Source organism: Acipenser ruthenus, chromosome 21, assembly GCF_902713425.1.
Source record: "Acipenser ruthenus chromosome 21, fAciRut3.2 maternal haplotype, whole genome shotgun sequence".
In the NCBI taxonomy this organism is placed as follows: Eukaryota; Metazoa; Chordata; class Actinopteri; order Acipenseriformes; family Acipenseridae; genus Acipenser; species Acipenser ruthenus.
This window is the reverse complement of record NC_081209.1, coordinates 19,289,768-19,361,856: the sequence shown is the minus strand read 5'-3', so window position 1 is coordinate 19,361,856 and position 72,089 is coordinate 19,289,768. Positions and strand designations below refer to the sequence as shown.

The window sequence follows — 72,089 nt, the reverse complement described above, 5'->3', positions numbered from 1 at the left end:
ACTATGGTCTTAAAATATAATGCATTTTACAGAAAATGAATACTGCATCATTTACTGTTGAATATTTCTTAATGTAGTAAGTAAATACTGCCAAATAGTATAACCACATTGTAGTACTAAGAACTGTGTAAACTATTATATACTGTGAATTGTATTATTTATTATAGAATATTGCAGTGAATTAGTTTATTAGGTTATAATGGTTAATTGCTCAGATAAGAATGAACACAAAGCACATATTTTTCTCTGTTGTATTTTTTCAGTGTTATTTGATAAACACAGTTTCATTATTTCAGTTTTGTAGGGGTTACATCAGGAACTAACATGATGTAGGTATAATAACACTCCAGCAAATGTCAGATCTGTTTTAGGCACCTATGGCACTTTATTCAGGCTGCTAAACACACAAAAAGCCCCCTGAAAAATGACTCAACACACAGGTGCTCCAGGGGCAGTCCCCTGCTGCATTGGAACTGCTAGCAGGTTACATAAACACGATGAAAATAATGCGACACAAAAACAGGGTGACAGACCTGCAATACCACGGTAACCGTGTCCTTTACAAACCTCTCCCAAACCCCCCCCCCCCCCCCCCAAAAAACACAGCAAACAGGTACCCACCGCCCACTCCCTTACACTCAAATCCTGGTTGACAATAACAGGGTGCGCTGCACCGCCACCTGTTGTTTACGCAACACACTACACCCTGATCTAGGGGTAGAACAACTACTTACTTGCCAAGTCGATTAGTCAAGATAAAAATAGTTGACTAGTGGACACTTAAATATATATCAATAAGTCATGTTTTTTGATAATATCTGGTGCTCTATTTGTGTAGATAGAGTGTTGCAGCACAGTGTATTTATATAACTGCTTGGAATTTGAACTGTTAATCAGTGTTCTAAAATGTAATTTATATGTAATGGATTGCAATCTTTACTTTCTGTTTCAATTCAAACAGCTGAATACAATCCAAATATTGACATGTCTAGGTTTTTGCTAGTATACACTTTAAACACAGAAACATATTACCACGCTGCTGTTGCTGCTTTGAAATGTCAGTTTCTGCAGTCAACTGTCACTTTTCGAATCGACCATTCAACTGGTCGACTATTCAGTGTGACCCCTACCTGGATCACCACACTGTATTTTGCTTCATTTAAATAGACATGCTATGCAACTGACTCAAGGAAAGTGTAACAAACAGGTTAATATATAGAACTCCTACTGGCTTGACTGAGGGAGATGCTCCGTTAGCCTGCTTGGTTGAATCCTAGCTTTGGCGTTCACATTATGAGATCCCCAGTGCAAGACTGCAGTTGTTGACTTGCTGCACAGATACATTTCTAAAAGCCACAGGCAGCCTGTCGAAGCCAAATAGCACAGGTGTAATGTGCCAGGAGGGTTAGAACAAGGTCCTGGCCACAGAATTACTGACCAGTTAAACCAAAACGAAAGCACAGCTGACTTTTAGTGTGAAGCGTTGAACAGTCACAACAAGCTACGTCTGGAAGAGTAAGAAGATAAATATGTTTGGAAAGCAATGCTGCCTGTAATTTACTGCACCGTGTAAACAAGGTTTTATAATGTTCCCACCACAGAACTCCTGACTGCTTCCGAGCACGGGTTTCACTTTGAAATCAACTGCTGATTTGTTTACATCTATATTTTAGCACTTAATGAAAACCATAGTGGTTTCTATCCATACTGTTTTATTCACTCATTGCTACAAAAAACTGGTGGTGTTAACTTTTTAAATAGTACAAGAAACTTAAAAGATAAATGGTCTGACTTCTTTCTCAATGACTTTGATTGAAGACAGAAATTTGATTGAGAAATATGTATAGTCATACAGTACTATTTGTCATGGTACTGCTCATTTAACTAGTATTTTATTTATTTTTACCTACAGTTGTACGGAAGTGCATCTTTTTATGGTATTATTATACTTATTATACTTAAAATTATACTAGTCATTTAACATATCTTACCAACTTACATACAAGGTAGTATTTCTGCTGATCCACTATCTTTAACTTGGGCAGCCAGGATCACTGCTGAAAATTCCAGTGACTCCTGGTGAGCTCAGGGGTGCTGGGTGTACAGCAGCACCCCCTGACCGAAAGTACAGGGGTGCTATGCACCCGCTGGTGCAATGAAGAATAATTTAGGACGACTTGTTTGAAGTAATACAACCTTAAAAGGAGTTGACAAAGTTTACCCTAACCAGCAGAAACCAGACACAGTTGGCAATTAAGTGCAGACAGACCTAGGACAGAGAGGGTGGGAGACACTTCTCGTCAGAGTGTTGAGGCTATGGAATGGGTTACCCAGCCATGTTGTTGATGGTGAATCATCTGAATCTTTTAAGACACAAATAGCTTTGAGATCAATCAGCCACTGGGAGACAAACAATAATGGACCAAATGCCCTCTTCTTGTTCATACATTTGTCTTACTTTTCCTTCAAATAATTGTTGTATTGGCCTTGGCTATTATAGAAGCCTGCAAGTAGTGTTTTGATAACAATCATTTGGTGTCTCCATCTGCTCTGCGGTAAAAGAGAAGCATTACAAAGTTATACTGACTGCTGTACACTGTATCATTCTAAATCTCCCACGTCTGCTTGGTTATTTGTATCCATCGACCTAACTCTTAAAAAAAGAAAATTCTCAAGTTTCTTCAATGCCCTCAGCTGCACTGAGTTTAGGAGAAGAAGACAGCCAATCAGGGATGCACTGAGTTTAGGAGAAGAAGACAGCCAATCAGGGATATGTTCCTTTGTTGTTGTTTTGGAGATGAGTGGATTTCCGGTGGATGAAACATAAGCCCCCCTCCCCCCATCCCCTTACCTCCCATTTCCGAGTGCCAAGCTGGTCTCCCTCCAGAGATAATCAGCAGCCATTTCCGCGAGGGTCAGGGGGCACATTCCTGAGATTCCTAGCAATGCTCAAAAACAAAATTCCTGCTTGGGAAATGAAGACTCCAGCTATTCCTTACCATGAACTGGATATCAGCATGGGCCGTGATGACAACAGCAGCATCAATAATAATGCTAGCAACATACATCCCCCACCACGGCTCTAAATTACAAATTAGAGCCATCAGTATGAATCAAATTTGAAAACCAGGACGGATAGCAACAGAATGCACAGAACAGTATAGAATAAGACATGAATGTGTTTAATACAAAATGGATAAGTGGTATTTAAAACCTAGATAGCATTAGCTAAGTAAACTATGTGTTAGTATCCTGGTACAGTATATTGAAATGACTGCAATATCTCTGACATACAGAGAGAAAGACACCTCCATATATCCCAACAATCTGCTACTCTGAACAGCTTACACCAAATAATGTTAATAGCAAGTTTCATCCCAAGTGGATGAGCAGTTTGGAAAGAATGTAAAGTGTACATGCTGTACAGCCGCCCCCACTCTATCCCTATCACTGGGGAATGGTAATAATAATAGTTATAATAATACAGTATTGGTCTTCTGGAGTTAGCCAGCAGTGCTTATCTATACAAAGTTATTTTAATATACTGTACCTTGAACCAGCTTGTGCAATTCAAACTGTTTGCACAGCAGTCACAACCTTTATACCTTGATGTCTTGATATCCTGTTCCTCCTAAGAAGTTGTTTTTTTTAGGGACTGTCCGTTTGTTTGCAAGTCATTAGCAGCCAGAGCCAAGGTTGCACAATTTCGACAAAACATAGTTCTCGTTTTGATGAAAATATTCAGGCAAGCAGTGTGCAAAATGACTCCAGACACATGCAACCAATCTCCTGTTTATTTGCGCCATTTCTAAAAAGCACACATTTCACTGAAGCATATGAAAATTTACACCAAAAAAGAAAAAAAAATACATGATTTTCCATTAGTCAATACATTTATGTCATTAAAAAATAGTTTTGTGGAAAAATCTGTTTAACAAACTGAAGTACTGATACAGGTTTACTTCATCTGCATTCACAAAGAATAGAAGCAGGTCACCAGGTATTACCCCCAATATTTACTTGGAAAACTGGGAAATGAATTATAGTCACTGTGGAAGGGTGGAAGCCCTACCCATGTAAAGTGTGTGTAGGAATGTAAGGTTGGCAGGGATGGGGTTAAATCTGTCCCAGCCAGCAATCACAGGTGTGGCAACATGTCTAAAAGCAGCCAGATTGTTTTTTTAAAATATCTTTATAATGCCCAGCCTATATTGTATTTTTTGGTGTAAACCTTTTGTTTTGCCCTTGTGCCTTTTTCTTTGTGTCTTTTTGTTTAATAATGTAGAGAAGCACTCCCCTTTTCCTCCTCCTCTTCTCCAGCACACCAACCCTGATCATCTTGTATGTCAAGCCCTTTTATTTCTATCCAAGTGAGTCTGACAATTAATCAATGAATCCCCAGACTAGCCCTCTTATTAGGACCCTAACCTCAGCCACATTCTCAAACAAGTGCCACCTGCACAGATAGAGGCTAACATTATACAAGGACATGGATTAACTCTATCCCTGACATACAACCTCATCACCATTACATGTCCTGTCATTAAGCTCAGTCCTGGCTCCCTGTTTTCTGTGCTGAACCAGTATGATGTGATCCTGCCACATTCATATATACTGTACAGTGTTCATAAAATACAATGTATCTTGAACACAAAGGTGATACAGGTGATACATTTAGGAAAGGTGGCCTTTTACCGTTGTACATTCATTTTGCATGTATTAATCATGTTGATGTATATTTATCTGTCAAACCCAATTTAAAGAAAACAGAATAATGTTACTGCTTTTTTCAAACTTTTCAGTAAATGAGAGCAGGATTCTAATTCCTGTGGAGTGAGAATGAATGATGTACGAGAGGTAAGGACTTCTCAACAATAACCTATTTAAAATGAAAAGTTCAGCTGCACCTTCAAAAGGGTTCAATAACATCCTGTCTTGGTTGCTCTGTTTCACATCCCAGAAGTTGTTTTCACTTGCACGGCATCAGCTTCTGTCAGGCAGTATGCAGAGTCTGAGTAGATTTCCAGAATGGCTCTCCAAAAACAACTACAAATGCACATACCAGCATTTTGGGAAAAAACTCTCATCCACAACACAAATCATCTCAGACAGGTCAGAACTCTATGAATGGCGAGTCTCGTTAGCTTCCTGAGTTTTCAAAAAGTATATCAAATATCAAAGTTCTTGCTGTTCCAGGACTGCTATTAGCTTTGCAGGCTGAGTTTTCATTGAGTCGTACTGCTGTTTAGGGGCCTGTATCCTCTCTCGATGACAAACAGCAAATCTCTGTTTTATGTTTCATGACCTTATTCTCAATAATAGTTAATTGTGACAAGTCATGAATGGAAACCTCTGCATAGAAACAATTTTCCTTTCTACCTCCCTTCCAAGCACTAGATAATAATGTATGAAAGGCTTTTTCCTCAGCTAGACCCCTGCTTTGTGTTTGATTTTTCACCATAATGGTTCAGACCAATGGAGTTCCACAACTTAAATAGCAAAGAACCGATGCGTCTCATGCAATGTAAAGCAGTAGCTCTCAGCAGCCAACATGTCTTGTGTTGTAAACATGTTGAGCATAGTGACACAAAAGCAACAGCAACATTTTATTTTGACTATAACCATAACTACTAAAGGGTATAAGAATTTGTATTAATTTGCAATTCATCACTGTTAGCATTTTTCCTTTGAAAATTAATGTTAATTATATTTATAAATCTGTTCAATCCAGCACCATATGGAGTTTCCCTTTAAGGTGTAACATCACATTGTTGTGTCATGTACTGTGGTTACAGATTCTGTCCCTATCTGATCATCAGATGAGGTCACGAATGCTGACAGGTGTTGGAATGCCCAGTTACGGTCCCTCACAGTATCAATCCCCACAACAGCTTAGGAGAATTGAAAGTTAGCGGCTGTCCTCTGATCCCACGACCAAGTCAATTGCCTCTTTACACCCAGGACCTCTACAGGGGATGTTAATAAGGGAAAAAGCCAGCCCTGCAGATGCCCGCTAACCAATTCAGCACTCCCTGGATGCAAGTCTACACTGCTCTGACTGTGACCCACACTGATGGTAGTGCCTTTACCAGATGAGCCTCTCAGGGACCCCACATTTTGGCCATCCTTATACATTTATGTCAAAAGAATACCCACACCTTCACAAGCCTGTACACAGTCCCATTTGTTAGCAATAGGAGTACACACTCACAGCATTCCTCAGCACAGAACATTCGTCTCATTGTTTCTCTGTGAATGAACAACAGAACAGAGGGATCCTGTCAGTCAATCCAGGCTTATGCACTTGTCTTATTTATAGTTGCATTACATCCGGATCAGTTTCACACCGTAATTCATTCCCAGATGGTCAACGCGATTTAGCTCTATCCAATATGTTCGAACAGCAGACTGAAGCTACACTGCTGTTTAAGGAGTTAGTGTTCTTGTACGGTTTAAAAAATGTTTTTACATATTAAAGCTGACCTTTATAAATCTGTGTTGAAAATATCAGCTTTGCAATCAGTGTGACAAAAACACAATTAGGGAAAAAGGTCCTCTTTTAAATGTCAGTTTTTCTTCAATTATCACATCCTACCTCTGCACGTAGCAGCAGGAGCATGCTTATTTAGTAGCAGCAAGCAGGGTTTTGGTAGATTTGGTTTAAACTTCTTTTGGGGACTGTACGTAAACCCACCAAGATTTGTTCAGATATTTGTTCAGGTATTGCATGCAGGCAATAAAAATGTGCATTATAAATATCATATGGGAGATACTGAAATTGAAGAAGGGAACTATGAAAAAGACCTAGGAGTTTATGTTGACTCAGAAATGTCTTCATCTAGACAATGTGGGGAAGCTATAAAAAAGACCAACAAGATGCTCGGATAAGTGTTGAATTTAAATCAAGGGAAGTAATGTTAAAAGTTTACAATGCATTAGTAAGACCTCACCTAGAATACTGTGTTCATTTCTGGTCACCTCGTTACAAAAAGGATATTGCTGCTCTAGAAAGAGTGCAAAGAAGAGCAACCAGAATTATCCCCGGTTTAAAAGGCATGTCGTATGCAGACAGGCTAAAAGAATTGAATCTATTCAGTCTTGAACAAAGAAGACTACGCAGCGATCTGATTCAAACATTCAAAATCCTAAAAGATATAGACAATGTCGACCCAGGGGACTTTTTTGACCTGAAAAAAGAAACAAGGACCAGGGGTCACAAATGGAGATTAGATAAAGGGGCATTCAGAACAGAAAATAGGAGGCACTTTTTTACACAGAGAATTGTGAGGGTCTGGAACCAACTCCCCAGTAATGTTGTTGAAGCTGACATCCTGGGATCCTTCAAGAAGCTGCTTGATGAGATTCTGGGATCAATAAGCTACTAACAACCAAACGAGCAAGATGGGCTGAATGGCCTCCTCTCGTTTGTAAACTTTTTTATGTTCTTATGTTCTTATGTTCTTATTTATATATTTGGACAAGTGTGCAGCATAACAGTTACACTAACAGTTACTAACGTTTTCATATCGTCTCGTTAGAAAATGGCATCAGAAGAGGGAACGAGCGAGTTCGATAGCTGGATCTTCAAATAATATTTTGAGCTGCAGCCTGACCAAACTCAAAAAAAAAAAAAAAATCTCTGTAAAATGTAAACTGTGCCTGAGAAGTAACTATTTGCAACTGCAACGAGTTATATTTTTTTCAAAGTAAGTTACTGTAATTAATTAGGATTTTGTTCACGTAACTTGAACAATGACTTGTTGGATTGATTTTAAACTTGGCATATGGCATATTGTGGGGAGCGAAAGACACAAAATTGAAGACTTTTATAACAGTCGATGTTCCCCCCAACAGCACCCACCCAAAGAATAGGATTACATCTGTGAGGATCATTTGCAAGCACATTGACATGATTTACAGTGATTGCTGGTCTTGATTTTACCCACAAAATAGGCTCTGCAATGGTGACTGAATTCAATGTAATACATGTCTAAAAATGTTACCTCTTTATCAAACAATCAGAGTACACCGGCATCTTTATAGTACCACAGTATTCTGTCAAAATAAACACACCGTGGGTCTTATTCAAAAAACCTTTATCAAGGAACATTTCTTTTTAGACCATTTTAATGATTGAAAATCAAATTAAACTCTTTTCAATGGTTTAGAAAGCATTTAATAGTTCATTCTCATTTTTCAAAGCACTATTTGAAATACAAGACTGTTTACAGACTATGGCCTTATACCTCTGTAAATCAGCCCAGCCTTAACCAGCACCACTGTCTGGTTCCAAGTAATTTTGGATTACATTTACTACAGTCCTCCACCAGAAAGCTTTTTTTCAATTAAGTAGCTTTTAAACAATTAGATAGAGCACATACAACTGTGAATAGGGCATTTAAGAGCTTACATTTAATAGAAATGTTAGAATAAAGCATAACAGAATAGGTCAAAATCTGTTTACTAGAAACTATTAATTTAGGTTGCAGACAGGCAGCTCAGTTTGTAGGATCTATGTGTGTGGATAATTGGCGTCTCATGTGGGAGGCCTTGTACTCTGCCCTCCACAGTGTGCAGTAAGTACAGTTTTAATGATGCAGGCTGCGCAGGGACAGAGCAGCCGGCTGTGGCCTGTAGGGCAGATCTGTACATCACAGCGGGAAGCTATATGTTAATGGTATCCCCCAACGCGGGAGCCAATACATGGCTAAGCACACGCTGGCATTGACCTCGAAACAATTAAAGGGGCAGTGCACATATCTGAGTTGCTTAAGAAATCTACAGTGAAGGGTTACTGTAGTTTTGTGTGTCCATATTAAAGACTAGGGGTTATATTCTGAAGTGCAATGGTAAAGCAAATGTTCCAAATATCGTTCTTATATATGTATATATCTATCTATCTATCTATCTATCTATCTATCTATCTATCTATCTATCTATCTATCTATCTATATATATATATATATATATATATATATATATATATATATATATATATATATATATATATATATATCAGTCCTTCGAAAGTCTTTCATGTGATTAGTTAAAACCTTATCAAATGACCAAAAAATAGATCCAATTATTGCCCCCTTGACGCTGTTTACGGTCAATAATTTTTTTTACAAACTCCCTGAAATTACGTCATCACACTGAACGTCCTTGTAATTATGTATAATAACATTGTAATTATTTGTAAGTACACATTTATTTACTATGCAACTATTATGTGAATACACAGTAAAGTGTTACCCAAAAACCTTGGATTTCTCTAGCCCCTTTACTTCGTTAAGTCCCTGGTCTCTATAGAAACAGTGGTTGAAGTTGCCGGAACATCTAACTGCATTATATTTTCCTTACTCTGGTTTGTGACAAAACAAACAGATTCTGTCAGTCTTCTGCAACTGCTCTAAAAGGTACAAGACGTACTGGACAGTAAATTCAATTTGATAAATTTTAAATTGAAGCGCCTTAGTGTTACTCAAATAACCTTGCATTAAAGAGACTCTACTATTGAAACACAAAGCACATTCAGTGAGGGGTCACACTAAAGGGATGCTACTGGTAGCCATGGATACAGTTAATGAGTCACAAATGCAACAAGGAAGTGCAGGAGAAATGAAAACTACTGGCACCTGGAAAAGAAGTGTATCACTCTTTAAGGAAAATGAATAACGTTCTGTTTCCCAGGGATGGAAATAAGACTTCCATTGCATAGTAGTTTGATCCATTCCTGGTTTTACTATGAGTTTAAGAAGACTCACCTGAGCTTGTTACTTATACACTGTGGCTAATCAAGCATGTATGAAAACCTGAAATGGTTGTATGGAACCAACATTATTTCTTAATGTATATATTTTTTAACAGTGATAAACTATATATGGCCCATAATCCTGTCTAGGTTTTTATCAAAGTAATTGTTTGTGAATTCATTATACAGAATCATATCAAATTTCCCTTTCAAGCTGACACATTATGTGTACACAGTCACAGGGTTCAGTAACTTGGCAAGTGATGGATCTCAGCTGTCAGCAGCTCCATATTACAGCTTGATGCCTCCACATGCGGCTCTGAAGAGACAATGCATTTCTGTCAACAATAGCAGTATTCATTACTTCACATTTCTTTCCTCAGGTTTTTCAGGCTATACCAGTATGCCTCCTAATACCAATTAAGACCTCTCTAATTATAGGATCAATGAAGACGATAAGACAAACAGAAACCATTGTCCCTAGGAGATGGCATCGATTCAAAGTGAGCCTTCAAGGTGTTTATATTTTACAGATATATACGTGATATTACAATATGGAGAGCTGACTGCCATTTTCTGTGCTGCAATGCTAGGGTGATTTGTCTGTGTACTTTGTTAGGATGTGGCATAGACAATGTAAAAAGAAGTCTATGACAGCAGAGTCACACATACACAGTGATCATGTTTAGAAGGCATGCTGATACCTTAAAATGTACTTGTAGCCTCATTCTCGAATTCTCTGAAAGAAGTTAATGATAAGTTTCTATGATAATATCGTTGCTGTTCTGTTGTGACATAGTCAGAGTTAGATCAGGGGAAGACTGCTACACTCTGCATATCCTGAATTGGCAGATATGCATATCTTTTCTGTAATCTAAGTTTAATAAATGATAAGTGTTGAAATTAAACTTTTTTTTTAGCAAACACTTTGGGTCAATCCACAACATAACACTTAAACAAGTTGCTTAATAGTGACCATTCCTCAATGGTGATCCCCTCTAGTTCCTTCAAGGAGGGGATCGCAGAGACATCCTCCTGAATGTTTCATAGTGTGGTTGCTTTTGGGACTGTCCCTCATAAAGCATCAGATTACTCCGTCATCACTGAAACTGTCTTACACATATTACAGAATACAGTCAAGCTTTGATTTAAGACCGCCTTAGTAAAAAGGCCACCTTAATTAATGCCACTGCTTTACAGTGCCAAGTTGCTTCTATTGATATCAATATACAGTACAACCTTCTTTATATCACTGTTTCAAACGTATCAAACCTATAATAACTCATTTGCACATTTGATTTAGAATTTAAAAAACAGTGAATTAAAACAATTGAGACTAAAATAATCTTAATAAAATTATTTGATTATGTACCTTTATTAGTAAGGCCACCCCCTATTAAGGCCCTTGACTGGCCTTCATAGTGAGGTTTTACTGTACTGTCACTTTAAGAGTAAGAATGAAATCAATTAGCTAAGTTAAAAGAGCTGTTTAAAAGGGTACTGTTTTGATCAGCAGTATCCTCTGTCTTGGAGGGGGGGCAAAGAGTTCATGCTTTATTCTCAGAGGCGAAACAGAATTCCTGTTGAAAATATATGGTGCACCATATAAAATAAATATATGGATTACAGACTAAAATATATTTTAAATATATTCCATATATTTTAAATATATAAAAAGGGGCCAATTTCTATATATGAAAAATATAAGGATCATACTTTTCTATCATATATTAAAAATATATGTTTGTTCCATAAGGGGTATTTTTTTTTTTTTATTCCACAATGCTTTAAGCTTCCTCGTTATCTAAGTAATATTGTTCTACAAAAAAATGTGGTACAGTAATTGAAAAAGGTTAGAGCAATATTTTCTTGCAGTTGCCTCTTGTTTTATTTGGCAGTGCCTCTAAAAAGCAAAACTGTAACTGGGCAATATCCGACATCTGACAGCACACTCCCTGCTGTGAGCAGCCAGAACTCTTGGCAGAGCAAAACCTAGCCCAGCTCCCCCACCTCCCCCAGCGCTGGAAATTGACGTTGCCAGGGAAACCATAGGAACTGCAGGCCATGAATGTGGCCTAGCTAAGCCTGCAGCTTTCCCTGTCCTAGTCTCCCCAATATGGGTATGGCTGGTATGAGTGGATGTGCCTTTGATGTGTGCCTGTCAGTCTCAGCAGATAATGGCATCATGTAACTACCTCCCATGTAGAAAAAGCATACCTATACCCTGTCATAAAAGAGATGTGTTATTATCACACTTTAACTTTCAATATAAAGAGAGTTTTTAATAAATGTTAAGGTAAGAGAAGTTTTGAAAACAGGAAAATAAACTTTAAAAGCAGTTAAGAAAGGTTTCATGAGCAGCACCAAGCATTCTTTGATTGGGATTTTCTTTGGGTAATTCCATTTGCTACATGCAGTTTTGAAAGAAGCCCACGTATCTTCATGCCATGTTAAAGCTTGCATGCCTTACTTTCAGATTGTCTGGTGCACTGCCTAGATCACTTCAGCTCAGCAATGTGGAATTCTCTCCACCTATTCAATGACTTTGTTCCTGTCATTAACGAAGCAGCTGCATCCCCTGCTCTCTGACATTGCTTAGGTGAAATCCCCAGAGTATAAAAGACTCTGCAGATATGAGACCTACATAATGGACAGAAGAGCACAACAGGTAAGATTCATGGAATTACATCTTCAATTATATTAAAAAGAATAATGCAGTTACGCATCAGTAAAGAGGGTAGAAGACACTTTTGAGGGGATGGAATAGGCTAACACAAGCCATGTTGTTAATACCCGACGTGACAGTTTTGAAATCAATCAGCTACTGTTCTTACATTTGTATGTCAATATCCATATTTGGAAATTTCATGTGAAGTGTAATTGTCTAATAGCAAAGGTAGAGTAAACATAAGTACCTAACAGTAATTCCTAAAAATAAACCAAAAAAAAACAAACAAGACAATTGAAAATGATAAAACAATTATTTAAATACACAACATCTGAACCAAAAATCTCTCAAGCGTTTTATGTTTCAGGGGTGTACTAATGGCCAGCAAAAAATATACTCTAGTATACTGTAGCAAGGCACGATGTTGCAATACGTATTACAAATAACAGGATAGATATCCGGTTTACTCATGGATAAAGCATATGTCTGCACTGAATACCAAACTGCACCCAGCAGCTCAGGGGTGGATGAAAACTCAGCTGGTCCTCCCTCTGTCTGGGTGTGTTTCAACAAAGAAAGGTGCGCCTCATAGCACGAATCACATAGAGCGAAGCAATTTGCCTGCAGGTATAAGCCTGTTTCATCAAACTAAGATACAGATAAGATGTATGTGATTACTAGAGCCTCCCTAGATGGCACACACCCCTTACAGTGGGAACAGGGAGGGATCAGAAATGTGGAAGGGCTGTAACAAGGATCCACACCTGATGTTAGTGAGAGCACTAGTGACGTATAGTGAATATACGGCTGTATCAGTGGAGTTATATTGTAGACACTGTGGGGCTCATACAGTGTATTTAAAAATAAAAACCTGCAATATACACTGCTGTGCAAAAGTCTTAGACATGTTGCATTTTTCTACTCTGATGCATTATGAGCATCAACAATTTACTCAAAGCCTCCACTCGTGTTTTCTACTATTATAACAACTTGACTTGCATAAAGAAGGAACAACACTGAGTGATAAAGCTTGCATCACTCGATTTTCAAGGTGTGGTATCCAAAGCATAATCTGTAATTGACAAACCCAGGACTGGAAGACCCAAAAAGCTGTCTAACAAGGATGAGCAATACTTGAAGATAATAACCTTAAGGAATAGAAAGAAGACAAGTGTTGAATTGACAAAAGAACTGGCAGAAGGCACAGGTGTCGTTGTCCGTCAAATCAACAGTATGAAGGTCACTCTGGAAATCAGGACTTAAAGGATGTGCTGCAGTAAGAATAAGAAACGGGAACAAGACTAAAAGGCTAAAATATGCACAAGAACACAGAAATTGGACTATGGAACAAAGGTCAAAGGAGCTTTGGACTGTTGATGGATGGACGACACCTGTGCCTTCTGCCAGTTCTAATACAAAATGCATCAGAAGCAAATCCAGTAAATGTTTCAGCTTGCCGTCATTAAACTTCAATAACACAGAAAAGCTGCATCGCCACCATGACAGTATGCTCGGTCGCCAATCTCCAAAACTGCACAAACAAGTGGTGTTTCGCAAAACACTGCTGAAATCTTAAAAAGAGTCAACTTAGTTAATCCTAACCAATACTTCAAGCACAGTACAGAAACCAGAACCAGAGGACACAGTTGGAAATTAAGTGGAGATAGACTTAGGACAGAGGGAAGGAGACACTTCCTCATGCAGTGAGTGGTGAGGGTATGGAATGAATTACCTAGTTAAAAATAGTCTGTATTATTATTATTTAAAAGGCTGTTGAATAGAGAGCAGGACCCATAGGCATATACTGTAAAATATAAACGTGAGGGGATGAAAGTATGTTGGTGATACCATTGTGATTAAACCTGACAATTTCACAGGGATTCAGAATATTAAAGAACATGTAGTATGGAAAGAGTTAATATTCATAACCCTGTGACGTTCTGTTTTCCAACCAAGATTCTGCACTTTCCTGAGGTCTCAGATGGGAGGGCTTGTGTTGTAAATCCTGCGTCACACAATGGCACCACCTGCTGGTACATTCTAGCTATAACAGCCTGTGCACCGAACCAACAGGACAGGTCTGTTCTGCACTAATCTCTCCACTATCCACTTACATCTTGTTATGATTGAGGAAATGCTGGTCTAAAAGTTGGTTGTCACAATGGGAACTACATTTCCTTTCAAAAAGAAAAACTAAATTGTTTGACCTTTTCCTTCAGTAAATAAAACCGTAGACGTATAATATTGAAGCATAAAATACAGAGTATATCAAATTCTGAGAATGTGTTGGGGGTGTCTGTCTATTTGCAGGTTAATATTTATATACACGTTTCCTGGTTAAATTGGCAATTGATTATCTTTTTGGTTCCCCTCCAATCAGACTTACAAGCCACATTCTCTCATGGCTGGCTTACTCCTCTCGTGCAGAAGCAGTAAACAGAAAAAGAGCAGGGCTATAACCCTAATCTGTGCTCTAACACAACATTTACACAGCTAAGAGTAGCGTCCCTATGGTTTCACCGCTCACTGTTTTTAGAAGAGCCTCTGTAATTATTACTGCAGGCTAATTCACGGAATACTTTCCAGTCTGTGTCGTTCTTGCTGGATCAGATACAGGAATAACAGACAGAATCAAATTATTTTGGTTTTGGAGGGACGTCATTAAAAGATCAAGGGGCACTGCAGGAACACAAAGACGTCACTGCCCTAGCCAGTGTTGGGGAAGTGACTTTTAAAAAGTACTCTGCTACAGTTACAAGTTACTTGAACAAAATTGTAACTAGTTACTGTAACTTATTAGTTTGAAAAAAGTACAGTTACGAATAGTTAATTTTTAGCACAATTTACATTCTACAGAGATTTTTTTTTATCAGTTTAGTCTGGCTTCAGCTATTGAACCCTCCTCTCACGCAATTTTCTATGTCAAATACTAGCGGAGGAGAAACTAGAATAAGTGTTATGTGTACTATGAAGATCAAGGCTTAGGTTTAAATATGATCTGCTGAGTTAGTGGGACTGTTTCTATAGCTCAGGCTCTTTGGTTTTGGGGCAGGAAGTGTTTAATCCACAGTCCGGTGTCACCATGTGATCCAGCATTCGTATGGAGGAATACATCTCTTCCTAAAATCTTGAATTCCTTCAGGGAAGCTGGGAGGAAAATCTCCTATTTCATCTTTGTTATTGCAAGACCATTGTATGTATTCAGTTGATACAGGGTAGTTTATTCTTCACTGTTTAGATCAATTGAATAGACTTTGCATCTGTAAAATCAATGCCACATGACAGCAGGAGGCTTGGTGGTCCAGTGGTTAAGTAAAGGGCTTGATACCAGGAGGTCTCTAGTTCTAACCCCTACTCAGCCACAAAGTCCTATTGTAAGTGACTCTGCATCAGTTGTTGCTGCATAGTTCACCCCCTAGTCTTTGTAAGTCGCTTTGGATGACAGCGTCTGCTGAATGACTAATTAATAAGTAATACCCCAATATCTTCTTGACAGCACATCTTGCTGCCCTGCTATGTGGTATGGTGGTGAGTCTTATTCTTTTGTAGGTTCAGGAGACTGAGACCGAGGCAACCCAACGCAGAGGGGAGGCTGGGTGTGAACCTGGTACCTTGGGTTCTTCAGCACCATATCTTAATCACTGAATGAAAGAGCCAAGATCTCAGCAAGCTGGTAAATTTTCTTTTATGTGCATGACCTAATTTACATTGCAAGGGTCTTTCATGTACACACCATACCCCTGACATTTTACTGTCAAAAATCCAATTGGTAGGAAAAAACAACACATTTTACACTCTTTTTTTTTTAAATAGTTTATTGTTAAGGGGAATTTTTACAGCAGTTTTTTTTTTTGTATAATTACACAACACTTCTCAAATTTCTTAACAAAATTCTTCTAAATACTGACAAGTTTAAGACATTCCTACATCATTTCTCGTAGTTTTCTTTGAAGATTACTGTATAATTTGCAACAAAAGGATGTATAAAAAGCATGGCTACAGCAATACTGCCACTGGGGTGAAATAAAGGACTGGATGAACCTGGCTGTGCATTTGTGACCACATACAGCATACTAAAACCTAAACTAACTAGCCTGTAATAGGTTTGGTGTGAGGAAAATACAGGCCCATGATGGGTTAAGCCTTAGAAACACAATTTTAATTGATACCATATATTAGCTTCAGGTCCAATTTTACTGCTCCCCCTTTGATTTAAATACATTTTCTTCAATTTCTTTTGAGGGTACACTGCTTAACAGCCCTATTGGGCATGGTGGTATGCATGTATTTGCCCAATGTTCGCTGTGCTGCACAAAAATGCTCCTTTCCAAAGGAAATGACATTCTCACTTGTCGCAGTTTCAATAGCAGGATAGAACAGAGGGCTGCTCTATAGTGCAATGCTTTTCCTGGTGTACAATCATATATCATGTGACTCACAGGAGACACAGCGACCGGAGTTCTAACCAAAGTCTTTCTATGACTGCCGTTATCTGAGGTACAGAGATGACTGTTGTCCGTTTCAAAACGTACAGGCTCTGTTATATAAATGCTATGGGATGGCTGTAATGGAGATGCCATGGTTTGGTTTGGAATGTAATACAGTATCTGCAACTATCCATAAAATAGTCATAAAAACTGCTCTAGTATATATTGATGCTGGAGTTTCAAAGAGAAAGTCAACACCTATCAACTGCAAACCTGGAAAATATACTAGAAACAAAATAATAATATACATATTTATATACAAAAGTGAAATCTACAACAGTCATTTTTGGATTTTTAATTTAAAACCTGTCAAAAAAGTGTGGTTATGAATGAATTCCTGCACAGACACCAAGATAGATATCACACAAGATTTGAAGAAACTTTAAAACAAACAAAAATATCATATACACAGGAAATGTAAATATATTAGGCCCCGCCAATTTAAACTGAATAAAGGCTGTTATTTAATGAATACCTAACAACTTAAAACTTCTTAAAGGGAATTACTCCTAAAATATGAGTATTGGAACACCCCTATTTGAAACAATACATGTGTCATTCCTTTTAGTGCTTACTACTGTATAATAACAATAAATTGTATTCCTTTTGTGATTGTACATTGTGGTTCATGTCAAAAGTTGCCAAACAAGGATGGAGCCTCCAAACGACATGACTCACCAGATGTTTGGTGATTTTTTGGGACATATGAAATAATTTTCAACATAATAGAGATAGAGATACTCACAAGTTCTGGGTCACTAATAGTGAGGAATGTAGCCGAACACATCGGCAGAAGCTTGTAGTAACTGTGAAGAATCTATAAACTAGGATAAGCAAACTAGACATACCCTCCATGGGGGAGATTGCTCTATTACTTTAGATGAATGCACTCACAGGACAGGATACAGTGACTGTGTTCTAGTCTAGTGTTCAGTACCGCTTTACAGCTACGTCCCACAATCACTGCAATCTTAACCCAGAGGTTGAGGGATTGAGTCTGCTTGTTTATGCATGTTGCCTCAGTTCTACCAATGCATGCTTCAGTGGGTTCATGTACTTAGCCCTTCCATGGGTTCAGTGCTGGAGGAAAAGCTTGAACCCAAGAACACTTGAAAAAAATACTATCTGCAGTCATAAAAAACAAATAAATCATTATATGAATGTCAGTCCAGCTGCAGCAACAGAAATGTGTACTTCTAGATAGCGGTACATCTATATGTTTAGTAACCAGGGTAGGGGACTGTGATTATACTGCAAGCTTAACACTGTTGAACCTGCATTTACATACGGCAATTTCTGTTTTTCAAGTACATGTAATCCTATATACAGCTCTGGAAAAAATTAAGAGACCACTGCATAATTATCAGTTTCTCTGGTTTTACTATTTATAGGTATGTGTTTGGGTAAAACGAACATTTTTGTTTTATTCTATAAACTACTGACAACATTTCTCCCAAATTCCAAATAAAAATATTGTCATTTAGAGCATTTATTTGCAGAAAATGACAACTGGTCAAAATAACAAAAAAGATGCAGTGTTGTCAGACCTCGAATAATGCAAAGAAAATAAGTTCATATTCATTTTTAAACAACACAATACTAATGTTTTAACTTAGGAAGAGTTCAGAAATCAATATTTGGTGGAATAACCCTGATTTTCAAGCACAGCTTTCATGCGTCTTGGCATGCTCTCCACCAGTCTTTCACATTGATTTTGGGTTATTTATGCCACTTCTGGTGCAAAAATTCAAGCAGCTCGGCTTTGTTTGATGGCTTGTGACCATCCATCTTCCTCTTGATCACATTCCAGAGGTGTTCAATGGGGTTCAGGTCTGGAGATTGGGCTGGCCATGACAGGGTCTTGATCTGGTGGTCCCCCATCCACACCTTGATTGACCTGGCTGTGTGGCATGGAGCATTGTCCTGCTGGAAAAACCAATCCTCAGAGTTGGGGAACATTTTCAGAGCAGAAGGAAGCAAGTTTTCTTCCAGGACTACCTTGTACTTGGCTTCAATCAGGGTTATTCCACCAAATATTGATTTCTGAACTCTTCCTAAGTTAAAACATTAGTATTGTGTTGTTTAAAAATGAATATGAACTTATTTTCTTTGCATTATTCGAAATAAACTTCAGCTTACAGAAAAGAAAATAAATCTGTTTAGTTTTTAGCACCAAATTATAGTGTATTAACAAAACCAAATCTGAATGCAAAGAAATAGTTCATCTCAAGTAATTTCCATAATATGGCTTTCAATCGCAGACGGAAAATACATTTGTTTTTTTAAGTATGGTGTAAATGGATAATATTGTATATGACTTCACACACATATTTAAATACCTTGAAAATATGTTATACATTTGTAAACTATATATCGAAAATATATTTTCTTTCTGACATAAAATTAGATCTGACAATTTACAGCCCATATCTTAGTAGGGAGAAGCAATCATAGCTGAAGAAATGGGCATTTTAGTTGGAAATATTATAATCTCTAGGCTAGTTAAGTGGCAGCTGGCAGCTTGGGAATGTCCACACTGTAGTTTCCAGTGAGTGACCCAATAGTATACTTTGTTATTCAGTGCTGTCAATTCAGTAGCTGTCATAAGCACTCGATACACCGTAGGTGGTAAAGAGACTGTATTTGTCTAGACATTCCATGTCATATAATTCCTAGTAGTTTGGTTGGTCTAGCTAGTATCTGTATGTTGATTTTGCTCAACACAGTACAGATATTCCATCAGCTAATGGAATCTATACATAGTTCTAGAATAATAAAACAGTTTCTTCCTTTGACATAACATTCTTAATATGTGTATCAGTGATAAACTGAGCACTTGTGACAGCTATCATAATCTTCATATGGTGGAACCTATTATACATTTTGCAAAACCTGAGGAAAATAAAGGCCCATGGTGGTTTAAGCTCTAGAAACACCATTTTAATAATACTGTGAGGAATGACTTTTAAACCTCTTTAAAATTAATTAAATGGAACTCCTCCAATGTGGTCATGCGCCAAGCTTATACCCAGTACTGATTCTTTTTTAAAGCTGGGTTTGTTGTCCTACAATACTGCAATATCTCAGGGTCAAGTTGTCCACTGGGGGGTCCTGAATTGCCTTGAATCCCTTCCTTGGAGACTTGTGGGCCCATGTTCGATAGAGGTATGCTATGGGCAGGATCGGTCTTCCGAAATGTCTCTTGGTTGACCTCTCCGTTTTTGGGCTTGGAGGAGATCACCTGGACGTCATGCTTCCCGGTTTTGTTGCGATGGACGAGGTAATATGCCAAGATAGCCGCCACAATTAAGAGCAAGATGATGACACAGATGGGAATGATGATTGCTAAAATGTTGTTTTCCAAAGACACGATTGCTTGCTTCTTTTCGGTTCCTGCTTTCACAGGACGGGAGGTTGGGTGAACTTTGGAAGCCCCATCTTCAGTCCCTCCCCACCGTGATGTATCTGGAGAGGCTAAAGAAGAATCCTCCACCCCAGGGAGGTTCCTGCCTTCTGGTTCTAGGTCCCCAGTCCCACTGGATGGAACCTTGATCAAAATTGCATCATAGATGACAGAGGAGTTGTAGGGGGCAGTCCTGAAGGATAAGGAGCCCAGAGCTGGCGGGACACCATTTGCCATCAGAATAAACTGAAAGGTATCGTTCTGAACCTGATCTCCTACATCTGTTTGGCTAAATATTTCCAGGACAATCCTTCCTTCCTCAAGGTCTTTTTGGGTGAAGAAGTGTAACGTGCCATTCTCGTCCTTGCCGCTGTTAAATGGTAAAAACCTGGCTCCTCTTGGTTGACGTGTTATCTTGTAAGATGGAATACTCTCAGTCCTGTTGGCCAGTTTTGAGGCATTTAATATGCTGGTGTCCACCAAGATGGTTGTTTCTCTGGGCCAAAGGGGATCCTCTGGTAAGTCCACCAGGGGACTCACAGTGAAGTTCAGAACACCAGAAACATTGGCTGCCCTGGACTGCACCATGAACCTGAAACTGTCCTTATGGGATGTGAAGTTCAAGAACTGGTAGCTGACTCTCCCTTCATCAATTTCCCTCTGTGAGAACTGGGACACGGGGAGGAGATCAACCACCACAGTTCCATATTTCGGGGTTTCAGTTATCTCGTAGAGCACCTCCTGCTGCTTCTTTGAATCCACCATCACCTTGAGAACATTATCCGTTATAAGTGTTTTGGTGTCTCCTTGCTTAACATGGAACTCCTCAGCTTGGATCAAAGTCAGATTCCTTGAAAAGACGTTGATATTCAATGTATAAGAGGAAGTCTGATGCTTTCCATCAGAGATAATGAAGTCCATAAAACCAGGAGATAGGCTTCCATCACTTACAAAAGCTACCTGGCCGGAATTGATGTCTGCTTGTGTGAACATGTTGATTACGTTGTTTGTGTCTCTATCAATTAGGAGACCGTTGGTAGGACCTTTTGTAATTGTAAAGATAATCTTGTTAGGCAAACTGTCCTGGTCAACAGTATTCAGGTTCTCCTGGCTAAGAATGGTAATGGAACCCTGTAGGACTTCCAGAACAAGGTTCTGGCTCACCAGTTCAGGAGGATTGTAGTTTACGGGCTTGATGGAGATGTTGAAGGCCTCTTCAATGACAATGCCTTTTTGTGACTGACTTCCAAGTCCCTGTTCCCTTGGCTTGAGCCAGACTTGAAAGGTGAAGCTGTCTGCTTCAGTGTCTGAACCATCATGGAGGTACTCAAGCTCCCTCCTATCTATATGCTCCTGCAAGAAGTACGGAAAGTTCAGTTGCAAGGCTTGGCCAACCAAAGAGAGTCTTCCATGAGCAGGAAACCTCGTCACCTCAAACGCAATGTCATTGGATGCACTTAGAGGCATTGGTAGACTGGCTAGGAAGTTGGAAGCATCTAATCTGGATCTGTCAATGGTTGTACCTTCACCTTCCAGGATGTTCAGACCTGAAAAAATCAAACATATATTAATTTATTTACAACTTTGTTACCAGCGTTATTATCAGTGCAGTGAGTCATTGAGAGTTAGAAACATAAAGTCACTTTAAAGAATTGTTGTTTACAAGGAAGTGAGCTTTTCTGACATCAGTAGGATATTGATATGCAGTACAATTTGAGTTTCTTGAAATGTAACTACTAAGTTACAATTGGTCTCCTACACTATATTTATTAAATTGTTTTGAAATTCAGCAGTGGCAATGGTCCCTGCGATAATGCATGTGAATGTTGTATAGCATTATCATATATTTACTGTATGTACAAGACATCACATTTATAATATACATTTATACCTTACAGCAGTAGAAGACTGTTGCAGTGCTTTTTGTGAAGGTTTGTGAAGAGAAAATGCAATTTGGCTGTAAAATGTGTTGTTCGGGAGACTGAACAAAAGGGCCGAGGAGGTTAAAGTTCAGAAATGGGTTTGATTATTCCCCAGTGGATTTATCACCCATGATGTTTAAATAAAAATATTAAATAAATGGGGACTATATTAGAAAATATAGTTGCCACAATAGGAAAAATGCTGAATCGAGTAAAGGTCAAGTAATGTGTTTTTGGTAATCACTACATGGTCTTCTGTAACCCCTAATGACTAAATGACCAAAGGCACTCCTTAAACATGTATCTACAGTAGGGCTTCTGTACAGCCCTAGTAACATCCTATTGTATAAAACTGTATCTCCTCAAAGCATTTCATTTTTAGTCCAGCTCTCTTGAGGTAGAAAATGAGAATTTAAATCACTGTGTTTATCCAAGTGCTTAAACTCAACCAGATTCAAAATCACCAAATAAATCACCAGCAAAAGACTGCCATCCAGGAATGCAAATAGTATTGATTTATTCAGTGCGCGCTGAACGAGTCCAGTAATATGATGAAAAGGGAGCTATATCGAGTTCCCTGCTGTGGAACATGTGCTTTCAGTGATGTAAAAAGCATTAGAGTTAAATTATTGAAATAATATACTCAACATATTACTTTGATGAGTTTTAAAGTCGTATCTGTTAAATTGTATGCATACCTAAGCTGCTGTCTTTGAACAGCAGATGTGGCTTTTGTAAAGATTCCAATATAATTCCTTCCAAATTTACAGTGCTTATAAAGAACAACATACACCCAAGAACATATAATAAGGTTGTAATTCCTTCAAGTTTAAGTGATTTAGCAAAAACCACTGATGAAATTACAGACTGATATGTACAGTAGGGTGTACTTCAAATGCTATAATTAACTATAAAGAATCTGATGACTTGCTCTAGTTTCTTTCGTTTCTCACATTCAATTCACATTCATCGTTGCAGCATTTTCTTCTTTTTCTTCCTCTTCATGAATCAAAATCATTATCTTACATTACACCGTGTAACAAATTTTTTATTTATTTTTTGGTTCCTGGGTATTAAGTGTTATTTCCTAATTGCTTATGCCTCAAAAGTACAGAAAATGGCTATTATTCCCCACAAACTTTGCTTTTGTGACCACGACAGTGATATTTTGAAATTTACCTATTTTCCAGAACATTCCAGATAGATTTAGTGCTGGGTAAACTTGGAGTAACTTCTAGAACTTTCTAGAACTTTCCAGTAATATAAATAGTAGTATAAATACAGGGGCCTTAAGCCCACCAGTTCAGTTCAGTTCCAGCTGCCTAAGTGGATACATATCTGCATTTTTCTGAGATGGCATCAAGGTCATAGGAGACTTCAAAATGGTGGCATTCCTGATGGGTCTCCAAGGCGGTTTTACCAAGTTTCCCTGCTATCTTTGCCTTTGGGACAGCAGGGACACCAAGGCACACTACCACAGGCGGGACTGGCCACAGCGGAAAGAGTTCTCTGTGGGGAGGAACAACGTCAAGTGGGAGCCACTGGTGGACCCCCGGAAGGTGCTGATGCCACCACTGCACATCAAATTGGGCCTTATGAAACAATTTGTCAGAGCTCTAGATAAGGAGTCGGCAGCCTTCAAGTACCTTCAAGATTTCTTCCCTAAGCTGTCTGAGGCAAAGGTCAAAGCCGGTGTCTTCGTCGGACCACAGATAAAGAAGATCCTGGAGTGCAATGAATTCCCCATGAAGCTCACTAGTAAGGAGAAAGCGTCTTGGAACAGCTTTGTCGCAGTTGTTCGGGGCTTCCTGGGCAATCACAAGGCCGAAAACTATGTGGAGCTGGTTGAGACTCTGGTGAAGAACTACGGCACAATGGGCTGTAGGATGTCCCTCAAAGTCCATATCCTTGATGCTCATCTTGATAAATTCAAGGAGAACTTGGGAGCGTACTCGGAGGAGCAAGGTGAGCGCTTCCACCAGGATATACTGGACTTTGAACGCCGCTACCAAGGACAGTATAACGAGAACATGATGGGAGACTACATTTGGGGGCTGATTCGTGAAAGTGATTTACAGTATAATCGTAAATCTCGAAAAACTACTCACTTCTAAATCTTTTGTAGTCATTTTTGTATTACTTTAGTATAAATACATGTTAATTTGGATTCATATGTTGTTTTTTTCTGACTTTATGTGAACGAAAAGACACAAATTCGCCCGTTTTCTCATTGGAAATAGGTCAATTTCAAAATATCACTGTCCTGGTCACAAAAGCAAAGTTTGTGGGGAATAATAGCCATTTTCTATACTTTTGAGGCATAAGCAATTAGGAAATAACACTTACTACCCAGGAACAAAAATTGTGTTACATAGTGTTATCTTATCTTGTCATTATCTTACAAGTGCAACTACTGTAAATAACTCCTTTAGTTTAAACAGATGCAAATGTTTAATTCTAATTATTAAGCTATTATCAGAAACTGTGCTTTAATACTGAGAAAAGAGTGTGTGCTTACATATTTTGTTGGCTGTGGTGACTTTAGACTCTCTAGCTTTCAGATCTCCAGTACATGCATTTGGATTTTCTGGCTCCCGCGTTCCAGTACTGAGTAATCCTCACTGAATTGAACACGCAGACTCTCATATCCCTAGTATTGTGTGATCAATTATCTGTACTGTATTGAGTTGGTGGTTCCCAGATCCCCATTATTGGATTCTCTATATTATACATAGGGCCTTTTTCATTTGAGGAGTGCTCATAATACTGTAATAAATCACTCACATTTCAGGGTAACATTTGTTTTGAGATTGAAACTTAAAACTTGCTAATGTGTGCAACTTAATGCAATAACAGGTGAAGATATTCAGGTATTTGAGAAATACCTCCAGCTTTCAAATTTAAGCCTCATATATTATTTTTATGTAATTATTCAATTCAACACAGCAGTGTGGAGTAGTGGTTAGGACCGCAGGGTTGTGGATTCAATACCAGGTGGGGAGACACTGCTGTTGTATCCTTGAGCAAGGTACTTTACCTAGATTGCTCCAGTAAAAAAACCCAACTGTATAAATGGGTAATTGTATGTAAAAATAATGTGATATCTTGTAACAGTTGTAAGTCGCCCTGGATAAGGGCGTCTGCTAAGAAATAAATAATAATAATTGACATACACTCTAAAAAATGTTCCTAACTTTACAATTTCTTAAAAGAAAGAAAGACAGGACAATACTAACACAAGTCTTTCTTGTTTGCTAATCAAACCATGCAAGGCAGGTGTAGATATGATTAACTAACTGTATTTTATTGCATTTGCCCAGATATTAAATATTAACTGCTAGATAGTTTTCATGGTTCCCAGCATTGTGTGCCATAGGAAAAAGCAATATAGATTAACATAGCACAGGATTTATAGTTTAATATCATTATTACAGAACTATACTGGGATTATTTGTGCATTTTAATGTTTTATATGCTGAAAACACTCTGATTTCCCAATGGAGCTTTGCTAACTTCACAGGTAGTGATTTCAATAGCATTTTATAATAGTGCTATTGAGTTTTTCTGATGTGTTTTCTGAAACAATGCCCTCGGGTTGCACTCTCCAGGTATTCTGGCACATCAGTAGAACAATATTCTCCAATCTGATTTTACCTGTATTCTTCCAGAGCTGGGAGGAGCCGCTGGGGTTATGCTCCAGGAAAGATATGGATATCTTGAGTGTGTGTTTCAGCTCGGAGGCTGGAGGTGCGGACAGCAGGAAATCAATGGAGTCCTGGGAAATCCAGAATGCCTCCTTGGGGAGCTCCTGCTGGTACCAGATAGATCCAGTCTCCAGCTGATGAAATATGACAATCATGTTCCACAAACATGTACAATTTCATACTTATGCACTGTGTTACATGAGTGCCTGTGCACTGTATTTTATAGGTCTGGTAGGCTTTTGTGGTCAACGCTTTTCATAAAACAACATTTACTTTACAACAGCAGAATAAACCTCCAGATTGCTGATATGTAAAGTAATGGACCTGCTCATTTCGGTTATTTCTGTAATGACTGATAAATAATGCATGAAACGAAGAGCAGGTGTTGAGGTAGCTCTGCTACAACTGCCCTGACAGTGACTTGTAGCTGGACGCATTAGTGAGATTGGAGCTGTTATCAGTCTGAACCGGTGCACAGATTAAAGTGTGAATTACCCTGCTGGTGTTATCTGATCTGCAATCTCCCTACCCCGGCTCAACAACCCCACATCTCAACTATCTGATCAGAAGTGCCTGAGAACTAAAACATGATTTAAAAGAGCGATTCCAGATGTCCAGAAACCTAAACCGAGTCGTTTTTTTCTTCACACCAACACAAATAATCTACAGTTATTACAATAGAAACCGTAAGTGACTGGGGAAGAGTAGTTGCTTCCACGCTATTACCACCATACTACTGTAGTACTACTTCTAGTCAAAACTGTGTCATTGAATTTTTGTTGCTTTTAGTATTTCCAAAGCATGGTAAAACAAGGTAAAGCATAGGTACGCCTTGTAAAGCCCAGAAAGGTATGGTAAAGCATATTTAAAAACATGGGAAACTGTGGTAAATGCATAGTAAAACCACGGGAAAAGGATGGGAAAACTACTAAATTATAGTGCAAATTCACTGTGGTAATTTTTATACAGGTTTTAAGCAGGGTGGATATCAGTTGCATGAATGATCAATTCCACTGACATTATATTAACCAGAGTGAAAAAAAAACCTAAAGAAGTATCATCAGGAGTTTCCATTGACAATCTAAAGAGAATAAGCTGACATGAAATGGGTATGGCCAGTTTTGGATTTCTTTGGTTTTCCTTGTTTTTGTACGCCGACTGATTTTTTACAACGATAAACCCAGTAAACCTTCATTAGAGATGTAGTAATAAAAGTCTGCATTATAATGTTTTATGAAAGTGATATGAAATTAAGCATTAGTGAAATAATATTATAAGAAAGTATAATTCAATATGGGTTTCTTTTAATTAATTGAATTATGTACAGGGGAGTGTGGCAATGTGCCCCGCCCCTGTGTGCATATTATGTGTTGTATGTTGCGTGTGTTAATGTTGGTGTATAGTCATTGGTACACGGGATATAAACGGGTCTGTGTTTCACGTGTGAGTTAAAAGTGTAGATTTGTATTTAGGCACGAGGAGGGCACAAATCACTTCACGTGCTGGTTAAATGTAATATGTGAGCACGGGGTTGCGCTCAGCTCCACCAAAACTCCAAGTCTTTGTTTATTTATTTCCTGCTTCTGGTCTGACGCCACCGTGTTTGTGTGTCTGTCTGTGTCCGTTTGTCTGTATAGTCTGTTTTGTTTATCTGTTTTATTTTGGCCTAAAGTGCCGTGTCCGGTGTTTTTGTTACAACCGTTTATTTTCTGTTCTGTATTAATTATTAAATGCTGAGCGCGATCACGCGCTCAGCTTCACCAAAACTCCAAGTCTTTGTTTATTTATTTCCTGCTTCTGGTCTGACGCCACCCACTCCGGCCGTCTTTGTGACAGGGAGTCAGCATTATGATCTTTAAAACCACTTTCGAGTGACACCTTTAACAAATGATATTCAATGGCAATGCAGTTACAATGCAACGTACCTGCATTGAAGTGCAAGCGTAGCAGAGCTACTGTACAATGTAATGAGCCATTGATAGAACGATTCCACAGTTGTAACATTCATATAGCATATTACACTGCAGTGGCATTATAGGTTGCACACTGCTTACCTCTGCCTGAGAGAAACTGGACACCACGGTCTGATTGGCTGAGACCAGTCTGCCTAGACGCGGTGCTCTCAATACATGATACGTTATCTCCTCTGAGAGCGCCTCCTCTCTCACGCCATTGGTCACTGCTTTAAGGATCTGGGTAGTGATTGGTTTGCTTGTTCCTGGTGAAGAAAAACAATTGAGTTAACCTTCCATAAAGAAATATTGAATTTTTGTACATTTTTCTTCTGGTACCTAATCACTTAGTTCACTACAATCAGACTATATGACCTTACGTGAAGGTACCAGGATGCAGCAGTTCCAATAGCTACATTTTGTAGAGTAGTGGTTAGGGCTCTGGACTCTTGACCGGAGGGTCGTGGGTTCAATCCCAGGTGGGGGACACTGCTGCTGTATTATTTGTTTATTTAGCAGACGCCTTTATCCAAGGCGACTTACAGACTAGGGTGTGTGAACTATGCATCAGCTGCAGAGTCACTTACAATTACGTCTCACCTGAAAGACGGAGCACGCAGAGGTTAAGTGACTTGCTCAGGGTCACACAATGAGTCAGTGGCTGAGGTGGGATTTGAACCGGGGACCTCATGGTTACAAGCCCTTTTCTTTAACCACTGGACCACACAGCTGTACCCTTGAGCAAGGTACTTTACCTAGATTGCTCCAGTAAAAACCCAACTGTATAAATGGGTAATTGTATGTAAACATAATGTGATATCTTTTAACAATTGTAAGTTGCCCTGGATAAGTGCGTCTGCTAAGAAATAAATAATAATTTTACACTCCTATACGGAGTGGTAATCTAGTGTTACCCTTTGAACCCCTGAGCTTGTTTGTTTTTCTATTCAATTGTCCTTGTGTAATGGGCAGTATTGTGTGATGCTCTGCTGTTCCGGATCCTTGTTGGTGAGATGAGATGAGGTTAAGAGCTCTATAACCACGAATGCAGATGAGCTGACTCTTTTGCATAGTGGTTAAGTCTCTCGATTGCAGTGATGCCGGTTTGCACCCAGGCTCCACCCTGTTCCCCTTTCTTGTATATATTTACATATGTATTGTTTTTGTTCTATTTGAAAATGAGTGCAAGTAACCGATCACACAACAAAAAGGCCAGTCTTCACCTGGATACACTGCAAGCTCCCCCTTGGTTTCCATGACGATGGACAGCTGCCTCACAGTAACATTGAAGACCTGAGCGGAGGTGTGTGTTCCGTCAGTCACCGTGAAGCTAAAACCACCAGACAGCGGACCTGAGGAGAGAGACCAACTGAATGTGAGCTGGTTTACAGCACACACATAAGTTTTTGTTCCCTTATTGTTTGTTTGCGTTTCCTCAGCTTAGAGGGCATTTTAAAACACAAGCACAAACAGTTTTAAATTAAAATGTTGTGAATAAGGCCCACACCTTTGTCGTTATTTCAGTCTTTTTGTCTTTGTATGTCCATGCCTCAAATTGTACACATAGAATTACAGTACAGCAAAGCAAATTCACTCAAACGACAACACACATGCAACAAAAGTCATTACACTTTTGGTAGAAAAAATCGTACAGTTAGTGGTGAATCAAAGGGAGGAAGAAAGTATACAACAGTGCTTCTCAGACAAGTGGGATCCACAGAGTTTGCTCAGCCTCTGGATACTTATTTTGTAAAACTACGCATAAACAGTATTTAATAAATGGGTCTATCACTGCTGTAGTTAGAGGTATGACAATTCACTAATGTCACGATATGATACCTATCACAATATGCAAGTTGCGATACATATGTATCACGATACATGTGATAGTCCTGATTGGCTTTGCATATCTATTTTGTTAAAAGATAAAAAAATAAATGAGATTGGGAGAGTATTCATACCAACTATAAAACACAGGTATTTTTCATTCAAGAACCACTTGAGTTATGTGGTGTTTTTAATCGTGCATCACAATACAAATGATGCATACTTCTGTTACGATAGGATTAATCATGAAATGAAAGTATCATGGTTCTCCAATACAGGATGTACCAACCCCAGTGAGAGACATGCCTTATTACACTGAGTGACATTTACTGCAGAACAGTTCTTTTTAAAATGGGGTCTCCCACTCACAAAATTAAAATTGTGAACTTCTGGTATATATTATTAGTGTTAAAGATGTTGGGAGTGCTAGTTGGACTGGGCATATCTTGTATTGTGCCAATATTAATTTGAGGCTTATTACTAAAAGACCCACCTTCTTGGATGAAAATTACTTGCCCATCATTTATTTGCGCCTGACTGAAGCTCTGGATGCTGTTGCTAGGTGATGACCGCAGTGCCACCCGCCCATTGGATGGGGGCTCAATGGAATATTTCAAATCTTCTGCAGGGGTGTCCCGATCTTCACTGCTCAAAACACTTTGACTTATTTCAGCAGTTTCTCCAGGCCAAATCTGAGTAATAGAATTGGATTCAGTGAAACCTCAATATATTTCAAATTAAAATGTATATTTAATGACAGCATTTTATTATTGGATGCAATGCACACAACCCTCTTAATGGTCCTGACACAGCAGAACTCCTTTCTTGTGCCTGAGGAAAAATCTGCTATTGAGCAGAGCTGCTATTGTCAGCTATGCAGGCTTGACCCACTATCGCTAGTCTATAGTCAAGCATTTGCCTCTCAGGCTCTTCCATTAATTGATTCTTGATGGCACCCAATGGCTAAAAACAACATTAGAGGTAATACATGGAGCAGGTGTTATGGGAGCTAGCAGTGGGGATTGTTATGAATTGGCTGGAAAGAAATAGCACATTACATTGTGTCTGCTGAGAATAGACTGGATGAATGGGTCCACTTTTAAACCCCCCTCATACTGTATACTTGTCATAGGTAGTTCACATGATCATCATTACATTTGTTTCAAATACATATATAAAAATAACAGCGTTCCCACAGTGTGTTCTTTTTAAAGGACCTCATTGTTAGATGCAGTGCTCAACAGTTCGTAGAATGTGTTCTTTGCATTGGCACATGGATAACGCAAAATTATCAGGATGGAATATCTGACTTCTTGGAAAGTCCTGTACATATTAAGACCCCAGGACACTATTTCTTTTCATAAAAACTATAATGGCTTCTGTGAAAAAAGTTTAAAAAAACTGACACTGTAGCAAAACCAGTGAATGTAGGGTTCATTTAAATATCCTTATGTAGCTTCTTAGTTTGTTTTACTTTCACACTAAATTAAGAGCCCCCTGGACTAAACAGCTAAAGAACAACAACCTTCTTAAACCCTTCAGCTCTTTTTAATCGCTTCTTTTTTGCACACTGCTCCCATCCACGTTTTCATCAACACTTTGTTAACCACTGTCACTGTTTCTTGATAAAAAATAAAAATAAACTTAATCTAAGAACCAAAACTATCCTAGAATGTTAAATTACTCCACTCTCCTCTCTGACAAAGAAGCAAAATCCTTCTATAAAGCTGCCCTGCCACCTGGTGGATTTTAGTGTCACTGCACTCTCAATGATGTTTGATTATACTGTACCTGTAGGTGGAGACACGGGCTGTGAGGATTTTATTTAGAAAGGCAGAACTCTACTTTGGCTTTTGTGACAGAGTACTTTTTAATTATTATTGTAGTATAATGAAAGACCAAATTGTGAAGCACACACATGTAGTATCCTAAAATGGTAATTTCTAGGTTAGTAATGTCTAATTTTGAACCATTGGGCCATATCCACAAAACTTTTTTTTAAAAGCCAATTTTAACAAGAAACACGTTACTTTACCTTTGCTGTGTTTTGTGTTGCCCATACTGCAGTTGTTTTGTTTAAACACGTTCCTGATAGTTTTGATACATTATTAAATACATGAAATAAACTATCCAGTTCAGGTTCCCGCCTGCAACAATACTGGTGTTCTACCTGAAATTAGTGGCGTATTGTGGGAACAGAAAACAGGCCCGGTGTTAGCGGGGTAGGCAACATAGGCAGCTGCCGAAGGCGGCAAGTAATGGGGGCGCACTTTTTTTTTTGTTGCTTAAACTGAACAAATATAGAAAAATTGTTGGAAGAAAAACCTAGTCTGAAGGGCCACTGTAAATGCTAAAATATGAAGTTTAGAATTAGAATCAGTGCAAGGCCTGTACAATGATAGCTAATGATAGCTCTGTGTGTGTGCTCTCAACAACACAAAGTTAGCCAATGCATTACACTGGTTTTAAGTGCGGACCACTTTCCCTCTCTTATTCCTCCTTCACCCCCTTAAAGTTAAACGCACCCTTCTCTGTTCGTGTTGGAGTACACGATTGTTTGTGTTCATGTTGACATTTTACCAAATTTTACCAAATTGTGTATTGTGTAACTATACTGTAATCATTTATTATTCACTTAATGACCCACTGTTTTAGATTAGCCCAGTTAATACTGTGGGTGTCAATAGTGTAGAGAGCTTATATAAATGTCAGTTTAACCAAACGATAACCAGAACTAATGCTTCCTTCTGAACGTGTTTAACAAATATATCTCCCAAAGGATACTTGTTTTTTGTTTCATTTAAGTTACTTGCTTCTGAATTATCTAAACAGTACTTGCTATATCCGTGGCTTGCAAGATTAAGTAGGACTCAAGGCACTGATTCACTTTACCTCCAATCCAGTATTGACTGTAACTCTGGGAGGATCATCGTCGACTGGAATGATAGTAATGTTGACCGTCACCGGTCTGCTGTTCCTGTCTATCTCAGAAGCCGAGGCTATAAGTGTGAAGCTGTCAAATTCAGTGTCGCTGCCATCATGATGGTAGGAGATCAGCCCTTGGTCCACCTGAAATTAAAAAGGTTTCCTTCAGTGTTTTACAGATTTATACAGAGTAGGGATGATCTTCAAAATGCCTTTCAAATTGCTTTTTTCAAGTGCTGCACATGTGTAATTTTTAATATAAGCTCACACTTTGTATTCACAAAATGAATCTCTCTGGGTTGTATTAAAGAAAGCCTTTGTTCTGCAATGCTCTCAATCACTGAGCAGTTATGAAAGGCTTGTACATTAGTTTCAGACAGATACAGACAGACAGAAAGCGCCCATCTCCTGTGCTGCCTGTCCCACACACAATACCCTCTTTCTTTTTTGAGCTGTGAGTAGGGGTCACCTCCCAGGTCTGTCTCCATTCTGAAATGCTAATCACATGTATAAGAATCGGTATAATGTCATTTAAACCACCACCATTTTAATAGTACCATACTTAATAAGACTTTAAGTAAATTATTTTGATTAAAAATGCATTTGGTTCAGAATTACTCTGTATTTGAAATGGATATTAAAATTGTTGATATTCAAGGAATATGCCAGGAAAGCATATTTAGCTTGAAAGAATAATTATGGATTGTGTTTATAAATTTGTTGTGGGTCCTATCATAATGTACAATTACATTGATTCCAAAACGCCATTGGGTAATTATTATCCATTATGAAAGATGAATGATGGCTGACCACAATAAAGTAAACACAGGTCCCACCATCCGAGATGATAGATGGTCTAGTGGATTTCAAAGTGCATTCCATTGTATATAACTCTAATCAACCATCAGTTATAAAATGGTCTTAATCCAGGATAAACTATAGGCTCCACATTGCTCTATGCGGTTTTAATTGAGGGTTAGACGTTGTTTTCTGTTCTTGTGTATACACCACAGTTAAGAACAAGATCTACTGATGCAAAGAGCAATTTTGAGTTTAAAAAATATTACATTAAATATCTAATCGTAAAACCAGAATCTGCAGCCCAAAGAAACATTTCTGAAATGAAAATGAAATGAAAAGATTCTCTTATTCTGTAAGAGAACTGTACACACTAATTGAATTGTAAGGGCAGGACATATTTTGGTAAAAACTTTGTACATTTCTATTACTGTGTCACTGTGTTTGCAATCATTCGGAGTGGTTCTGTTCCTCCCTTGTTCATCTTTTCTCCAACTATGCTTTTACCTGGCTTTGAGCTGCTTTGAACTTATTTGGAAAAAAAGTGCAGGATTAGAACAGCCTATCTCATTCCATTTAAATCATTTGACCTTTCAACCTTTCAACTTACTCTTATAGACAAAGACAACAGGGATGACAGAGTTGAAAGGTTACATTCTCACATAATGTGATATAAAATAGTAATATATATATATATATATATATATATATATATATATATATATATATATACACAAAAAATATATATTAAAATGACATTTCAAGTTTGTGAATTTTTCCTAAAAAATCTTGCACAACAAGATTCTATAGGCACAAAAGGATGAACATTTCAATTAAGAGCATTATAGTCCCCTTTTGTGTTTGATTCAACTGAATATATCTAATAATAATGGGGCTTGGCCTAAAATTGAAGTGGAAAAGTACTTGCACCAGGTTTAATATAGACTAGCAGAACCCATTGATAACGTACCTCATTCCAAGTGAAGAAGGACACCACATACTCATCTCTGGCTGGATACCTAAGAGCGCCGTGTCTGGGTGGCTCATCTACAATGAGGTCTATGTTCACACTGCTGTAGTACTGGTCGGACACTCTGAGGATGTCTTTATTCAGTGGTTTGGACCCCCCTTCCATCAGCATAATATTTTTCACCTGGAGGGGAATCATGTTAGGAATAATCTCAAGGAGAACTTGGATGTTTTCCACGCTGGTAATGCCGTTGGTCACATCCACCGTGAAGGCGTCACTTTTTTGGCCCAGCTTGGAGATGTAGATGACTCTGCCATTGTTGATGTCCTCCTGAGTGAATGACTGGGTGTCATACAAGCTGGGGGCTGCTGTGGCGGCAGAGTCATTGACTAGCATGATAATGTGACCTTGCTGGGGAGGCTCTTTAATGTAATAAACAACTTCAGAGGGTAGGAAATCAGCATGTTCCACCTGAAACGCATTTGAAGTACATTTAATTACATTGCATAAACTAATACACCAATATTGCTAATGTTTGTACTCCTACTGACAGTATCTATTATAGACTTAGATGAACAAACATGGTTTATAAAGTGCCAGTTCAATTAAATACCAAGAGATGGACAGCAAGAATGGTATGCAGAATAAATTTCATTTGAGTCCCCTTATAAAAGTTCCCATAGTAAAAGCTCAGGAAAGTTTAATAAAGCACAGTGAAAGCATGGCAAAGCGTAAGTAAGTATTGTAAAGTCCCGAGATGTATGGCAAAGCATATTAAAAACATGGCACACCATGGTGAACTATGCATAGTAGAACCATGGGAAAAAGCATGGGAAAGCTGCAAAATGGCTGTGCAGATGTACTGTGGTAACCTTTTATAAGAGTTATTTGTACTTTTAAGCACAGATCAATAAATAGTATATGTTAATGGGGTTAGATCAAAGCTGTCTAACTTTTTGTCTAATAGAGCCTTACCAGAGTCATACAAACGGATGAACAAGTAAATAAATAATAATAGTACAAAAAAAAGTTTAGTTAACTAAAAAACTATATAGTAGAATAAATAGTAGCGACGTCACTGAGATACAGCTTCCGTAGTATTCTGCCCATTAAACATGTAGCATGTTTAAAACACAACATCACTATGCTGCATTTGATTGAACCTGCTCCTACTTAAGACTACAGATTCCAGACCTTTCCAACCCATACAATCAAAAAACAAACTTAAAATGGGATACTTCAAACAGCAATACTGTGGGTCTCAGGAGTCCCTGGGCTAGATAATTACCTTGGTAAGACTTCATTTTGCAGGGTTATTGCTGTTAGGGGGCTCTGTTCAGCTTAGGCATTAAAATGTGGTTATGTTCTGCCTGTTAAGTAGGTATTAAGGTCCCATGGCCCTCCTCTCCTGGCCAATTTGCCAGGTCAGAAACTCCCTGAACTAGGTAATTTAATTCACAAATCTCGAAATCACCAAACCCATGCTGAATAGCTCATCTCTGCTACAGAGGTACCTAGAGGTAACCCATCCATATAAAGTGATTTTAATAAGCATGCACACTGTTAATAAGCACCATGAAGAAATGAGTAGAACAAGCTCAATGATATCCTATTGACACAACATGAATAATGTGCCATTAGAAAGTGTGAAAGAAATGAGTGACCATAGCTTTAACTCATAGGTTACTAATATGCTTTTTATAACTCTTCTAGACTGAAACAGACCAAAACACTAATCATCTGTGTTTGTGTTGAAGAATGGTAATATAATGCAGAGTTGTTCATTTTCTTGAGACCATATTTGTACTTTATTATTTATTTAGTTGGCCAAAACAGCTTCCGTGAAAAAGTTTTTCAACGCAATTAAGGAGTTACATTTTCCATTTACCATTTTCTAAAGAGCAAATAAAAAAAAGTAAACCTACCGTCAGAAGGTCCTGGTTGATCTCAGTCAGCTCTCCTTCAAAGGAGTAGATCAGCTCATTTCTCACTACTTTAGGCGGTAACTGGTAGCCTTCCCTAAAAATCCTTATTTTGAACATTCCTTCTACTGTGACCTGATTGGCTTTCACTGTGAATTCGAAGTAGTCCTTGGAGCTTAGACTTTTATCGCTGTGGTGGTATGACACCATCCCTTTCCTGAGGTTGTCCTGGGAAAAGGACATGGCCTCCTGTCCATTGACTGTGATCTCCCCTTCTCTCGGAGGCACAACCACCTCATACTTGATGTCCTTTGGGTCTCTGATATCCATGTTGGACTCCACGCTCAAGATGGTGCTGTCCAGCTTCTTGGACCCACCTTGGTCGACAACAATCATGGTGTTATTTGCTATCTGAAGATAAGGGTCTGAGGCCTGAATTTCTAGCAGGGCTGTAGTTTTGTGAAGTCCGTCAGATACCTGCAGCTGAAACCTGCCACGATCTGCACCCTGGTGCACAAAAAGCACCTTCTTCTCCCTTAGGTCCCCCTGGGTGAAACGAAAAAGTGACTGGGAGTTATCTTGTGCTGACACTATATTGCCATAGGGAATACCCATCCGCACATAGACTAATTGGGAATCATTGAAGTCAGAATCTTCATCACCAAAGAGGATGTCCTCTGTGGTCAACAAACGCTGACCGTTTCTGACAACACTGAAAGTCTTGTCCACTAAACGGACTGGCACATGGTCATTCCTGGACTGTATGTTGATTTTGAACACTCCTTTCACTGAATCTTGCCACAAGGCTTGGACCAGAGAGCTCTCTTTGGTCTGCTCGAAAGCCAGAAATGTAAATTCATCTTCACTGCTCTCTGACCCATCATGCTTGTAGATCAGCCTCTCCAAGAGCAGGTCTTCATTACTGAACACACTGACTGCCCCTTCAAACCTTGGCTGTCCAACTGGAGATTCCCTGATAAGCCGTCCATACTGAGGATTCTGAATGACCCGGTACACAAAATGTGTTGTGTTTCTACTCTGAAGCCAGAGATGGTCTTTAGTCAAGACTTTTTCTTCACCTTCTATGATAGTCAGTCCCTCATTTATTAGGACAGGTACGTCTGGATCAGCTAGGATCCTAATCGGGTAGGTGTATACAGGTGAGTATTGTTGATCTACAAACACCTGGAACTGGAACTCATCCTCAATCTCCACAGCTCTGTGGATCCTAACCTTGTAGTTGAGATGAGCTTTTCTCAGATCTTCTTGAGTGAAAGTGTCTCCTTCAAATAGTTCTCGATCCAGCAGCAGCAGCAGACTACCCTTAGCAGGAGCCTTCACGATCATATATTTGAAGGAGGTGTATTCAACACTTTGTCCCTTCAGGGCCACCTCCACCTCCTCCAGTGTGATAGCCTGTTGCCCTCCTTTTTCAACCACTAGTGGAACCAGTTTTTCCATTTTGAATCTTGAGGGCTTGATTTTGATCAAGAAGGTGTTGTTCCTCAGAAGCAGATGGCCCAGTTGTACATCAAACTGAACCCTCTCAACCACCTCCTCACTATAATCGCGACTGTCTGTGCTGAAGTACCTCAAATGGCCTTGCCTCAGATCTTCTTGATGGAAGGATCTCACGTGTTTCCACTCTCCATTTTCCAGTTTCTGCAGCTCTCCAAAATGCAGGGGCTTGGTGACATTGTACACAATGGCCCCATTCTGAGGAGTGGATGACACTGCCAAGTTGTGGATACCAATCTCAGATGCTTCACCCTGGGACAGGATGAGGCCGGTATTTGTTTCAAGTGCCATCTGCGGTTTTCTGACACTGAGATTGAACGTGGCTGGCTGGCTGATTGCGCGTCCATCAGAGACCTGAATATTTAGTTGAGCAAAGCTTCCGCTCTTGTGTACATAGTAGATGTCTCCATCTTTAAGTTCCATGCATGTGAACTCTTCTATGCTCTGCCCTGGTTGTTGCCTGTTTTCTAAATAACCCTCCTCCTTACTGGGTCCAGAAGTCACTAATAGCTTTAGTTCCTCACATCTGGTGTCTGCATCTACTACGCGGATGAAGTTGGAACCGAGGCGTGTGCGTGTGTACTCTGAGATCCAAATGTCTCCTCCGTTCAGCTGTGGTATATCATTGATGGGTGTGATCTGTATGGGAAGTGTATACCGCTTGGTTGCCAAACATTCAGGAAGGAAGCCTGTACTGTAGGCCACCACATCAAACAGAAGCTGATCCATGTATCTTTCTGAACCATCATGGATGTACTTGATTTTCTTATTGACCACATCAAGAAGGGTGAACTTTTGTCTTCTATTCAAGTTGTTTACATTTAAATCCATATGACCATGCCAAGGGTCCTTCTGCAGCGTGAAGACAATCTGGGACTGCCTGATGCCGATGCTGTTCAGGTCCACAGTGGGTTGGAGGTTGTTTAAATCCAAAAAGGCTTGTCCGCCTTCAGGGACAATCAGTGGGATAATTTTTAAGAGCTGAGTGACATTCCAAAAAACAGGTGGCATGTCTTCAGTAGGGTGGCAATCAGAGTCAACATCTATAAACTCAAATACGTCAGAGTTCGGAGTTGGGGTAACTACAGATTCCTCGTCATATGCGCTTGAATAGTCCCCATAGTCTTCTTCATTACAGGTGGTCTGGATGTCCTTTGATATCAGAACATCCCGCAGGCTTCTCTCTTCATGGTTGACTTTTATGTCTCCCAGGCAGCCAACGAAAGAGTCATCTGTTGTCACATCCCCAAGATGATATAAGACCCCAGTGTTCCTCAGATCGTCCTGAACCGTCTTCCCAAGAACACCAAAGTATAGATTCCCCTTCAGATCTAAGCTCTCAGTGCCACTCAATGACACCCCGGAGGCTTGACTATCCACTGTGATCTCAAACGAGCCAGGGTCAATTCTGATTTTGACTCTGTGCCATTGATCATCGGCCACCTGAACAAAAGGGTTGTCCAGGATTACAGCCCCGCTGCCTTGGTTTACAACCCCTCTTAAGTAACCAGCCACTAGTCCTAAGGTTATAAAGTCTGTCTGATGCCCAGCATGGAAAAGCAAAAGTGATTCTTCAAGTGTGGTCTTCATAAGCAGCTCAAGTGTCCTGCTTTCCTGTGCATTCCAAGTCGGGAAGGCAACAAACGAATTGGGACTGACAAGGCGGATTGAATCTCCTTCCCCAGCCTGGAACTCCTCGCTGCAGCCCTTGGTGATCTCGTGACACTCGGATTGCTCATGCTCCAAGGCTAAGAGGTCAACATCATTGAATTTAAATACAATGTCACTTAGGCAGCCCCTGAAGGGAGGGGCAGATCCTTCCAGATAGGGTATCCTCTCCTGGTTACCTGTTCCTCCCAAGTAAAATCCGAGGTCAATGCCCAGATCCTGCTGGGTGTTAGGGAGCTTAGCAGAGCGGGAGAAAAATGAATCGATCACCATGGTCAACAATCTCTCCTTCAAAGTGAGGGTCACGTCATGGTAGACAAGGTTATTGAGCTTCAGGCCAGACTCAGATGTTAGGACCACTTCACCAGATCCCAACTCCAAATGTACCTACAAGAAAGACAAAAAAAATTATACTTTGAAACATGAAGAGGATATCGCAATTAAATAATTTTTTAACCATGTGTATATTTTGGTTTGCATGTGGAACTTTTTCACCACCGTCTGTTTTCCCAATGCTTCCTGCAATATGTTAATGGTATATAATTCCCTGTCTTCTAATCACGTTGCTTTTAGTCAACATGATATACTGTGTATTCCATTCACTTTGTAACACTAATGTAAGAACAAGTCTGGATGTAATTTACAATAAAGCCAATTTTATAGCAATGCACAAAATGAAACATCAGGATTACTAAAAGCAAATGTCAACTCATTGTTATTACTTCTATAACTACTACTTCAAGTGCACCCACGCTTTGTAAGATAAATGATTTCCATTACACGACAGTAGATGTTAAAACATCATGCTGATTTGAACTCGGCTCTCGCCAAGATAAGCACCAACTAAGACGTAGCTTTACAGTAAACTAATGTGATCCATATGTGTCTCCATCCATTTACGTTTCCTTCCATATGATGATGTAGATATCCTTCTGTCTGGTGTTAATGGCTGAAGTGTAATGCTGGCTCCAGGGATCAGCTTATTTTGCCTCCCTGGCGCATCAGCACACACAACGGCTGCGATGCTGGCTCCGGGGATCAACCACAATGCGGCCTCCCCAGCGCATCAGCATGACAACCGTCTGGATTGAGCTAAGTAGGGTACATCTCTGGGGTCTTCAAGTGGGCACCTTCCATCCTCAGTGTTTCGTTGACTAGCCCACGACACCTCAAGTGAAACAGCAGTGAAAATACAGACAGACAGTACCCATACTTATCCTTCGAAGCCCATGTATTCATTTTGATGTCAGTATTTTCATTTATACTAGTTAACATCCAAATAACCCATTCCATATTCAATGGAGCTTCGTTGATTATCCTCTATATACACCACTTTATAGTACACAATGAAGAATTTTATAGGTAGGCGTTTTATCTAATAGATATTGGATTTACTGAAAATGTAACTGTTTGTTATTTAAAAACAAAGATTTTAAAGAGATTATTTACATTTTTTTTCTCCTAAACTCAAGTATAGGGGAATCTGACCTCTGACCCCTGGGCACAACCAAAAAGTTTACAAACCCGGCACCTATGCTAGTTAAAAGTATGCCTTTACCTGCAGATGTCCATCCCTGAGCTCTAGCAGCAGGTGGTCGCTGAGCCCAGCAGCCAGGAAGAGAAGCCCACTGCGTTTGCTGGTCAAGAACTGCAGCGAGAGGTTGAAGGAAGTTACATCATGGGTGGCCTTGATCTTGCAGAAACTTTCACCGAAGTAGGACACTGACAATAAATAAAACATGGTCAAGACATAAGACATGGTGAATACCGAGGACACAGTAAAAACTCAACAACACAGAGATTACACATCTTAATTCTAGTCTTGTAATTTGAATACATTGTTATTTGATTATATATTATCAATGGCTCATTGTTTTCGTGAATTGTACACAGTAATAATTACATTTACTTTATAGAATTTGACTCCTTAGTTTCTCTGATAAAGGCAGTTATTATTGAAATGATTTGATTAGACTTGTTTAAATAAGGCACAGCTTGTTCAATAATACCGGTAATTCAGAAGGGGAAAGATAATGGACACAGACGAGATTCATTAAATGGAAAAAGCCATTGTTGGAAGCAATGTTGTCCCCACTTGGAATCTGTCCCAGCAACTTGATAAATTAATATAAGGAGGACCCAAAGTAAAATACCAGAACAGTATTCTAACATTGGCAGGAAATCTAATTTAGAAACAGCGCATATTATAAACCACTAGAGTGAGTTAGTTAAATAATCTCTCAAGGTTTTACTTGTGGTGCATGACATCAGTTCATACAGTGGCTATCCTGCTCTAGATAATTCTCATGACTTTGCATCTTATGGCTTATGGCTAGCCCACAGACTGGCCTGGTCTACATTTTTAGAAATTCGGAGCTCTCAGGAAATTAATGCTTTCTCATTACATGTGCTCCTAAATAAAGATGTAGCTCTTGGAGGGCTCATCCCTGTCATGGTTTTCCTAAGTTGTAGCCAAGAAGGACAGGCTTCTCAGCAGCCCCCTCGTTCACCAAGCAGCCGGCAGTGTTAAAGTTCAGGGTTTAATCACATTCTGAGGAAGTACTCTGGGACAAATCCCAAAAAAACTCTGCAGCTAAAACAACAGCAAGCTGAACAGAGAATGGATGGAAGCCATCTTCAAGAGCTGTTCTATAGATACTTCAAACGCTAAAATGTGGGGCCAATTTAGAAAACATAATCTGCTCTCTATCACCTCATGAATGTTTAAAACGTGCTTTCACTAAGCTTTGCTATTTTTGTGGAAAAACTATAATACAACCTTACTGCAATAAATATAGAAACAAATCCTAAGAGAACACTTGGCTTAGGGAACAACCTTGTGGCAAAACAGAATTGTCCCATTGTAAATTCTCCGCCTAAAGAAACAGGAACTTTGCTTAAAAGGACACCTTTTAAGGGGGCTCCCGAGTGGCGCATCCGGTAAAGGCGCTCTGCGTGGAGTCCAGGCTTTTCAACAGCCAACTGTGCACAATTGGCCAAGCGTTGCCCAGGGGGGTAGGGTTTAGGTCGGCCAGGGTGTCCTCCGCGCAACAGCAACCCCTGTAGTCTGGCCGGGCGCCTGCTGGCTTGCCTGTAAGCTGCCCGAGAGCTGCGTTGTCCTCCGACGCTGTAGCTCTTGAGTGGCTGCATGGTGAGTCCGCAGTGTGAAAAAAAAGCAGTAGGCTGACGGCACACGCTTCGGAGGACAGTGTGTGTTTGTCTTCACCCCTCCCAAGTCAGCGCAGGGGTGGTAGTGGTGAGCTGAGCTTCAAAATAATTAATTGGCCATTCCAAATTGGGAAAAAATAATAAAAACAATTGGCAATGACTAAATATATATATATAAAAAACAGAACACCTTTTTGGCATCGATAGCGATTCATTGCTAACCGATTCAAAACTGATACAATACTGCTTTATAACCTGATAACTCATCATCATCAAACTCAAATTCAAATGGTTTATTTAATCTTTTCAAAACTGACTTGTCATGGCAAGAGTAATCTAGAGCTTCTGCTGCATTTTTTTTAATGGGTGAAGAGGTGCTGTGTTAATAACCATTGTGTTAAAATTAATTCTGGTATTCATGATTACTGTTAGAGCCGCAGCTGCATTTTTACTATATGCAGGAGCGCTTTGTTAATTTACTTTGTCAGTTAGTTTATTATTATAATTTATTAACATATGCTTGCCTATTACTTTTCTCTTACTTATTCTATTGATTTCTAATATTGACACACGTGCATCATGACATAAGTAATAAATACCTTTGTATTTACTGATTCATATTGTGACTGGCCTTGGCATATTGTGTCTGGTGGTCAACTCTGTCTTACAGAACACTTCGACTAAGAGAACACTGCTTGCATTCCAAGGGGTGTTCTCTTAGAGAACACTTCAACTAAGAGAACACTGCTTGCATTCCGAGGGGTGTTCTCTTCGAGAACACTTCAGCTTAGAGAACACTGCTTGCATTCCAAGGGGTGTTCTCTTAGAGAACACAGGCTTAGAGAACACTGCTTGCATTTCGAGGGGGGTGTTCTCTTAGAGAACACTTTGGCTTAGAGAACACTACTTGCTTTCCGAGGGGAAAAAGAGAACTGTGATGTGTTAATGTACTTGGAAAAAGAGATCCGTGATGTGTTAATGTACTGGGTACATGTGCCTAACTGAGTACAGAACAATACAATAGTAGTACTACAGCAGAATTACTTTGCAATACTTTTGTTACTTTAAGTTACTGCTTCTAAAATACTTCAGTAATGAAATGTGTCACATCGTGTCAGTAGCTAGTGAATTGATACATTTATAAAGTTGATATAAAAGACAAGAGGATGTAACTGCATGGCAGCTTAACAACAGTACAATACATTGTACACTGACGCTGCAATCAGGATCACTGCTCATTATTTGTTCCAAATCCATTGTCTTGCAATTAATGGCTATGATGTGGTTTGCTAATAGCTCTGCTAAAAATTTGTCACTGACATAGTAATAATGTCCCTATGGTATTTTTCAAACCTTTCTGTAATGAACAGCAGTTCCAGGTCCAAGATTAAATGATTCAGGGTTTATCCAAGGAAGTTGTGGTAAGACCGCAACAGAAGTATATTCACTTTAAAAAAAAAACAGGTCAATTACAGAGATAATTAAGATAATACCAGGTCAGTTATCTGTCAATATGGTATCTACAGGCAATAACATAAAGGAAAACATTCTTAAAAACAGACAACACACACATGTCTCGTTGTATCTTGACTACCCCCATACAAAATACAATTATAAACCTTACAGATCGCCTCGGACAATCGGGTTCAGAGTACAGAGGTCATTATCCCACAGGTAGTTTAATTTAGAAATACTAAAAGAAACTTTAAAAAGTCTGAAGACACAGAGAAAGATTTATAGTTGAAACATTTATCATTGAATTTATTCCGTTTATTTTAGTATGAGGACATTGAAACAAACACATTTAGTCAATTCATTTGTCATTGAATTTATTAAGTTTCTTTAGAAACATGCCAGTCCCTGCTTGTGAGAGTTTTAAGTCAGGACATTCTAGATGTTACTGGGGTAGCTGTTGCAATGGGCATAGCCACCCAGCCAAAGCACATACAAGGGATGGAACTTCATTAACAAGACACCAGGTCAATGACATCTTATTATTGCATCAATAAAAACACATTAGACAATTGCCTTGACTGTCCCGTATAAATCCTTTTATCACAGCTTACCATCACTTTTCACAATTAAAGAGTCCTTAAAGAGAGGGGGGCTGCTGGGGTGAATTCAATGATCAGTCCTTTAAAGCCTAGTGAACTCTGTTCTTCTCAGCTGATAGACGCACTTTCAATAACTGGCTCTTTGGCCAAATCTTCTGCCAGATTGATATTGGATTAAAACACAAACAGAAGGCAGAGTCCATGGTATTTGATTATGTTTTGAAAGTGTCTGTTACCACCACAATGTCTGGCTGTCACATAAGTATTTCCAATCTAAACTTTAGAAGCTAGACCAGCCCCTCACCTCTACCCTTCATGGAAACAGAGAGTCACTGTGTGCATGCAGGAGGCTGGGTTTTGTCGAGCCAGTGCAGATGGCTATAATTTGATGACTGGCTTTTGTATATTTATAGAACTTAAAAGAAGGGCACTGCAACTTATTTTCCCTCCATTTTCTTTGAATGGCCAATTCTCCCCTTCATTTCCCCCAGATATATTATCCATGTTGCCTACTTACAACATGAGCTAGGGGAGAGAGACGTAGGACTGGATCAGTGGTAAGGCTTCCCCATAGCTGCTTTCCAATCTGTCCCATAGCTTTGTAATTATTGAGTTATAGCAGCTTCACATAAAAACTCAAAATAGGATTGCGTACCTTGGATAAAACCAAACTGTTGATTAAGATTGTAAGTCGCCCTGGATAAGGGCGTCTGCTAAGAAATAAATAATAATAATAATAATAACTAAACCCATAGCAGGACGTAGGGTCTTCATTTAATCTAACCAGTGGTGAATCTAAATACCGAAACTGTTTAAATAATAAAAAATAGGACCAAACCTGACATTTTACTAAATGAAAAATAATATTCAAAACAAGCTTGCACACTGTTATAGATGATAGTTTTCACAGAGTTCCCTTCATTTAAAGATTTAAAAAGTGACAGTATTTAGCCTCTGCACTGTTTTAAATCAATTGAATAAACGCCCATCAAGTCATTATGGGAAAATATTGTGTTCCTGATATAGTAAACTGGTATCAGTATTGTCCTGAAATGGATAACCAATGGATTGAGGTGCATTCACAGAACTGTGAATGGGGAGCTCACTGAGGTTTTCTGGGGCAACTAATGGCAGAAAGAACCAAAAAAATCGGAAGCCTGAACAGCCACATTGTATAAAAATGAAGAAAGAGGCTGTTTCAAAAGGAGCTTCAGTTGCACTAGTGAGGTATGTAAGCCATCATCAGAACCCCCCCCCCCCCCCGTATAAACAGCAGACCTCTGACAACATGGAGCATGAAGGGGGAGCTGTGTTCAGCAAGCTAAAATAAGTCACAGCAGTAATTTTATACACTTATAAACGGCTCATGGAAGACTCAATTATTCTTCTGTGAGACTGTTGTAAAAGCTGGAACTTTTTACTCATTTGGCGACAGTTGAATGAGTGGGTCTTTGTGTTGAGGAGGGTTAGGGGGAAGGCAGTGTTTTCTCAACGGTTACTCTTCCAAAATTTGCTGACTAGACTCGTTTTTAATTTATTTAAGCACATGTGGCTGGCTGTGGAGGCGTTTGGGGTAGTACAGACTGAGATTAACTGTGATAAAGCAACATTAAGTTTTTGAATGTTGATTTTAAATTCTAAATATTTTATTTTATTTTATGAGAGATTTCATAAGAACATAAGAAAATTAACAAGTCAGTTCTTAAAGGATCCCAATGAGTCATTGGATTGCATGGTAACCCATTCCTGACCATATGCTGTGTAAAAAAGGGTCTCCTGCCCTCTGTCCAATGCCTGTCTGCATTCAGTTTCCAGCAGGTCTCTGTCCTGTGCTTAAATTATTGTCAAGGAACCCTCTTTCCCTTATACAAGTTTACCACAGTATTTATTTGTTTACCATGCTTTTCCAATGGTTATACTATGCATTTTTACCCTGGTTTGCCACGGTTACAAATATGCTTTACCATACCTTGCTAGGCTTTACCAGGCTTTCTCTATGCTTTATTAAACTTTGTTATGCTTTTACTATGGTAAACTTTTATAAGGGATCTAGGCTTAATAAGTAAAATGCCTTGGGATCAATGCTTTACTGGACTGTCTCCAAGGAAAGAATGTCCTTTTTTTAGTGCAGGAACCAGAACGGAACGGAGTACATTATACATCATCCCATGGAAAAAACTACTGTATAAACTGTTATTACAGTATTACCAGATTGGTTCTTTTATGAGTCAGTGTAACAGACTCAGTGTTCCCATCTATTGAGGTCTTTGAATAAAATGCAGCCTATGCCTGAGAATTCTTAAAATAGGTTACTTCTCATTTTTACACACCAAAATTTACGCTACATGATAGCAAACAATCCCTATGCCTCATAACCTTTTACAAAGAATATGAAACATATGTAAGAATTGCACATAAGAAAAGATTGCTGCAGTTTTAATAATATGATTTATTTGTGTTCATAATGGTCTTGGCAACAGTGTCTAAAGTACCGGTATTTTTTAACATGTACCTCTGTCTGTATATAAAGGTATCAATGAATTTTAACAAGGAGTTGCTTGCACTCTATAGGCCCTGGTATACAGAGGGGGCTTTCACCTTGCTATGACTCCCCAGGGGCAGTGCTGCTTATACACTTGCTGCATTTGAGCCTGGAGGTGAATAACTGATGCATTAAACCACCAACATACATAAACCGCATCAAGTCTTATCATGACCAGTGAGACAGATTGAATTTTCTGTTCCTTGCATTAGGAGACTGGTCCCTTAAACCATACAAAAAATATACACAAGAAACTTAAAACAAAACCCTTTTCTACCCATAGTGACAAAACAATACAGGGGTATACATCATTTGGACAATGTCAATAGGGCGTAGGGCCATCATGGACAACCAGGGAAGCACTGATTCAACTGTCTGCAAGGTGTTTGGAGGATTCCATTCCCCAATAACTGCCCCTCTAATTATTTCAGGAAAATTGGGGGTGCAAATTGGTTTTCAGGGAAGACTTCAGTGACAGTTCCTTATGAAACAGTTTAATTTGTGCAGGCTTGTGCAAGGTTAACCAGACTCAGTTAAAAAGTGCACGATTCTATACAATTAGTATATAAAGAGTTCCCTGCTAGCAAGAACGGTTGTTAGTAGATTTATGTGATGATTCATTAAACTCCATTTTAATCTGGAACAGATGACTATACACTGTATGAAGTCTCTCTCCAATGGATCAGCGCGTATGGGCTCAACATCCCCCCTTCCCCCCAGTGCTGGCTCCTGTTCAGTAATTTCACACAGAGGCCTGGCCAGGAACATGTTTCTTCCTTCTGATTCTACATGGCTGGCAGGAGACTCCGTTCCATGAAACAGCAAACAGTGCTGCAGCAGCCCATGGCCTCCCACACACAGCAGCCATACAGAGGTGCACCCCACCCTGGTTACACTCTGCATCATAGCACTGCCGCAGCTTCTTTGGAGCTGCTGTACTGTTCTCCTGCCACACCCTCTTTTAAATGTTTACTGCAGTTTATTCTGGTCAAACTGCAACCCATACAAAAAAACTACAGGGTTTTATACAGCATTGAAGAGCAAAAATGACTGTGCCTAAAAATACTGCATAGTACAATTTCCTGCAGTATATTAGGGAGAGTGTACAGTAGAAATATATACAGAATAAATCAACTACAGTACTATCATGCAACTTTTCCATGGTAAACTTGATAAGGTTTTGTGCTTATGGAAGTACAATTATCTCTTATTCTAAAGAAACTTAGTATTTACTTTGACAAACGTTTTGAGTATAAGGCTTTCTTTTTGTATTGCTACATATTCTACAATTCGTAACTTTAACTCAACGTCTCTCTATTTTGCTCCACAGTCAAACCAGCAGCAGTGGAATCATCCTTTATGGAGCAATTGCACTCCTAAGCCTCTCTTTTCGAGATTGCCTGAAAAGGTTGCAATTATATGCTGGTGACTTGTGATCTAAATCAGATTTGAACCAATGTTTGTGGAAGTGAAAAGCGAGTTCAGCCACTCAGTCACCGACACACAGTAGCTCCTGTACCACCCTCAGTCTGGTCACTTAATACTTTTAGGGTCAAATTCAAGAAAAACTTATTTCAGTGTTGCTTCTGTACGTTTTCTTTTTAAAGAAACTGGTAACAAAAGTAATTAATTCAGTGTGTTCATTTAAGGGCCCCTATTTACAACATTGCTATCTTTTGCTGCTGTAGATTTGCAACATTACCAGTTAAAGGGACAATGAGCCCGATTCACTTTAGGAGATTAAGGAATGTTTTGTGAAGAACTGTTTTTTTTTCTTCTTAAATCCCATTTGTATTGATTACTCGAAGTTTGCAGATCATGAAAATTTAGTTTTATGAATATTATGGGATGTAAGATTTAATGGAATGTTTCTGAATCAGGTGCTTTGAATGGCTATCCATTCTGGTCTCCTTCATTAGTGCTCTCACCTAATAAAGTGTTTTATATAACACAAAACATGGATTAGTATATGTCCCAGTGCTATCTCTGATATTAGTTTTGTTCCACATGTATTGAAAGGTCTCTGATTTACCGTCTCTGAATGTTACTATAAACATCCCTACTTATTCAATAGGCCTCCTGTTCCACTGTTGGCTATGGAAGAATGTTTTTTCCCCACCCTGCTTGCATTCAAAGGTTCTCTGTATGAAGAAAGCTGTATTATTGAGCCTTCCCTCATCCTAATTTCAATAATGTAAGTAGTTACAGTTCATTACAAATAGATGCTTCTCAAGCACAGTTTACATTTTACAGAGATTCATTTCTTTGGTTTGATCAGGTTGCAGCTCGGAATATTCTTTCTGATTTCCATGTTCTATATCAGCCATACATGTAATTAAAATTTTCTTAAATTTCTTTAATATATTTTTAAAAATGTAGTCGTTGCCAATGGTTTTTACCCCGGTTTTCTCCCCAATTTGGAATGCCCAGTTATTATTTTTATCCCGGTTCACCGCTGCAACCCGGTGACTCGGGAAATGGAGGCTGAAACACGCATCCTCTGAAACGTGGACAACACATATCTGAATGGCTCCACTGCAGACCCACAGGTGCCCTATCAGCCACAGGGGTCGCTGGTGCGTGGTGAACTGTGGATTTCCCTGCCGACCTAAGCCCTCCCTACCCGGGCGGCGCTCGGCCAATTGTGCGCCGCCCCCTAGGAACCCCCGGGCATTTCGTTACCTGAAAAAGGAACCATTATGGTTACAAGTTACTTAAAAATGTAATTAGATTACAGTAATGTGTTACTCCCCAACATTACCTCTAGAATGATATCCAATGACAATGCAGTGGAACTGTAGTGGTTCAGTACTAAGGAACAATTGCAGCACAGAGGCAGCTACTGTACAGTGGTGTGAGCCATTGGTACAACTGGATGGCACTGATTTAATATGATAGCAAGGGGCTGGGTGGGATATGTGACAGCTTCTTGATTATTACCTAATTACTTCAGTGAACTTAACAGCATTGGTTCATTGGACCATTTCGGGCTGTTTTTGCTACCTGAGGTGGGGGGTGCAGAAGAAGGAGTTGGCCCGGCACAAACCGCAATTCTGTTTTTTGGGAAACGTTGCAGTTGGAGTGTCTCCCTAACCCGAAGTAGTACAAAAGCCAATGCAGCAAACCCTGTAGGCCCCTGCCTTGGCAAGACTGAGATTCTAACATTATGTAACACAATTTTTGTTCCTGGGTAGTAAGTGTTATTTCCTAATTGCTTATGCCTCAACAGTATAGAAAATGGCTATTATTCCCCACAAACTTTGCTTTTGTGACCAGGACAGTGATATTTTGAAATTTACCTATTTCCAATGAGAAAACGGGCAAATTTGTGTCTTTTCGTTCACATAAAGTCAGAAAAAAACAACATAAGAATCCAAATTAACATTTATTTATACTAAAGTAATACAAAAATGACTACAAAAGATTTAGAAGTGAGTAGTTTTTCGAGATTTACGATTATACTGTAAATCACTTTCACGAATCAGCCCCCAAATGTAGTCTCCCATCATGTTCTCGTTATACTGTCCTTGGTAGCGGCGTTCAAAGTCCAGTATATCCTGGTGGAAGTGCTGGCCTTGCTCCTCCGAGTACTCTCCCATGTTCTCCTTGAATTTATCAAGATGAGCATCAAGGATATGGACTTTGAGGGACATCCTACAGCCCATTGTGCCGTAGTTCTTCACCAGAGTCTCAACCAGCTCCACATAATTTTCGGCCTTGTGATTGCCAAGGAAGCCCCGAACCACTGCGACAAAGCTGTTCCAAGCCGCTTTCTCCTTACTAGTGAGCTTCTTGGGGAATTCATTGCACTCCAGGATCTTCTTTATCTGTGGTCCGACGAAGACACCGGCTTTGACCTTTGCCTCAGACAGCTTAGGGAAGAAGTCTTGAAGGTACTTGAAGGCTGCCGACTCCTTATCTAGAGCTCTGACAAATTGTTTCATAAGGCCCAATTTGATGTGCAGTGGTGGCATCAGCACCTTCCGGGGGTCCACCAGTGGCTCCCACTTGACGTTGTTCCTCCCCACGGAGAACTCTGTCCGCTGTGGCCAGTCCCGCCTGTGGTAGTGCGCCTTGGTGTCCCTGCTGTCCCAAAGGCAAAGATAGCAGGGAAACTTGGTAAAACCGCCTTGGAGACCCATCAGGAATGCCACCATTTTGAAGTCTCCTATGACCTTGATGCCATCTCAGAAAAATGCAGATATGTATCCACTTAGGCAGCTGGAACTAAACTGAACTGGTGGGCTTAAGGCCCCTGTATTTATACTACTATTTATATTACTGGAAAGTTCTAGAAAGTTCTAGAAGTTACTCCAAGTTTACTCAGCCCTGAATCTATCTGGAATGTTCTGGAAAATAGGTAAATTTCAAAATATCACTGTCCTGGTCACAAAAGCAAAGTTTGTGGGGAATAATAGCCATTTTCTATACTTTTGAGGCATAAGCAATTAGGAAATAACACTTACTACCCAGGAACCAAAAAAAAAAAAAAAAATTGTTTCACGGTGTAATCAAAGAGCTCCTAATTGCATGACTCATCCCTCTACATTGTGGAAAATAAAGATCACTCTTTAAAAAGAGCAGATGTGTTAAACACAGAGACATGAATAGCTACATTTTTGGGCAAAAAATTCTAGCTGGCTAATTTCCCAAACACTTTGATAGTCGACACATGCAAAGCAGTTTGTAGCAAAATATTTTTTAAGGAGCTTTAATTAGAGAGACGGCCCTTTATGCCCTCACAGCTCTGCCATTACCAGGAGACCACTACTATTATTTTAACATGTAATTAACATTCCCTCTGTTTTTGTTCTTTTCACCATGGAGCATTTACCTTATCTCTTCAGGGACGAGAAAACAAACAAACCTTCAAGCTAAGCAAGGTCTCATGGGAAAGAGCTTTATCAAATTATAACACAAATTTGTTGAGCCCAGCAGAATACTGAACGTGTTTGTATTCTTTAAATAACTGTCTTATAAGTGTCTGAACACTGAGACCACAGGTTCAAGTTTTTTAATTAGGTAGTGACCCAGTTGTTATTGTGCGAGACACTGGACTTGGTGGCACCTTTTTAAACTTTAGTTTAATATAATTCATATGTAATTCATACAGTATGTAGTCATTGTTGTCTTGCCTGCCTGTATGTACAGTTTTGAAAGAAGCACATGTTAAAAAAAACAAACAAACATACATTTTCCTGTCAGTAACCAGCTAACTGAATCCAATGACCGGCATGCTTTGCGGTTAGTGACGTGCTTGGATCTTGAACACATTGCTGAGGTGAAATGACCTAGGAAGTGAAACAGTACCCGAAAATAAGGCACACAAACTGATTTCTTAAACTTAGTATAGATATCATTTTTAAATAAAACATGTTGGATGCATTATTATGGATTTTTTTGAGAACTGTAACTGCAGTATAAGACCTACACAGTGAATGGAAGTGCATTACAGGATACAATTTATGGAATTATTTTACTAGCAAAAAAAAAAAAAATCCTTTAAGCAAGTAACATCTCCATAAACAGCATTGGGTCTGCATGCCAGCAAGTGGCATACACATGTAAGTTAAACATACCATTTACCAGGGTTCCTCTGCAGTATTACACGTTGGGGTAGATGTACTAAGATGGGTCAGTCGCAGTGCAAACATACCACAGTTTGCATTTTTGTTACGACAATTCGCAAAGTGCACATTTTGTCGTATGTACCAAGAAAAAATATGTTAATGAAGGGAGCCGCAATATACTACTTTAAATATTATTTGCGTCGTGAGATCTCTAGCGAGAGATGTGCAACATATTTTTCAAATAAGGCAGTTTAATCCCATCAGATTCTATAGTGGGGCCCTGTGACAGGCTAGCTGCAGGGATGACGTCAGGCCAGAAAGAATCACACAGACAGTAATGGGGTTGAAACTGAAAACGCAATGGCTGCGCTCAGTAGGTTTAATGAAACAAATAAAAGGTTTTAAACAGAAAACAGGACACTTGAGGCCAAAAACAAACAGTGGACGGACAGACAAACAAACACAGTGAGTCTAAACACTTATTATTTTAGTTTATTTTACCTCCTTCTCAACACCCGTTCACCACTCACCGAACACACAACCCTAAGTGAGTGCTTTCTGCATGTATATATACTGTTGTGCCGGGATTCAATTACTAATTAATTATTCACTTGAATTCCAGCACGTGAACTAATTCTTTCCAACCCCGTGCTCACATATTAAATACTTTAAATGCACGTTAAGTGAAGTGCAATCCCCGTGCCTAAATACAATTATACATTTTAAACACTCGTGCTCATTACCCACATTATATCCCGTGTACCAACATTAACACACACAACATACAACATAAAACACAAAAATACACACAGGAGCGGGGCACATTGACACAGGCCCCCACCTTCACCCCCAAAAGCTTTTCATAATCATACAGTAACCCCTCGCTATACCGGACATGTTTGTCTGACATAAGGAGGTGTACACAATGCGAATAAAAGATTTTTTTTTAAACATTTATTTATTTATTTTTTTAAATTTAGTCGTTGCCAATTAGTTTTTATTATTTTCTCTCCAATTTGAAATGCCCAATTATTTTTAGGCTCAGCTCACTGCTACCACCCCTGCGCTGACCCTGGAGGGGCGAAGATGAACACACGCTGTCCTCCGAAGCGTGTGCCGTCAGCCGCATGCTTCTTTATGCTCTGCAGACTCACCGTGCAGCCGCCTCAGAGCTACAGCGTCGGAGGACAACGCAGCTCTGGGCAGCTTACAGGCAAGCCTGCAGGCGCCCGGCCATACTACAGGGGTCGCTGGTGCGCGGTGAGCCGATGCTCAGCCAATTGAGCACCGCCCCCTGGGAGCTCCCATCCACGGTCGGCTGCGGAATAACCTGGACTCGAACCGGCGACGTCCAGGCTATAGAGCGCATCCTGCACTCTAGTGAGTGCTTTTACTGGATGCGCCACTCGGGAGCCTAAAAGATTATTTTAAATTGAATTGAAACTAAATTATTTTATTTTTAAGTTGGTCTACTTAGTAGCCTAGACAATTAACACACAACAGATCACGGTCCTATACAGATGCTCAGAATGAGCTGGAGGGGTTAGTGGCACATGTGTGCAGTCTATTGCTCCCAACAAGCTGGGAAAACCAGAAATGTCATAGAAATTTGTTTTCAAGGCTTGTAAGTACACCCTGACTTTAGTGAAAATTAGGTTCTTGGGTATTCGTCTCAAAAATACATTGAGCACAACTGACAACACACGAGAAAAAGCGGACTGGGAAATGCCAGCAACAATTGCGACTGTTTAAAACATGCTTTCAAAAGTTCTTAACAAACTGATGCAATTGTAAGTGTCGCAATTGTTGGCAGCTTTAGTACATCTCATTACAATATTTTTGACTGGTTTGCATGTGGTTTGCAACGATTGTGACAGATGCAACACTTTAGTAATCTACCCCTTTGTCTTTAAAAAAAATCTTGATGTTGCAGTTTGTGAACTTGACTCTCAATATTATAGTCTGTGCTGTGAGTCTTTGTAACATCAATACATTTGATCCAAATTAGGTAGTCCAAGATTGGTACTAATCAGGGACTGTGAAACCAGCCTCTAGGGTCTATCTGATTTTCTTAACGTCATATACAGGGAGTGCCTTTCACATATTATACTGTGTGAAAAGAAAAACCACTTAACACAAGTAGTAGTTACACTACAAACTTAATGAGGAGGGTTTTGAAATATTGCAAGATGTCACAGCTGACCCTATGCCAGTGATGAGCCGAAATTAATGATACTCTTGATTACTATTCAATTAGATTTGTTTTACATACAGTATTAGTACCCTATAATTGTGCTACAGTTATAAAAATGTGATACACTCCCCACTTCAGTGAAACTGACCTCACTAATGTAACGTGGGAGTTGCCGGGGGTGCACTACAGCTGGGTATCCATAGCCACATTTTTTAGATGTGAACTGCAGTGAAAACGCGAATGCATCTCATCTCTGTGGTAGAAGGTTTAATTTATTATTTATGTTTTATTGAATTAGCTAAATGAATTCATTGACCTTTAAAGGTGAACTCGATATATGCATTATTCATGACTAAATGTTAATAGCTGTTTGGTTAACTCGATTTTTGTCATTATTAAAAAATAGGCTGCCCCCTGATTCTCTATGATAAATACCATGTATAACGTTAGTGTTTCAAATATAATGCATTCTCAAGTACATTTCCTTGCTCATCAAACAATTGTTTACTATCAAGATTTCAAATGTATTTGAAACACCTGCCATAACACTGTCATTAGGGTGTAAAAGCCATCATTAGGCCAGTTTACATGTGTGATTATTTCATGTGAATCGAAAAATGAAAAATATTATTACCAAGGAAGTATATCATTAAACTACATCATTTCTTTTAGAACTTCACATTCGAGACATCTTGAATGGATGTGCATGGCATTTATGGAATTATTTGGTTAGCTCTGAACTCAATTGTTTGTTTCTTATTCTGAAAAATAACCGTCGAAAAAATTAGCCCACAAATACAACTTCTGGTTAACAAACGAGTGTGTGGGGATTTGAATAATTTATTCAATGTTTTTTGTAAGTTAAATCTGATGCCATTCTATAACCCTCTCATAACTTTTAATACCATCTACATTTAAGGATATAGCTTTCTTTCTCTGTGTTTTGAAGTCTAAAAACATTTAGAATTTAGAAAGATGTAATAATGAAGGCTTTTTATAATGTTCTTACCTCAATAACATTCTCATAAGGTCATTATTGGTTCATATTTGTTGTCTCAAGTGAAGCTTATTTACCCTGCAACACGTTCACATTCTGTCTGTGTTACAGGGATTCGAGCCCCACCTGAGGCACATGCCCTTTAGAGTTAAGACCTGAGCAACCTCCAGGACCACCAAAATGTTAATTGACAAGCAGGAAATGAGATAATGATGAGAACTTTCTAGAGAGTATAATTAGGCTGGTTGTTTAATTTATTGATTCAATTAATTTGTTGGACATCATCCAGGCTACATAGTCTTAAAATAAATATATTAGCAAGAAGTTAGAAATGTTCCCGATCCCTTTCTGGTTTCTAACACACATCTGTCAAATAAACTATAAAGTGTGGGTTGATAATTTGTCCATTCCTATTACTCATTTGTTCTTGACTATAGCAATTCAACTGGTATTAGTCATTTTCAAGAAGCAGACAGTTATATGTAGGTGGATCTCAGTAAATATTACAGCTTGAGGAGCCAGTACCAACTCATGTGATTTTACTATTTTTAAAACACATGATGAATTTTGGAGCTCATGAAATGTGCAGGATTGGCAGTCCCAGAGTCTGAAGTTCTCCATTTACTCACAGTGACAATGTGAGCTTTCCCACTATGAAGTCTACCTTGAGGAGACCAACCTTCTCAGGGAATCAGGGGGCAGTTTAGTCTCAATGCTTATCCTGTCCTTGATTCAGACTGCAAGGTGGTTTGGTGGTGCGGCCTACAGTGCTGTTTATTGCTCTACTAGCAGAGTATATAGTGCAGAGGTGCACAAAGCTACTGCTCCAGGTCCAGGATCTTCAATATTTTATACATACTATTAGTTGATTATAGCTTGGAAGGAAGTTATATTGTCTCAAGTAAGTCATTTTGGGTACTGGTATAACAAAAACCAGGAGAGATCAGAATTGTGCACCCCTACTATAGACTATGCCCTACGGAGACACTTGTTCATCAAATCCGGTGGAGTTGTAGGGTCTCAGAAAAAGACATAGAGTTCTGGGCCTCAAAGAGTCTTTCCCTAAACTTTCCAGCAGTGACCACTGTCATTTCCATCTTGGTATTCTGACTGCTTGTGTTGTTTACAGTGAAGTAAGCACTATTATGACTGAATGGAGGTGGGAGCATGTAACGAATGCTGCCTAACTATATGCACCTGGAAGCTCCTTGTATCGTGATTGGATGAGATGCATTCAGTTGAACCACAGAGCCACATGGATCTGTTTCCAAAACTTACATTTTTGAAGTGGTTTGAAAAATGACCATTAGGCATGCACATCTGTAATTTCTGTCCCCTCTGAAACTGTGGTGTCAAATTAAGATTTTCCATCAACTGACTCACTGTTGCTGCGGGGGAAGACATTACAGTTGCACACTAGTGGTCATTTCTAAAACCACCTCACTTCAGAAAATCATCTTAAAGGAGTCATTTCTGAATGGTACCTGTGGTTGAAAATGAGTTGGTAAGCCTAACACTGTATTTAGTGATCAAACAAACTAAAGTGTGTGTATGTATAAAAGATATATGCATGTCTAGCAACCATTTGTTCCCTCTGTTTACAAGCTTGAGAAACCAGCAGGAGAGCTTGCTTTCCCTTAAATGTAATGATCAAATGGCAAATACCACTGGCTTACATTCCTGTAATACACTCTGGCATTATATGGAGGTAAAGGCATTTATTTTATTTTTGGATCCATGCTGCTCTTCTTTCCACCAATAAAATAAATATTTATGTACAAACCGTACCATCCAGGAAAAAAACTGGGAACAACTATGTGGCAGAGCAGGGCTCTGCCCTTGGAAATACTGGCAGGGATGGAGTTAAATTCTCCTCCCTGCCTAGGTTCATTGCGTCAGGTGGGAGCAATCAACCAATTAATTGTTCACTCAGCCACCTGGCATAAAAGGAGGCCTCAGTCTCCCATTTCGGGGAGGGAGAGTTCTAGAAGGAGAGGAAGATAGTGGTTTCTGTGTGTTGGTTTTGGTTTGTTTTGCAACCAGTGAAGGCAATGCCCAGCCTGGAAGCTTTATTTGTAAGTTTTGTGTTGATTGTTTTGTGTTTTTGAAACCTTTTTGTTTGGCCCTTGTGCCTGTTTTATTTTGTATTTTTGTTTATTAAAAACTTTATTTTTGAACTTTCAAAGTGTCTCTGAGTCTCAAACCTCTGTCATCCTTGTCACAAACTGCAATGAATGTGTGTGAGATTCAGCTTACCTCATTACAGAACACGGTTCACTAACGTTTTTAATGTTACCTAACTTCTAACCCATTTTTCTTTTATTTAAAAGTATGTCAAACATAAATATCTGCCACTGTAGCAAATATAATATAAGATCTATATTGAAAAAGTAGATCAGCAGGACCTACAGTGATGGGCACAACTTTCAGAGTCTGAAGTCTGGGGTGAAATGTACTAAGCATCAGCAATGCTGTTAGCGACTTTTTAGGGAATACTTTGCAGCAGCAGTTTTCCAAGCCAAGCCTTTGAGGTTCAACCTTAGATGAATATGTAATTATGGGCATTCCTGCATAAATTTGCAAAAAGGGTGTGGGGATAGTGCAAATGATGATATTATAATGAGATGTACTAAAGCTGCCTACAATTGCGACACTTTCAATTGCATCAATTTGTTAAGAACTTTTCAAAACATGTTTTAAACAATTGTAATTGTTGCTGGCATTTCCCAGTCCGCTTTTTCTCGTGCGTTGCCAGTTTTGTGCTCAAGTACCTAATTTTCACTAAAGTCGGGGTGTACTTACAAGCCTTGAAAACACATTTCTATGACATTTCTGGTTTTCACAGCGTGCTGGGAGCAGTAGACTGCTCACAAGTGCCACTGACCTCTTCAGCTCATTCTGAGCATCTGTATAGGATCATATCTATTGTGTGTTAATTGTCTAGGCTACTAAGCAGACCAAGTTAAAAATAATAATTAAAAAAACCCCACTAAAATCATTTAGTTTCAATTTAAAATATTCTTTTATTCACATTGTACACCAATGTGTATAATGCAGCAGCATGACTAATTTTGTGAAAAGAAAGTGCGCTGGGTATTAATTAGATTTTACTACTGTACTGTATACTTTATAGGCATACTGTACAGATTTATATTTTTACATAATGTAATGTGCAGCCTACCAAAACACATTAGTGTTATTTCAGCGCAATGATTTACATTTATAATGCTTTGAGCACTATAAATGTACGTGTGCGTGATTTTATGGTATTGTTTTGTCTGACAAACATGTCCGGTTTAGTGAGGGGCTACTGTAGCTTTTGGGGGGGTGAAGGTGGGGGCCTTGCTATAGAATCTGATGGGATTAACCTGCCTTTCATTTTTTATATATATAACAGTATTAAAATAGGTAAAATGAAGATGGAACAGAATGCATTGTACAGATGACGTTTACATTTAACAAAAACAATGTTATTTTGATTCTTGCACTGTTGCATGTATAGACATTATCCTTCGGGCACCCTCTGCTGCAGCAAACCACAATTCAACTGCTGCTATTTTATTTGAACACAATGTTACACGACTCTCGCAATGTATAATGATAGTAAAAAATGTAAAACAATATTTAAATTAGTATATTGCATCTCTTTTCATTAACATATATTCTCTTAGTACATACGAATTGCTGCAGCGAAAAAACAAATTGCTGTATTTTTGTGCTGCGACTGGCCCATTTTAGTACATCTACCCCATAATTAATATATATATATATATATATATATATATATATATATATATATATATATATATATATAGTCACATAATTTAGATCTTTTATTTAACATCACAAAATAAAAAAACTAAAAATGTTGCAAAAGTCTACCGGAAGCCATAATAGTAGTACAGTATTTCATGTTTGATGTCACATTTTTCAATTTTTGTCAGTTTTTCATCAAGTATATGGAAAACCACAAAGTGGCATGTAATTCAATATGTTCACGTAACATTATTCAGCAGGTTTCATTTGACATCATGAAGCAAAATGAGTTAATTCTATAGGGTGATGCAAAACGTTTGGCCATAGCTGTACATTGAAAGCATTATTTGAATATTTGTGTTGGTTCAGGTCTTCATTTCTATTTTAACTGGTAACTCTAAACTAGATAGTAATGTACAATACACAGTAGCTTATTTATTCAGCCATGTATAAATCAAGGGATCACCTGGTCCACATTCTGAAACACATCCAGCAGTCAATCACAGAATATCGACTTGTTTACTGCTCCTCTCGCTAGACAGTCACAGCTTCAACTAACACACTGCTGAGTGCATACATGTAAAACATGTAACTGAGCAAATGTGAAGGTATGGAATGGGTTACCTACTCATGTTGCTGATGCTGAATCACTGGGATCCTTTAAGACCCACCTTGACAATGTTTTGAGATCAAGCAGCTGCTAGGAACTGGATAAAACTGAATGGCCTCCTCTTGTTGTAAATTTTCTTATGCACAGACAGACAGACAGACAAACCCATCCATAAATCCCCATGTTCTGATACTCATTTCAATTGGACACACACACACACACAATTGCACAAACATTCCACAATTGTCACACTGGTGCTGAAATGATACAAACATTGGCAAAAAAGGGAAATATTACTGCTGTGCCATTCTACAAATCACAGCAATGTTGCTGCCTTCGTGCCACCCATTGCTGCTTGGTACAGAACCAGTGCATTACCACAGCTTTGCTATAGAATATTAAGCAGGATCTTCCTCATCTGTTAAATCCAATGTGAAAACAGAATCTACCGAATCACTCTATTTACTGTGCAGACAAGTATTTTGCCAGATGGCTACAGTGTAATTGGCACTATTTCATCTTATTATTATTTATTTATTAGCAGACGCCCTTATCCAGGGCGACTTGCAATTGTTACAAGATATCACATTATTTTTTACACATTATTTTTACATACAATTACCCGTGTATACAGTTTTTTTTTATTTTTTATTGGAGCAATCTAGGTAAAGTACCTTGCTCAAGGGTACAGCAGCAGTGTCCCCCACCTGGGATTGAACCCACGACCCTCTGGTCAAGAGTCCAGAGCCCTAACCACTACTTCACACTGCTGCCTATCTTATAGTTATTGAATGATCTAGAAATTGTATACAAACATTATATTTTCTATAATAGTCTAGTTTGGAAATTGTAATGCTGACCATATGCATGCTCCCCAATGTAAAGCAGTCCAGTTCAGAACACCCACACATTACGATGATCTTTATCCTTGAGGCCCGGTTCAATTGAATGTTTCATTTCCTCACTGCTGGTAAATGCCAAGTTGTAAGGAAATATTGGTATCCAATAGTATTTAATTACAGTCCTATTAAGAATTGATTCTCGTCAGTAAATACTCTGCGGAATTGAAGCGAACTCTATTTAACCAAGGTGATCACTTTCTTTTTGTAAAATGTAAAACTACAATGGAGCAGTTGATAATTCTAGTGGATCCAGGAGCAATGCACACTTCCCCACAAAAACTAACCCAAGTGGTCGTCTTGCAATTAACCTTTATGTAAATTCAAGATCTGAGCTATCAGTATGATGAAAAAGTTAATGACCATGGCATGTAGGAACAGTATCTGTATGTACAGAATCATAGAGATTAAGCAGCTTCATTAGCAATGAAAAGTTGAATTAGAATTGAATTCTCCAGATATATGCAAAGATGGATGTATGTACAGGAATACACCCACTATATCTCCAGAATAGGATATTCTCAATAACTTAAACAATGTTCAATACCAAGCTTCATGACAATTGGATGAGTGATTCTCCAGATATGGATATGTGAAATGTGAGGTACGTATGACTACTTCCCCCTCACAGGGGATTCCATCCCTAGCTGGGGATAATAATGGTGTGATGTGACAATACACTAAATCTCAGTATGTACCATGAAAACATTGTTGCACTCTCTGTTTTCATCTCCAACCTCAAGGTCACACTACTTCCACACTCTCCAACCTCAAGGTCACACTACTTCCAAACCCTAGCAAACACTGCCCCATTAGTTCTCAAATGAATTGCCCAGGCACACAGCATATTAGTCAACCACACTTTCCCCAGTCCCCAGCTGTAACCACTAAGCTATCTCACCATGTTTTATTTCAATTACTTTAATAGTCAGTTTTAATAAGGCATACTTTATCCAATTGCTGTACATTTTTCAATTCAGTGGGTGCCAGACTTCACGTGGCAAAGCCTGAAAGGGTTACCAGGCAACAGGAGTACAGTGCAGTTATATTTTTATAAGCAAAAGAGTGAGCACTTTTTGTGGCCAGACGGGAGGGACCAGTAAAACAGGATGTAGAGGAGGAAAAGGAAAAAAAAAAATTAAAGATAGATCTAAATGGAGTCTTTGTAGCATTAACATTTGAGTTACTGAAACCCAACTGTCTACTTTTCTGCCAAAACCAAATGAGTTCATTCACTGGAAAGATAGCATCAATGGTTTGAAAAAGGAGGGGCTGCCAAAACCTCCATCGAATTAGTTGTAGGGTTGAGCTGCAACAGAGATCTTTCCAGAAGTCAGTTAGACTACTTCCTGCTTGGCTGGGTATTCCTTTGGGCTTTTGTTGACCAGTTTGTCTACCATTCTCCAACGCTGTTTAAACAACAGGGACACAGACTTCAGTAAAGAGGGAGGTTGTTAAAGAAGTGTCCCCTCTACTCTCCCAACAGAGAGCCTAGGGAGCATGCCAAGCTCTTACACTCATAAGATGCAGCTGCACATGTCCTTGAGCGAGAAGTAAATACTGTAGGTTGAGACTCAAATCAGAGTTTACATGATGGGCCTCTACAGTCAGTGGTACAGCAACTAGAACTCAGATCACATCTTTCAGTGAAAGGAAATTGGCCAGCTATGCTAATTTTCAATGGAACTGCTACTTGAAATTATTATTATTATTATTATTTATTTCTTAGCAGACGCCCTTATCCAGGGCGACTTACAATCGTAAGCAAATACATTTCAAGTATCACAGTACAAGTAATAATACATTAGTCTGGTTACTTGATTACTGTAGGCTATTTGGTTGTTGTTCAAACTCACTCCAATGGTCTAGCAGCAATCATACATGCAGCAGAGGTACACAACAGTTAACCTTTAGCTTTGTATTTAAAATATTTGATGTCAGAAGTGAAGAACCAAAAGCACAAAAAAAGGAAGGCCAATAAAGTTGATAAAGCTAAAAGAGGTAAGAAAATTGATTTTAAAGCATTAGCCACTGACCAAACACTTACAAATATCACAGTACAAGTAATAATAATAAATCTGTTCCTACCATGATTTGGCATCTAAGTCAGTATTGTAAATGATTGTATAACGTAGCTTTTAACTAACATTTTAGCTAGCTTTCCCTTCAGTAGCCCTTTTTATGTCCTAAGAAATCTTTGAAGGCCTAAGCTAAAGCAATATGCAATAGGTTTACAAAATGTTTCAGTGCAAAAGTTTTCAGTGCAATTTTCAGACTGAAGCAAAAGCTAAGAAAACCAAGCAACCAATGTCTTTATGAGAGGACAGCCAATGGCCAGACAGACAAGGCAAGAATCACACAAACAAACATATGAAGTTAAGCCCCTTTCTGTTAACATAAATGCAACAAACAAAAGCTATCCAGATTTAGGCTTTTTATCAAATAAATTAGCTTTTTGAAGCAGCACTACATACAGGCATAAGCAGCTATCCTTTCTCTATGAACTAAACTTCTAGGCTACATACTTTTATGTTCACCTTCCTTGCACATGGACTGATTGATCTGTAAATTGGCCAACCAACCAGAGCACCAGTTATCCTCCATCCATCCACACTGCCCCATGACTGGAACTGAGAAGAATTAGGGAGCCAGTTTATCTCCAGGGACAGGTTTTTAACCTTGTCCCTTCCAAATCTATAGAATTTGGATTGTGCATAGCGCCTGCCTTGTCTTTTTAAATTTCAGATTGTAAAGCTTATTGGAATGTCTTCTCATGTCACTGTATTGCATTTTTAAAGTTAAATTACTGTGCAATCCCATAAACTTCAACGAGGAAGCTCCCACAAGAAAGGAGAACAAATGAGTCCAATTCCACTAGGTTTGCAATATTGCCTACTCTAGGTGCTGGAAGCTTTTCTGTTTCTTCCTGTCTGTGTACACTGTACAGTAATTGCTAGGATCGTTAATCTCTGGTGCTTGCATATTTAAATGGATGATATGTCTCCCATGGGTAGTTTTTGTTTATTCATCTACAAAGTGTGTGTGTGTGTGTGTGTGTGTGTGTGTGTGTGTGTGTGCGTGTGTGTCTGCGTGCGTGTGTGCATGTCTGTGTCTGCGTCTGTGTTGAGCTAACCTGTTAAGTATAAAATGTGTGCTTGTATAAGGTAATATAAATATATTTTGTGCATACCCTTTTCAAAATCTACTGTGGTATGTTATGGTAAAAGGATAAATAGTATAAACTCTCTCTCTCTCTCTCTCTCTCTCTCTCTCTCTCTCTCTCTCTCTCTCTCTCTCTCTCTCTCTCTCTCTCTCTCTCTCTCTCTCTCTCTCTCTCTCTCTCTCTCTCTCTCTCTCTCTCTCTCTCTCTCTCTCTCTCTCTCTCTCTCTCTCTATTACACCAGGCAAAGCCAATACAAAAGGAGGAATTCAACTACATTTAAATTTTTTTTAAATCTGCATATTTTGTATCTAAACTTAAAATTCTATTCTGTTTTTCTCAGTTAAATGATGCCACAGAAGTGTTGTAAATTTGCATGTAATACTTAAAGAAAAAAAAGTATAGGAAAAAAATACATCAACATGATGTAACATAAAAAAAACAAGCCTGAAATCACTTGCAGTTAAGAGAGGAGACATACTAGTTTTGAGTTGTTTTCTTGATCACAATCTTTTTCAATAATGGCTGCAATATTGGGCAGCAGCAGCAACACTATCACACGTTACATAAAATCACAACTGCACAATCACATCTCAGAAAACTCGACATTTGGGCCAGCACCAAAGAGTCGACTTCTTGATAGAAAAGTGGTAGTTAACTAATCGCATTTCACGTGATTGTAAGGTCATTAAGAAGCATACAGTTTCAAATGGATGGAAGTACAGCTACAGTTGCAATCCGGTCATAAGTACGGGTAGAGCACTAGAAATTATCAAACACATGATAGGTAGATATATTTCTTAAAGTGGCAACTAGTCAACCTGTTCAACTATTTTTACCTCTGTCAAATTAGTATTCGTTTTACCCCTACTCGGCATAGGACCACTCCAAAGCACTGTGTTTTTTCTGCAATGCAGTTTTATAAGGGCTGAGAGATCAGAGAGAAAGGGTATTTCCCAATTTCAGGAAAGAATGTTCCAGAGTTTCACAGCGACAGCATAGAACACTTGGGTCTGTGTGAACTCAGGCCCAGTGTAATACCCACAGGCAAGCATGCTGTCCTTACATCAAGCATTATACTCTCTTTGTGTAGAGCTGCTCTATTTATCCCATGCAATCTATTCCAGTCCACAAGCTGCCAAGATCCTAGCCTTTCCCATGTTGGAGCACTGCACATTCAGCTCCTGACAGGCTCCCAGTGGAATAGCCACTGACTAAACACTTACAAATTACCCATAACATTTGAAACCCAATCAGAAATTTGAGGGGAACAACAGTCTGCTCTGATATACGGCCAGCATTGTTCTGCATGAAAAAAAAATCATACCCACCCCCATTTCAAAAACCAACCACTAATTTATCTAAAGACGCCAAGTCTGGGTCCAGAATATTTTAATTCTTTATTCTCTGTGGGATGGATTTATTAAGCATTTGCTTCAGACAGAATGGTTGTTAAAAGGAGAGCCAGCTAATGCTTTAAAATCAATTTTCTTACCTCTTTTAGCTTTATCAACTTTATTGGCCTTCCTTTTTTTGTGCTTTTGGTTCTTCACTTCTGACATCAAATATTTTAAATACAAAGCTATAGGTTAACTGTTGCGTACCTCTGCTGCATGTATGATTGCTGCTAGACCATTGGAGTGAGTTTGAACAACAACCAAATAGCCTACAGTAATCAAGTAACCAGACTAATGCAGGTGTAACATGGATAACTTTAAACTTTAAACATTAACGTCCGACACATGTTAAATTGTTTTTTATATGGACCAGGCAGTGGTCCGGTTATTTGACTTCTGGATAATCGACTGTGCACTTAAGTATAATGCAAGTAACATGATGCGGTTTTTAGTAGAACACATACATTGTTGAATGGCACAGTCACAGTTATGGTGAAATGCACATGGTTTGAACGTATACCATATCTACTACAGGTGACCAGAAAGCCATAAGCCTGGAATTAAGCTTGTTCTAAGCAAAACTGAAACTTATTTTAAATGTCGTCTAGCTAAACCTCTCTATTATGACGCAGAATAAAAGTAGATCAGAAACCCAATGTAACAGCTGTTTTTCTTAAATAAAGCAAAGTCTTCACAAAAAGAGAAACAGTGGTTAGGGTATAGTACCACTTACATGCACATCATGCACACATATATGAATCCCATGCTGTTGTTTATGAGGGCTTAACTAGTAAGTAGATTTACTGTTTCCTACTCGACCTAGTCATGGATCACCACGTCGATAAAAGTTGGGGTTTAACTAAATACTTCTGCAGTAACCATTTCATTCTAGAGCAACTATTAGAAAATAAATACCAAAAAAAAAAAATCTACAAAAACTAGATAAATTCCAAAAAAAATTCTGAAGAAGAATTTAAGAGTTCTCTATAACCGTGTTGGAGAAAGCTGGTGTGGGATAACACAGTAGCAGCCTTATATCTCAAATGTAGAGAGGGAGCAGAGAGACAGAAACTACAAACACGACCCTTGAAAGGTAACAAAACCCCATTATACACCAGGCTGCATGCATGAGGGCTATCTGTCCTCTCAAAGGAGCAGTCATTTGGTAATAAACTAACAGACTTACAAGAGAAACAGTAGTATCATTAAACTCACTTCAGAAATTCAGCTTTCAGAGTTTGTTGAAAAGGGTTGTTTTTTCCAGGAATAGTTAGTCGAATATGGACCCCCATTCAGACTGGAGATCTGTTCTAGAGAAACGATCTTAATCTGTCCCATATTACAAATGACTTGTTCACTCTTTGTTTTATGTTTTTGAAACACATTTGATCAAAAATCTGCCATTACTTTTTGAAATTAAATTCCAGTCAGTTGTGTATGCATGAAGTATAATTATGATATTAAAATATGTTTTCGAGAGCTGTTAGCATGCATTTCATATGCATGGTTCGGATCATAGGTCAGTTCAGACTACCAGGGTTCAGACTAGTGACACTATAACAAAACTAAACAACAATGGATAGAGATAGTGAAACATTAAACACACCAGTGTGCCTAGGAATCCTTCAAATGAGAACTGAACGTGTAGCAGCCTTGAAAGAGCGGAGAGCTTTAAAAGCGGTAGCTTTGCAGTATACAGTATCAGAGATGTGTTGAAGAAAGGCTTCTCATGACAGTGGAGTTGATAGCATCCTTACAGCAGAGAGCCTGAAAGGGAGGGTGCAGGAGACGAGCAGCGGATAGCAGTCTTGGACTCATCAAGGGTGGCTTTATTAAGAAGGTCTGTAATCACAGGTCTGTAATCTGTTAATATAGTACTGATTTATATAAACGTATATTCTCCACTTTACTATGCATTGTGTTCGCTGTTTTCCTTAATTTGTCAGTTTTATTAAGCTTTACTCCACCCTGCCCCGCCCGGACTATCGCCAGGCAATGGAAATGCTCCCAAGAACCTCTGGTGCTGTACCAGACTAGCCTGCACAGTGCACAGTGCACATGAGGTATCTATGTGGTGATCGAGCTTCATTGTACATATCACAAAATACAGGCAAGCAAACAGGTTTAAGGTAAATCATGGAAAGAACAGCAAATGCAGTACACTGTAAGATGGGAAAATCAAGGTTAATTTCAAAATTATCATAGTAAGCTCCAATGTTGTTAATATCTTGCATACCAGACATTTGTAAAGGACAACATGATTGAGGATTATGATCTCGTCTGGCACATTCTGTTTCTACAGCAGAACATTTTGTGTCTATATTAGGAGATACGACACAAACAACGATATGAATTTGTATACAGTACAGCACACAGCACACATAGCAGTGGGGGACTTACAGTATCATCTGGAATCCAAAGAATGAAAAATACTATTGGGATATCATTATAATACCCATATGTATCACCTTGGTGAAACCCAAACAAAGCATTTTAAAAACCACAGCATTACCAGAAAGTGCTGCCCATTGACTCCAAAAGCACAGTATGGTACTGGTATGGTACTGTAATAGTTTATAAGAGTGCCTTATACTATTGGTAACAAATAAAATAATTGTTACCACTATGATACCTTGGGCTACATTACAACAGCACCATTACTTGAAGAGTATAGTGTGGTTCAGGGGGCAGGAGCTCAGGATCCTCCCTGTCAACCTCCCCCAGCCTAGCTTTCCGAGTGCTTTCCAATGAGTTTGGGGGACATTCTTGATGTCCTTCCTTTCCTATCTTTACCTACCTGATTGGGGCAGCGAAGCTCACTCCCAAGCTGTAACCCTGGCAACACTGTCCTCACTCTGACCTTAAATACCAGTCATAAGCACTCCATTCCCTTATTCTTGCATTCTCATTCATACACGCAGCCTGTGCTCCTGTTCAGTGAAATTACCATTAAAAATCGTGTGGTAAGGAAAGTCAACGTTTCGTTTTGTCTCTGCTTGGACTGGTCTGTGGTGAACTTTTACTTATAAACTGCAATACAGTATATGAGACAGTGCTATAATAGTACTGAAGTTAGCAATAACTAATAAGACTGTGATACATGTTCTCTTACACTTGAACTTCTGGCACAGTACATCTGGATCTAACATAATACTAAAGCACAGATTGAGCACTGGCCCATTACTGAACCACCAAGACTAAACATCTCAAAGGCAGGACTGAGATAGAGGCTTTAACAGTGTGCTACAGATCAATCAGTCAAAACAGGGATCAAACAATCTGTTTTGTGTCCTGCTGACTGGCATGCATCAAGAAGTTAAAGATATATACCCAAGCAATAATTTTCTTTCTCTCAGATTAACTGAGTAAATAAGGTCTGTGTTATAAATCAGCACAGGCTTATTGTGCTTGGCAGAACTGACAGCAGACTGAAGTACAGCACGTGATCTGGCTGTACTAAACCTGGAAGAGACTGTTGAACTTGTGTAGTAACAGGCAACACAAATGTAATACTGTTTGGATTTGTATTGAAGCTTATAAAGTGCAGCAAATTTATTTCATATATTCTTAGTTTGGCAGCTTTTAAGAAACAAAGGTAAGCATTTTGCACTGGGGTACAATTTTGTAGATCATATTCTGGCACTGTTCTTAACATTTTCAAACCAGCAGCAGACTGCTTCCAACAGTGATGTAACTGTTCCTGCAACAGCGTTTCTTTCCTGTTTTATACCATTACAATCCTGTTTTATTCAATCAGAATTTCATATTTGAAAATTGAGCTTCAAAATAGGCCCCAAAAGTGTAAACATTAATAACAGGGTATCACTTTACAGCAGACAGAGCCTGTTTAACAGTGTAATTGCTCTCAAGACGCTGGGAATTGCGTTATCTTGTGATTGACAACACAATCACCAGCTGGGTCTGTATGCTGGACGGGAGACAGATATCATAGTATTTTGTAAGTGCAGTGTTTGTGAAATAGAATTAGTAACCCCATGTAAAGGGTTTGGACTGTAAAAGTGCAGGAGGCTGGATGAGTAGAATGCCTTCTAAACATCAGCACAATCACAACCGATAGCCTGCAATTATAGCGGAAAAGGGGATTCTCTTTTAAATTATCCGTGGCAGTACATCAAACTGAAAATGTGTTCTCCAGGTAGTCTGAATAAAGTGCACAAAATAGTTCAAGTTACACATAGGCTAATGTTCTAGATTGCTTTAATAAAGTACATATTCCACAAGTGTTTCATCAACATACACAGTTAATGCTATGTCTGGAGTGAAATATTATTTGGGATCTCCATCTGGAAAAGATATATTGAATTTGTGGACCTTCCAGAAAACCTGGTTAAGTGGCAACTATTACCCAAACATTCCCACCTTCAGTAGGGCATTCTGTAAGTACGACTCACGCTGCCAGGGTGCGTTCCTGATTTAGTCATGCAACTTTAAGTAATACTTCACATTATATATTTATAATAAACTTCATTTATTGTCTGTTCTATCTTGCTGTTGTAGTGTGGTTAAGTTCTAGAATAAATCCAGGCCAGAAGCTAAATTGACAAAAGATTATTTTAATGTTACTATGTTCACATTTCTATAATGCACAAGTACTACTTTTTACCTGATCCAACCTTTATCTTAATATGCTGACATTAGATGCTTAGTAAAGCATGGTAAACTTCAGATAAGTATAGGACTTGTTCAAACTATGATCAACTATGATAACACATGTTAAATGCATATAAAAACATAGGAAAAGCATGGCAAAAATTACCGTACAAATTCACCAGTATAAATTTCACCAAGATTAGTTATACCCTTGAGCCAACTCAAATGAACAACTGTCCACAGAATTAAACTTCAAATGCATCAAAGACTAGTCAAAGACTAGAATGAAATGCTGAACTTGCATTGCATGATAAACCTGAATGAACGAATTAACCTTTGAAAGCCAGGTACTGACCGTCAAGACTAGTCATTAAACAATGAGCCACTGTACCACAGATATACACTTCAAGCACCACTTTCTCACTGATGTACTGTACTGAAATTTGTCTAAATATGATTGAAGCATTGTTATTGTGTTAGATAAAAAGTAACTACTCAATAGGCATCCCTATGAAGTGCACTGAGTGCAAAAGTAAATATCTCTGCACTGCCAGAGTTGCTAAATCTGAGCACCCACCTCCATAGCAGGGTCCAACCAGGAAAACCAGCGGCAGCAGGGGACTCAGAACGAAGCTTAGGGATCTCATGCTAGCACGTAACTCCTATTCGCATTTTACATCCAGAAGAACGTGTTTTCAATTGAAAGTCTGTTCACCACTGCTGTTCAGTTAATGGAAGTGGGCTGGGTACTTGTGTGTAAAAGTGACAGCCCCCCCACCCCCTGCCACACACACACATACACTCCCACCACCCCAGAGAAACCTGCAGCCACTCAAGACAGCTGACTCTCAGATTACATAGGCTATTCCCTCTTAAAGAAAGAGTGCTCCCCATTTTTCCAGCAGCAGTTTTAGAATGATCTTAAAATAGTAGGCTTGACAGTGTTAGATGTCTGTCTGCTAGTTAGAAAAATATTTAGTAAAAGGGACATACTAAGAATGTTGATGTTTCCTAAATGAGCCTAGTAATCAATTTAAATGTTCATTCCCCATTCTCAAATACTTTGATTATCAATCTGCTGATCATTTGTTTAACCTGTAGTACTTTGTATTTAATCACATCCTGATGTAACTATCACTATTTAATCATATCCTGATGTAACTATCACTATTATCTGCTGTATTATTGAATTTTGGTTTGTCACACTTGTACTTTGCTTGAACAAAAGTTATTGTATTTCTTGCTCTTATTGTATTGTATTGTAACACTTGAAATGTATTTGCTTACGATTGTAAATCGCCCTGGATAAGGGCGTCTGCTAAGAAATAAATAAATAAATAAATAAATAATAATAATAATAATAATAATAGTAATTTAAAATGATTTCCTATTACGGAATTGTAAATGAATATTTTAATGAATGTCTTTTTACGTAGAATTTGTGTGAAAAGCACTGCATTTCAAAAGTAAGATATACTGGATTAATGATGCTTATGAGAGGCACCAAATAAGACGCTGCCTTGTAAATAAAAAGATGTTTCATGGGCTTTGAGAGGTTTCATTTCTAGTTATTATTATTTATTTCTTAGCAGACACCCTTATCCAGGGCGACTTAC

The 72,089-nt window shown here is 38.9% G+C and overlaps 1 protein-coding gene across 1 annotated transcript; it reads right to left on the bottom strand.

The window, feature by feature from the left end:
- Positions 1-16,244: 16,244 nt before the first annotated feature.
- Positions 16,245-71,218, bottom strand: LOC131699103 (chondroitin sulfate proteoglycan 4-like). Its single transcript, XM_058994919.1, has 10 exons — positions 71,051-71,218; positions 41,074-41,237; positions 36,333-39,902; positions 34,408-34,878; positions 32,607-32,783; positions 30,208-30,406; positions 29,111-29,239; positions 27,990-28,153; positions 25,886-26,069; positions 16,245-21,856 (listed from the first exon to the last, which is right to left on the bottom strand). The coding sequence occupies exons 1-10, from the start codon at positions 71,118-71,120 to the stop codon at positions 19,929-19,931; spliced, it is 7,056 nt and encodes a 2,351-aa protein (XP_058850902.1). The 5' UTR covers positions 71,121-71,218; the 3' UTR covers positions 16,245-19,928.
- Between the last annotated feature and the right edge of the window lie 871 nt (positions 71,219-72,089).

Bases quoted from the DNA above. Each gene is read 5' to 3' on its own strand.
- LOC131699103 (XM_058994919.1), bottom strand. From the start codon at position 71,120: ATGAGATCCCTAAGCTTCGTTCTGAGTCCCCTGCTGCCGCTGGTTTTC. The intron at 41,238-71,050 runs GTGGGTGCTCAG...ATTTATTGTCAG, and splicing joins GGTTGGACCCTGCTATGGAG to TGTCCTACTTCGGTGAAAGT. The intron at 30,407-32,606 runs GTAAAGTGAATC...TCTATTACTCAG, and splicing joins CAGTCAATACTGGATTGGAG to ATTTGGCCTGGAGAAACTGC.